Genomic DNA, 71,816 nt, shown 5'->3' on the forward strand with positions numbered 1-71,816 from the left:
CACACACACACACACACACACACACACACACACACACACACACACCCACACACACACACACACACACACACACACACACACACACACACACACACACACACACACACACACACACACACACACACACACACACACACACACACCCTGTTTTCAGAAACCATACTACTTGCATATTTCACATCTCTAACAAAACACCGCTCTGCCCGCTGCGCTCCGAAATAACCAGACAGACGTTCGGGCGACCAATCACACAGTTCGATTTTTCCACAACACGTTCCCCATTGGTCAACGGCCCCAGAGGGACGCCCGCCCACTGAACTCCTATTGGCTGGTTTTCCCGGCTCTCCGGACTTCATTTGAATACGCCTCGTTTGAAGTAGAAAGGACTTAAATATCAGGACCGCTGAGCACAATGGACCAGGGCACTGAGGGCGCTAATCTACGCAGGGGGGGAACCACCCCACAGACAACGCTCACGCTGATGGGTTCCCCTCTGAATATCGATAACTGAAGGGTAGAGGGAAGAGGACGAGGGGAAAGAAAGTTGATATTTCCCTTCCAGAGAAAGCGGGTATGTGGAACGCCCCCGCTGCATTGAGAGCTTTGCTGCACACATTGTTAACCCTCGGTGGGTCGATCTGAAACCGATAAACTGCGAATGATACAAGTCTGGTTTATGGACTCAACTGCGATCGCGTCTGTGTTACAATGTAATCCACTTAGGGAGAAAGTTGAAATTGTTGAAAGAGCAAATAGCCAATGTTCGACCGTGGGGAAAAGCCAGCGCTGGTAGGTAGGTTTCCTGGTGCTTTTGTTGTTGTTACCTCTCCCCTGGTTTATAGCCGGGCTGGCACACAGACCCACATTACTCACCACCGCCTGTGGTCGGATCTTTCCCAGCGTGGTTCGTGTTGTGCTGAGCGTGAGTCAGGAGCTGAGAACTGAGCCAAGACCAGATATCTGCTCTGTGTGCGTTCGGGGGGATAATGAGAGAGGGACGGGGGGCTTTCATGTGTGATTTCGAGAGCTGTGGGTCCGTGAATGAGGAGGGAGCGGAAAGTGAGAGCTGCCCACTGCCTGAAGATGATATAAACCTGTGTTCTCCATTATCTCTGAGATAAGGGTCTTCATCCCTCACTTGTACACCCAGCAAGTTGGAGGTGTGTGTGTGTGTGTGTGTGTGTGTGTGTGTGTGTGTGTGTGTGTGGGTGTGTGTGTGTGTGTGTGGTTGTGTGTTGTGTGTGTGGTGTGTGTGTGTGTGTGTGTGTGTGTGTGTGTGTGTTCAAGACTGGTTCAACAGCAGGTGACCTAGTCTAGATGTAATATTCCTCTTGGTCTCTTAGTTCCTCAAAAAGCCTTCTGGAACCTTGAAAAATTGCGTTTACAAGGTTAGGGCAAATTTGTGTTATTTAAAATATATATTATTGCCATCAATGTATAGCCTGATAAAACGGCAAATGACAGCTTAATTATGATAATTAAAATAATCTAACGAACAGGATCTGAGTTGCAGTGTGGGGTGTGGTGTGTGTGTGCCAAATGTATTGATTAAAGTAACAGGCTACTATAAAATCATAGTCCAGAACAGACTCAAGTTAATACGTGAAGGAGCCTATAAGCCTGTGAGTGCATGAGAGGGAGTGGTCCTCGTATTTACGCTCATGTGATTGTGTTTGACCTCGCCGTATCTCTACGACTGTGATTGTTCCGGACAGTTTCAGGTTAGATTAGTTTTCTTCTGTGCAGTTTGCGTTCCAGTGCCCCCAGTGGTGTGTGGGGAGCAGTGACTGCTGCGCGTCCCAGGCCAGTTTATACCATAGGAGACTGTACAGGTTTATACCATTCTTGTATTCTGGGTTTATACCTGTCTATTAGAGCCAGGGTTCAAACCAATTGTTTCATTGATGATCTGTGATAGTTTCACATGGTTCTCTCTAAAATATACCTATTTCCATCTTTTGTTCTAAGTAGAGACATGGATTCGTACTTCCTAAACCGTATTTAAATTTATTTTTCAGTATTGTATTATTCCAACGTACTAATTCATTAGTTATTCTAGTCTTTCAGTGTTCTTGTGTATACGTCAATGCTTCTTTTCATTCAACTCCTTCCCTACACACACACACACACACACACACACACACACACACACACACACACACACACACACACACACACACACACACACACACACATACAAGATCGTTTATTGTCATATACACAATGGAAACATAGTTTGCACTGGGCAATGGAATTCTTAATTTGCAAGTTCCCTTCACACAAAATATGCTTAAAATAAAGTAGATAACTAAACTAGGTGCAACACACACACACCTGATAGACGCTTACATCTTGTTCCAAAGTACAATGAAAGCGTTTCTTTATTGGTGTTATTAGGGGTGTAAGGTTAGGAAAGGCCTGACTCAGTGGCTTGCCTTATACCAATAAGTTATCCCCTTATCTCTCTGTGCAAACAGCTGATCCCTGATTACATTGGAATGCACCCATGCTCCATTGGCTTCAGATGAGGTCAATAAAACCGTGTCCTTCTGCTTAGTGTAGGAAGTCTATTATCAGGTCTGCTCTCGTACTGATATATATACCGGTCTTAACTTTGTCTGATGTCCCTGCGTTGTGTTCCTCATGGACTGCTAAACACAGTTTGTGAATGAGGCTGTTTGCTTAGCGCTGTGTTTCCTCTGGTGTCTGACCGGTCTCCGTCGGGTGGCGGTATGTGGGACGTGTTGTCGTGAGCTGGGCTCCTCCACCCAGTTGTCTCCACCCTGTGGTGGAAGCCTTCCCATGTGTTTGTGTTCCTTGGCCCTGCAGAGTTTTTCAGGAGTGGAACTGTAATCACCAGCACCACAATATTTAGTCTGGGAACTCATGGTTTACCTCCGGTCTGAACGTGATATTCAATCAAGGGTGGTTTTACGGGAACATTTTCAGGATTCATAAGGTCTGGCATGAAGTAATCCATAAACCACAGGTCACGGCGTAGAATTATATTATCGACGTTATGCAACCAAAGAACTTCGACGAGCAAACACACACACTCACAGATTTAACCCTTTCGAGGTCAGAACCTCATCATATCCATCTCCATATTTCATGTCCTTCCCTGCCATGTGGGAGTTACAGCAGTCCAATGTAAACAAGCTGTCCCAAGTGGTTTAACACATAACAGAATCAGGTACATAATAAAGTTAAACTGGAAACAAAATGATATGTCTGCTTGCACATGACACCATTGGGCCGATAAACTTTTATTAAACATATTGGCAACTTTAAATGAAATAAGCATTCTTGCTTCAAAAAGTAATACGATTACAATTTGATAATAAAACTCCACCAACTATCTACGTGTGTGTTGTGTGTGTTTCCAGACAAAGTTGAAAATTACAAATTAAAACTAATCAAGCTGTTTTGGCACACCCACCATCGTCCAGAATGAGGTTTATTTTCTCAGGTACATTGGGGATTTCATCAGAGTTGTCAGACTACAGACTTGTGTTAGGGAGCCTGGTTTCTCCCTAGGCCACTTAAAGCCAAGCTGCTAAGCTTCAAATCATAGTGTGGACCTCCCAAAATACATCAACAGAGAATTATGAGATTCACTGCATTTAGTTCATAAGGAATATAACTGTTAGCAGCTGACACACAAAGTGTTTGACTGATGAAACAGTGTTAGTAAAGGGTGTACACAGACCCAAAAATAGTGTTTACAGGTGCTTTGTTTAATTAAAGCTTTAACTGAATTGTTGACGTTGTTGTGTTGTTACTTTGACAGCCCGTTCTGGGAGTGGGGAAATGCCCATGTTTAGTATACTTTCAAAATTACAGACCATAAGTTCAGTCAGTTCTTGTATAGGATTTGGTCGTTTGACGGTTATTTGTCCAACTTTAAATGATGATCAAGGTGTACAATCCTTTTAAATCCAAAAGTCAAAGACTTTGAAAAATTATCCTTCCAAAAAAACAAATCTACCCATTTGAGACGTTCCACGTGGGCGTGTGTGTCTGTGTGTGTGTGTGTGTGTGCGCGCGTGCGTGCGCGTGTGCGTGGTGGTCTCTGCTGCCATATGGTTCCCAGAATAGCAGATAGGACGGATAACGATGGCTCGGGAGGTGAAGTGGTTCTTAGTGGTGGCTTAGGATCAACAGAGCCACCGCTGATCCTGTTATCTCCATCATCACCGCTGAAGGAGGCCCTGCTGGTTTGGTGTGTAGAGCAAGGCCAGGAGGGCCAGAGCAGACCATCCTGACCGCACAGTGGGTGATCTGAAGGGGTTTACTTGCTGAGCTCTCTGTAACGGGCCCTGGGGTCCAGCCCACAATGGTGCTGATCCACTGTCAGAACCAACCTGATTAGTTCAATGATAGAGTTCACATCAACCACCACAGTCAAGTTAGTTTTTTATACGGCTTTCTTTCCTTTTACATCCAACATACATAATATCCAACATACATGTCTGTTATGTAAGGGCATATTAGCCTCCTCACACTCAATGGAAGAAAGTGTGTCCCTCTAAGGCCCATCTTTCAGACCACATGACGTTCACACCTCCTGTCTGCCTTATCCAGGTCAGGATGCCCCCCACCACACCTTACGCCGGTAAGTTCGGCCCCTGCAGCGCCTACAACAGCAACAACAACCACCCCCCTCCACCCCGCAGCCCCTACCGCCAGAACAACAACCACAACAACATCACCTCCAGCACCCGGCCCTGCAAGGACGGTCTCTATGACAACCAGGCCCCCGCCCGGGCCTGCAAGGACGGTCTCTATGACAACGCCCCCGCCAGGCCCTGCAAGGACAGTCTCTATGACAACGCCCCCGCCAGGCCCTGCAAGGACGGTCTCTATGACAACCAGGCCCCCACCAGGTCCTGCAAGGATGGTCTCTATGACAACGCTCCCCCCAGGCCCTGCAAGGACGGTCTCTATGACAACGCCTACACCGCCACCGAAAACCCCTACGACATCCCCCAGCCCTGCAGCCCCCACCGGACCACCGCCACCACCACCAAACACCACGTCTACAACCCCGCCCCCGCCAGCCCCGTCACGGAGAACCCCTACAGCACGCCGCACCCTGTGCCCGGTGCGCGATACCACCACCACCACAGCAGCAGCAGCACTTCCTGTAGCGGGCGGCTGTACCGCAACGCTAGCAGCAGTAGCAGTAGTGGCGCCGGCGAGCGTGACCGCTATCGGAACGCGTCAAACAGCAGCGCAGGCAGCGACCAGTCCTACAGGAGCAACAGCGGGGGGCCCGCCGACCCCAAGGAGGGCCGCTTCGGCAACGGCATCACCGCCAGCTACGGGGAGATGTGTTACCACGACAACAGCCTGGTGTCGGGTTCCCTTGAGGCTCTGATTCAGCACCTGGTGCCCACGGTCGATTACTACCCCGATGTGAGTACTACGGGCGATACTCCATGTATATGAGTTCTGTACTTCTATGTAACACTATGTGGTGGGTCCTGGGCACAAAGTACACCGAGTTCCCCAGGATAACGACCGGGCATTCCTGAGGGATGTGACCTGGTCACTGACGTTTCACTTGGCAGCTTACTCATGAAATTACTTTTTATTGAAGTTGTATATCATCCAATAAAAACAGCACCTTTTGTAGTCCTTTGGGAAGTGCAAAAGAAAAAAGTACAGGAATCAGTTTGTGGCTAGTTGGCTGAGCCCCTTCCTGAGCCACTTAGCCTGCTCCGTGAGGAAGCTAAACGCCATGCTAACGGCCGGTTCCTTCCTGTTCTTTCAGCGGTCATATGTGTTCACCTTCCTGCTCAGCTCCCGCCTCTTTCTCCACCCCTACGAGCTGATGAGCAGGGTGTGCCACCTGTGTGTGGAGCAGCAGAGGTCTGGGGACCCCCTGCTTGACAAGGTAGGCTCAACTCTCTGACCTGGAGCAACTGGCTCAGTCCCTCCACCACGGCCTCTCCTGGTGGTTCGGCCTTCGTATGGAGGTCTTAGGGTCGGCTGTGAAAATGAATGCTGGGATTTAATTGATAAATATGTTAGTTTTTTGAAGACGTTATGTAAAACTTGAGAGAAATGGAAGTTAGGCACTTAAATTTGAACAAATTTAGGCTTATGAAAGTTACATTTTCTGACTCTTACGATTTGAAGAATTGAAACTAGGCGCTGAAATATGATGTCACACAGACACACAGACACACAGACACACAGACACACAGACACACAGAGACACACAGACACACAGACACACAGACACACAGACACAGCCCCTCCTCACCCCTGCTGTGGGTTCAGATCCGTGTCTGCGAGGTGGCCCCCAAGCTGGTCCAGCTGCTGACGGAGTGGACCGAGACCTTCCCCTACGACTTCAGGGACGAGAGGATGATGCGCTGCCTCAAGGACATGACGCACCACGTTGCTAGGGGCGACGAGGTTAGTAGGAGCTCTGACACATGTGTGTTGTAGTCCTCAATATAAATACACATGTTGTGTGTTGCAGTTCTCAGTATTCATAGATGTGAATTGTATTCCCTAATATTAATACGTATACTGTGTGTATAGCGGCCCCCAGTATTATTCATTCAAGTGTGTGTATGACGGCCCCCAGTATTAACATATTGTTTGTGTCTATGGCGGTCGCCAGTATTAATGCAAAGTGTGCGTATGGCAGTCCCCAGTACTAACATAGTGTGTGTATGGTGGTCCTCTCCCCAGTATTAACATAGTCTGGGTGTATGGCAGTCCCCAGTATTAACAAAGTGTGTGTATGGCGGTCCCCAGTATTAACGCAAAATGTGTGTATGGCGGTTCACAGTACTAACGTAGTGTGTGTATGGTGGTCCCCAGTATTAACATAGTGTGTGTATGGTGGTCCCCAGTATTAACATAGTGTGTGTATGGTGGTCCCCAGTATTAACATAGTGTGTGTATGGTGGTCCCCAGTATTAACATAGTGTGTGTATGGCATCCCCAGTATTCGTGGCGGGCCATGCAGCAGATGACTCAGCGGCTGATCAAGCGCCTGTCGGCCCTGGGTCAGTACGAGGAGGCAGTGGCCGCGCTGAGCGCAGTGGCATTGGAGCGCCCCGCCTCGCTAAAGAACAAGCTGACCTCCGCCCAGCGCGCGGATGCAATGAGCGTGTGTGACGACCCCTTCGTCCTCGCCCAGCAGCTCACCCACATCGAACTGGTGAGCGGACAGAGGTTCATACGTTGTTTGGTTTGGGGCTCTTTTCCCTTTATGGACGGTGCAGCGGATTGAGGAAGAGGGTAAATGACATGTAGCATAGGACCAAAGGGGGAATCAAACCTGCGGTCGATTCAAGGCATGTCACCAAGCTACCGATCCGTCCGACTAAGAAATATATTTTACATCCAAGTCACACTCACTGTTGTGTCTCTGTCGTGTTCAGGAAGTAACTGGCACATAGGAGACATGGGCGTTTTAGTCATTAGGTAGTGAGTTGGTCCTACACTGATGGCCAAGTTTTTGTGGCCCATCATTTAATAATCTGAAAAGCCTGAAACAATCAATCGTAATAAGCAGTGCCTGGTTGTAGTATCAACACCATGAGCTTCATGTCATGAAGTATCTGTTGATTTAGGGTTCACCGGGAATATTCCCTCTGCTTTTCTTTGTGTTGGATCGGCCGTTTCAAAGCGCTCGTTATTTCATTTGGAGATGATTTGAATCGATAAGAATCCATCTGCAGTCCCTCTGTATCCTCAAACTGGGACAGTTGAGCTTGTGGTTCTAAAGTAATCCTGTCTCCCCATCCTCCGTACCCTCCTGGTTCTCCTCGCCCCCCCTCCAGGACAGACTGAGTTTCATCGGCCCAGAGGAGTTCATCCAGACGTTTGCGCTGAAGGACCCTCTGGAGAACCACAAGGTACATACCATTCTACTCACTGAGGTCGTACACTGGTTCATTAAATCACACCTGCCTGAGGCTCTTTTCACAGACAAAGGGAATAGATCACAGAAGTGGGAGAGTGCACTGTACTAGTGTCAGGTATAGGTCTCATTGTAAAGACCATCAAGGCAGAGACCGCACACTCTGAAGTAGTCTAGTTTTCCAATCCTTTAACTTAAGTATGTATCAATGGAGGGACTTTTACCAACAGTTGCACCCCGCCACACACGTATCAGTGGGGCCACCCATCTGTGTGCTAGCACTGAAGCAGCCATTGCATAACTGTTGAATGTGTTGAGTGAGTCATGCTCAAGGGGATGTGTGGGGATGTTTGCGTGTGTGTGTGTGTGTGTGTGTGTGTGTGTAGTGGGGCTGTACACGTTACATCACCTCAAGGGGTCAACTTTATTTATAAAGGGCTTTTAACAGACATGTACGTCACAGAGGTCTTCAGAAGGAACAAACAGCACTGGAAACATTATTTTAGAAGTGTGGTGGTGCTTTTTAATTAGCCAAGAGAAAAGGTGAACAATAATCAATCATCTATGAATATTCCTGATGTATTTACTGAGAAATAGGCTTTTATTTGTATAGTAAGATATTACATGGAGTTTTGTAAAAATAACACAGAACTCTGCGTTCTAATGCATCTACATAGAAACGGCAGATAGTTTATGTGTTGTGGTTCACAATGTTTGTCCCTCCTGTACTGGGGTTCAGTATAGTGAGTATGTATTAACTCTGTGTACTGTGTTGTAATGGGGTTAGGTGAGTATTAACACTGTGTTTAAAGTGTTATAATGGGGTTGAGTATAGTGAGTATGTATTAACTGTTAACTGTTCCTCCTGCTGCAGGGATTCTTCCGGAAGAGGAAGACCAGTAACCTGGAGGCGTACGTCAACTGGTTCAACAGACTGAGCTACCTGGTGGCCACAGAGATCTGTCTGGTGAGACTGGTGTCTGTCTGTCTGTCTCACCCCTCTATCCTTCTGTCTTGGATCTGCATGAAACTGATATATCTCTTTGTGAACCTCACTTTGCTTCCTACCAGGGGCGGCCCCAGCACATTTGGCGCTCTAGGCGAGGGGGGGGGGGGTATGAAGCGATTGTTGACGGGAGACGTGGCCAATAAGTAATTTTTTTTTTTTTCGGGCGCATTTTATATTTTGTGCTCCCCCTCTAGATGGCGCTCTAGGCGGCCGCCTGACCCGCCTGTAGGGAAGGTCGCCCCTGCTTCCTACCATCTCTTCTTACTTTAAGTTTTGTACATAAATAAGCCCAGGCCCCTTTTTGTCTATCGGTTGTCCCTTGCCCTCTCTTCTCACCATTCCCTTAACCTTTTTCTGTTGTATTTATCTCTGTTGACCTCTGACCTCTGTGACCCTCAAGCCGGTGAAGAAGAAGCACAGAGCACGTGCGATCGAGTTCTTCATCGACGTGGCCCAGGAGTGCTTCAACATCGGGAACTTCAACTCCCTCATGGCCATCATCAGTACGTACTGTGATCCATGACATCATCATCACCCATTTCCCTCATGATGTTGTACTGTTGAACTCTCATGACATCGTCATGGAGAGCAGCATAGTGTAGAGGGGTTTTAAATCTCCAATGTTGTCAGTATAACCTGTAGGCCTCCTAGAGCAGCCTGCCCTAGCCTGCCCTAGCCTGCCCTAGCCTGCCCTAGCCTGCCCTAACCTGTTACCTAATGACGTATCTAAATTCGGATAAACGGTTCACAAAAAAAAAAGAGAGACAACTCATTGATGCATGTCGACATTTTACTTTTGTTTAAAAACGATGCATCTATTTATTGATTATTATGTTGTTGTTATTATTATTTACTACCTCTCTAGCTCTCATGCCGATGTTCTCATAAGGCCAGCCAATCATAAACCAGCTGAGCCTCTAGTCACGTTTGTCATCTCCTGTGATTATGTCCATCATGTGACCCAGCAGTAAACAGAGTGGGCAGCAGCTGTGATGGAGACCCAGCCCTCCTAAACGATGGATTCAATTCCACACAGCGCTAACTGAATCAGACGAGGCTGGCGCTTCTGGTGCTTCAGTCGTAGCTCAGCGCTAGGTGTAGCTCAATGCAGTAGTATTACTAGTTGTAGCTCACTGGTAGCTGTAGCTGATTCTCATCAGCAGCCCACCACTCTAGTCTGTTCTTAACTAACGATATACAATATTTTTTCTCTTCTATCTTTCTATCAATCTTTCTTCTAATTTTTTTTATCCTCTCTATCTTTCTCTGTCTCTCTCCTCTGTCTGTCTCTCTCTTCTCTCTGTCTCTCGTCTCTCTCCTCTGTCTGTCTCTCTCTCCTCTGCCTGTCTCTCTCTCCTCTCTCTCTCTCACAGCTGGTATGAACATGAGTCCTGTGTCTCGTCTGAAGAAGACGTGGAGTAAAGTCAACACAGACAAGTTTGACATTCTGGAGGTCGGTGTGTGTGTGTTGGTGTGCAATCTGGCGGTTATCCATAAACCTACATAAACTAATTTGTGTGTGTGTGTGTGTGTGTAGCATCAGATGGATCCCTCCAGCAACTTCAGTAACTACCGGACCGCTCTGCGCGGGGCCACCCAGAGGTCAGAGACCGCCCACAGCAGTCAGGAGAGGGTGAGACACACATGCCCGCACGCACGCACATAAGGAAACTTGCCAGGGTTTAAAGGTTATGGAGTTGAGTATTTTAACATAGAACATTCTTTGTTAAAACGATTTTTGCAGTACTAAATAATTTGTGATAACAAAATGAAATGATCTAACATAATAATAAAATAAGTTTTATTGTTTATTATTCAGCTACATTTCCTTGTGTCGATCTTTCTGCTGGTTGATTATTCTAGAAACAGCGTGAAGGTTAACCAACCCTGTTGTGTTTCCAGATTGTGATCCCGTTCTTCAGTCTTCTCATTAAAGATATCTACTTTCTCAATGAGGGCTGCGCTAGCCGGCTAACCACCGGGCACATCAACTTTGAGGTCAGTCCAGGAGTTAAAGTTAAGACATTTCTATTTCAACAAATTGTGAGGCTGAATGTACAATCAACGGTTTTACAATTCATTACAATGGTTCCATTTTTATCATAGAATGTCTTTTATAATTGCTCCCCCTTGTGGAAAGAAATATGCATTACTTTATTTACACTTTCACCCGTAACTACACACCTCTTTTGTTTATCTAATTATCATGTTCTTCTTAGACAAATGTTTACCAGAATATGGTCACAGGATAGTGATACATGATGGTTACATTTTTGGAATGCATGTAAGTCTAGGTTAAATTATTAATAAACTCCTTTCTAACTCCTGCTAAATTGAATGAATTCAACCGACAAAGATACTGGGTTAAATTCCCTAATGTCCACAGTCTACCTGTAGTCATCCTTGAGATTGATAAGATAACCCCTACCTGCTCCTTAATGCCATGCTTCTCAAACTCACTGTCCCCGGTCCCTCTCGCGTGGGCAAATTCGTACATCTGAAAATAGTACAGATGAGTAAACTGCGTTGTGGTCTGTCTGCGTAGAAACTGTGGGAGCTGGCGAAGCAGGTCAGTGAGTTCCTGGTGTGGCGCCAGGTGGTCTGCCCCTTCCAGCGGGACCGCCGCATCCTCCAGTTCCTCGTCACCTCGCCGGTCTTCAACGAGGACGGTGAGTGTCGACTGCCATGACATCACGACCGCCATGACATCACAACCGCCATGACATCACGACCGCCATGACATCACGACCCCAATGAATTCACAACCGCCATGACATCATGACCGCAATGACATCACGACTGCTAGATTCACCCTCAATGCTGCCTTGTATGTTTGATGTTTCTTTATTATTGATTGTCTATTACCCATTTCTAATGGTTATAGTAATATTAGTTGCGTCATTGAAACATTTAGAGACCATAAAGTTATTCTTACAGCTAATGCTGAAAGAAAGGTTTTGTTTTATTAGTACATCAAGCACTTGATACAAATACGAATTTCATCCAGTGCTACCGAGGTGATATATATGTATACCATTGGTGTGGCTAATGTGAATGCTACATGGTTGCAGAGCTGTATGGGGTCAGAACAGTCGCATTAATAATGAATGCACAGAGAAGGATTCACAAATGTATTTTGTGATTTATTTATAAATTACTCTCTTCTCACAAATACATTTCAATGCACACACAATTGGATATCGGTATGTATAAATGTAAAATAAATCCATAAACAAAAATAAGTTTCACAAACACATTTCTGATCCACACACAAATCTGTCTTGTTTTAAATAAATGTAATATAAATCCATAAATATATTAATTTAAAAAATATTTGCAATTTTCATAAAAAATGTATTTGGATGTTGTTACATTTATATACAAACTTTTAAACTTGAATTAACAAGACGCTTTTAATTTGTGAACTTGTTTGCGTTTGTGTGTGAACTGGACTGTATTTATATTTTTGAGACTCCTGACGTGGATGGATTCACAAATTGATTTTTTTCAACAAGGAACTCTCTGTAGCCAATCAGATGCCTCCCTCGTTTTCAGCCAATCACGTGACTGCAGTTCCGACCTCTGAGTCCAGCCTCCGAGCCTCCCGGTTCCCTCGGTCAAAATGTCTATGGGAAATAACATGGGTTTTTTGAATGATCGTGCATAACAATCTCTAGGTGGCGAAGAAGTAATAGCTGCGTCACGTTTTGAACTACACCCCTTTTCTATCTAGTTTCGACTGGGTTTTGGGATTGTCGGTGCCGTTAAAGTAGTAAACGGCACGAGATGTAAAAATCCAGTCACTGCAGTCATGTGATTGGCTGAAAACGAGGGAGGCATCTGATTGGCTACAGAGAGTTCCTTGTTGAAAAGACTGCATTTGTGAATCCAGCCACGTCAGGAGTCTCAAAAATCCACATATAAATACAGACCAGTTCATTCACCAGCTTAACAGTTTGTATATAAATGTAAAAAAAAAAATCATACATTTATGGATTTATATTACATTTATTTAAAACAAGACACATTTGTGAGTGGATCAGAAATGTGTTTGTGAAACTTATTTTTGTTTATGGATTTATTTTACATTGATCCATACCAATATTTTGTATTATTGGTATTTGTAAGAAGAGAGTAATTTAAATATAAATCACAAAATACATTTGTGAATCCTTCTCTGTGCATTCATTATTAATGAGACTGTTCTGATCCCATAGAGCTGCAGCTAGCTTAGCATGAAGCATAGCTTCATAGATAGTTTAATGTAGTGTTTACTAGTTGTAGGGCTATCATGCTGACCTGGAATCTTCCTCTCTCTGCAGAGCTGCACCTGGCCTCCTATGAGAGCGAGGGGCCAGAAAACCACATGGAGAAGGACAGTCGCAGGTCCCTCAGGTAGAGGCACGCACGCACGCACGCACAGACGCACGCACAATCACACCGTCTCAGTGTTAATAAAGATCTGCTTGTTTTCTGCTGCAGGTCCTCTCTGCTTCATCGGGAGAATCGGTCCTAGAGTAAACGTAGATGTACACATCAAACACCCCTCTGAAGGGGGGAGGGGCCAATGAATCAACCCATCTTACAGTCAGATGAAAAGTGTTCAGTACTGCCATTGGTTAACAGAAATGGGACAGTAGGCCTATGTGTGTAGTTACGTATCATCACAGCTTGATAAAATATAATTTTTTTATATTTCATGTCAGTAAGGTGGCAAAATGTTTATCAGGAACCATTCAATTAGTTTTCCTTTTTAAATTCAAAATCCTTAAATGGTAATACTTATAGTAACCGGTGTTATGATACACACTACTTTACTAAAACTGCCTGCAGTACCTAATGATGTCTTTTTTAAGCTAAAGAAGTGTTACAACTCTAATCGTGAAGTCAAACTTGTGACAACGATGTGCTTTGAACAACCTTTCTGTGAGGTTTAGTAAAGTAGAACCAAAATGGCCACCAGCTGCCTTGTCATGGAGTGCTTGATATTTTTTCTGCCTTATTCGGAGCAGTTTGTTGCGCTCAGGTCGCGTCACTGATTAATAGGACGCAAACGTATTATCACGTTCTGGTAACACTCTTGCGTCACCTGGAGGAAATGGTTTAGTATTCAGGATCTTGACACTATTTGTTAGTCAGGGTATCTTGTTTTGAGTGGGTCTGGCAGACTAGAAGGAAACAATGTCACAAACGTTTTATAAATTGTTGTGGTGTTATTCATGATTTCCTTTATTTCTCTACAACCTGGATAGTTAGGGTTCGGTCGAGTCTTTGCGAATCAGTGGTTATTTGTGATTAGATGTCCTCTGTGGGAAATGAACCCAGTCGGCACCAGAGCACTTCAGTACAGACGTGGTGTGTGTGGTTATTTCAGGTTGTGAGGCCCCTCTCTGAAGGCGCCGTGCAGTATTAACATCGTATGGTGTAACCATGGCTTTGTTTTGTATATTATCTGGTGGTTAGGAGCTTGTTGCTGGTTAGCTTGCTCTGGTTCACCAACTCTAACGTCTGTGCTGCTTTATTACGAAACCTCAAACTTCTCATCATCTCATCTGCGACGGTCGCTGACCTCGCCGGCTCGCCCCCTTCGGAATAAGCCTGTACAAAATGTTTTATTTTGTCATGTTGAAGTGATCTAAGTTTTCTTCTTTCAGACTTTCAAATGTATGTGTTTTTTGTATGTTTTTTGTGTATCGTGGCCCGATCTGGGTTTTCTCACTAAAGCTCTCTGTGAAAATGAAATTCTATATATTTTTTCTTTCAAATAAACGGACTGAAAATGTAGTTGTTGTTTTTGTGCTTCGTTGAGATTCAGGTTCACAAATGTGTTGCATTTCTTGCATTTTCCAAAAGGTCTGAACTCTATCTTTAGATGGAGGACATTGACATGCAGGACTTTCCGTTATTTCCACAGTACAGTGTATTAATAAAAAATAACATTTGAGATAATCTGAATCCTACTTCCTGGAAACCTTTTTTCAAGTAATAAGTATACATATTAAAGGCATTACTAACAACTAAACAACTTTTTGAATACGAACATGTATTTAAAATGAATATGAGGACCGGGAAGAGAGCGGCCAGTTGTTCTTGTTGCTGAGCGACAGTGTCCACACTGAACAAACCCTTCAGACTAGCCTAGCCTCATATCGAACCCTTTGTTTTTTCCTTTAACAGGAATGGGATTCAGTGCATTGCAACATTCGTCTAAATTGCAACCGATTACAAGAGCAATGCAATCAAATGCTTTGGTTCGTCTTTTTACTTACTTAGTTATACTAAGCCTATGGCCTCTACTCCTTTTAATGTTGAAATTATTTTCAATGAAAAGGGAAGATCTCCCAGCTGCTCCTCTGCTGCTCTGGTTAAGCTCACTGAACACGTGCCTTCACTCCCCTCATCCAAATCCTCCTCTCCCTCGTTTCCAGCTCTAATCCTTCTTGTGCCTCATCTGTCCTACTCAGTTTCTCTTTCCTCCTCTCCTTTTCTTTTCTCTCTCCTCTCATCTCCTCCTTCTCATCTTCTCTCCTCCTATCCTCTCTTCAGCTGAGGATATATTATTAATACAATATCCATAGTTATGAACACAGACCAACAGATAGTCAGTTTGATGGTGCTAAATGCAGATAATATCCATAACTACTTTACTCAGACAAGAAGGATGTGTCCCAAGAAAGTGTCACAAAGAATGGAATTTATTAGTCAATATCTTGGATCCAGTTTCAGAAGTATACTGTGAAAAGTTCAACAAATGTAACTTTTCTGACATTCTTTGCTTTCTCCAACATCATAACCCCACCCGACTCCTATCCACACATACGACAGCGGGATCATCCAACTCCATGGTGCGCCAGTTGTTGTTATAACAGTTCTTCACATCTACGTGATCCCTCAAATATTCAGAGTAGGTCACCTTCAGCCAAATGAGAGAGAGAGAGAGAGAGAGAGAGAGAGAGAGAGAGAGAGAGAGAGAGAGAGAGAGAGAGAGAGAGAGAGAGAGAGAGAGAGAGAGAGAGAGAGAGAGAGAGAGAGAGAGAGAGAAGGGGGTGGGGGGAAGAGAGAGAGAGAAGGGGGTGGGGTGGGGGGGGGGGGGGGGGGGGGGGAGAGAGAGAGTGAGAGAAGTGTGTGTGTGTGTGTGTGGGGGGGGGGGGGGTCACACGTAGCTCTCTGCGCATGCCCACACCACTCCAAATCCACACCCACATTGGCAGCTGACTCTCCAGCGCCCTGCCCATGGACTCCCTGCCCCGACCGCGGTGGATCTCCGTGGACCGAACAAGTGCTTCCCGCCGGACGTCCTGCAACACTCCGCGTCCCCCGTCCTGCCCTGTGATTGGCTAAGCCTCTGGACCGAGGAGGAGGGGGGTCAGGGTTCATAGCCCGGTCTGCCTTTAAAACCGTTATTTATTATCTCCGTTGGATATGATGAATCGCTGTCATTATTCGCGGGTAGCTCTCTTGTGGGGTAGAACAGCATAGTTCATATATTATCTCCGTGTTATTCCTACGCTATGGACGGGATACTGTGCAAAGCGTTGTTTCTACTGTTGGTGATCCTGTTATGTGGAGCGCAGGAGAAGTCCTGCGACGAACCGCTGGATCTGTACTTTGTCCTCGACAGGTGAGTTAGAGGTCCTCACCACTGTTCAGTCCTACTGCGTGCGTGTTGGACTGATGTGTGAGTGGGAGAGCGTGGGTGCGTGTGTGTTTGTTTGTGAGAGAGTGCGCGTGCGTTGCAGAATATCCTAATATCCAGCGTTCCAACCTCTGCACGTTTGAAGTTCTCCATAGAGAAAGCGAGTCCTTGTATGGCTGTGTTCAGCTCTGTTTAGATCTCCCCTTTTTCGTTCCCCGTACAGCTTTCACCCACCCTATGTTAATGTAGGCGTCCCTGTCCAGGGGGAGATTGAGGGATGTCTGTGTCTTGAAGGCTGTATCACCTATTTCGTCGTGGCTTTTAATCAGTTTCGTCATAAAGGACCAAGAATCAGTGACAACATTGATGTCTTGACGGTTTCCCTCTCTCTCTCTCTCTCTCTCTCTCTCTCTCTCTCTCTCTCTCTCTCTCTCTCTCTCTCTCTCTCTCTCTCTCTCTCTCTCTCTCTTGTGAAGCTGGATTTCCCCCCTCGGTTCTTATCTAGTGTGAAAGAATGTGTAAGAGTGAAAAATGTGTAATTGTGTCAGTGTGTGTAGTGTCACTAAGTGTGTAGTCTGAGTGTAATAGTGGAAGTGTGTGTAGTGTGTGTGGTTGAACCTGGTTGTAGTGATGTGTTGTGTTGTGTTCTGTCAGGTCTGGCAGTGTGTCTGGACACTGGGATGAGATTTATGGCTTCGTTAAGAACTTGACCGACCGATTCACCAGGTAGACCTCTCTCCTCTCCTCTCTCCTCTCACTTCCCCTCTCCTCTCCTCTCCTCCTCTCCTCTCTCCTCCTCTCTTCTCTCCTCCTCTCCTCTCTTCTCTCCTCCTATCCTCTCTCCTCCCCTCTCCTCTCCTCTCCTCTCCACTCCTCCCCTCTCCTCTCCTCTCCTCTCCTCTCCTCTCCTCTCCTCTCCTCTCCTCTCCTCTCCTCTCCTCTTCTCTTCTCTTCTCTTCTCTTCTCCTCTCCTCTCCTCTCGGCTCCCCTATCCTTTCTCCTCTCCATTCTATCACTTTGTGTTCTGGTTCCTATAGCAACCCTCTCTCGGTCCAGGTGTTGTTTACAGACTTTTTTGTAGCTCCTTGATGTCAACTGTATACTGTGCTTGCTCTCAGAGGTTCCTTTTTCGTCAGAGCTTTACTTATATATCCTTTATCAAACTATTTATTCACACAGTCCCGTTCCGGTAATCGTCAATATTTTCTTTATTCAGTAACTAACAGTCAAGGTCTGCATCGCTCACGAAATGCATTGCAAAGAATTCAACTGAAGGACAGACTCTTTGTTCAGCTGAAATAACCAGTGTCTGTGTGTGTGCGTGCGTGCTTATGTGTGTGTGTGCCTGCATGCGTGTTTGTGTGTGTGTGTGTGTGTGTATGTGTGTGTGTGTGTGTTAGTCCCAGGCTGAGGCTGTCCTTCATCGTGTTCTCATCCAGTGCGCGTGTAGTGCTTCCTCTGACTGAAGACAGGTATCCCCATCCTCCTCTTCATAACACTCAAAGTTCTCACCGTCTCTCCTTACACATGTTCCTGCTAAAATGGTGCTCCTCATCATCATCATCAATATCATCATCATCATCATCATCATCATCATCATGTTTAAACACCTCTCCATAAGGCGTTACGACCACCATTCAGTGTACTATGTACGTGTAGTTAATGCTAGTGATCACTGCTGGTTTACTGTCATATTCAGAGGTTGGGCCATAGCCGTATTATTATGTTCTGCCTGGCAGGTCTCAGATCGAGGAGGGTCTGAAGGTTCTGAGTGAGATCAAACCAGCTGGAGAGACCTTCATGCATGTCGGGCTGGAACAAGTATGAGGACATGTACCTTTATACTGACCATTAAAGTTACTACCAATATAGTATTGGCTGTTTGGCACATGAATTATTCTATTCGTCTTTGTGTAGATTTGTTCCTTACCCTAAATGTCCTCATCTACATCTGGCATAAGCATGGCCAGTGTGTTGATGGTACTGATTGATTCATTGATTGATCGATCAGGTGCAAGAGCAGATAAAAGGAAAAACAGACGTCTCGTCCTCTGTGGTCATCGCCCTGACCGACGGGAAACTGGAACCTTACATCAACGAGCTCTCTATCAAAGAGGTACACACACACACACACACACACACACACACACACACACACACACACACACACACACACACACACACACACACACACACACACACCTACAAGGTCTATCAGAGAGGTACACACCTAAACACACACACACACACACATACACACTCCTACAAGCTCTATCAGAGAGGTACACAGACACACACACACACACACACACACACACACACACACACACACACACACACACACACACACACACACGCGCGCACGCGCACACACCTCTACAAGCTCACTATTACAGAGGTACCCTCACAGGCCCCCTCACTCCCACGTAGGTCATCATGGAGGGAGTATGACTTTGTGTATGTGGTTGTTGTAGGCTGACAAGGTCAGACGTCACGGGGCCATGGTCTACTGTGTGGGGGTCATGAACTTTGACCAAAGTCAGGTACTCAATTTCATTGTTTGGAATGTGTGTGACTGTGTTGCCCCCTGTTTGGGTGAATATCATTATATTCTTTTGTCCTCTACTTTTCTAGAAAGCAGTAGAGTAAGGCTAATATTCGCGCCACTTAGCGGGAGGATGCTAAAGTATTAGCTGCAACTGATCTCTCCTCAATCTCGACTTTAATGGACCTTAACGCTGCTGGGAGTTCCCCATAATTGCCTCAAAATCCCATTAGTTGCTGTGGTTACGGCCTGCTGCTGCAGCAAGTACAGGAAGTACAGCCAGGGAAATACATTCGGGCAGGCACAGGATCGTCAGTGAATTCATTCGGAGCTGATGCTTTGGTGTCAAACGATGTCCTGGAGCCATTCTATCACCGACGGCGTGTGGATATACTGAGACTCCCCTCCTAGCTGACCAATAGGGTTCAGCGCTTCGTGGAGGAAATGATCCCATCGTGTTCTGATTAGACGTGCGCTCCTACTTCCTGCTTCCTGTCACCAGGCAGCAGATCAAGGTTCTGGGCGGGAGCCACGAGCCGGAGCAGATCTGCCCCGAACAATTAATTCTCTCTCTGGCTAAGCAAGGACGCCACGAAAAACAGCACCACAAACTAAACACCACCAAGCACTCATGTTATACTATGTCTTTCTAAATGGGATCTACATGCTATGCAGTTATCTATAGTGTAGAATCCTAGATGTTACAGAGACAGCAGGAAAATATACATTTTGTTAGTTTGTTTCATTCATTCTTTTGTAGGTTCTTTCATTTTTCGTTCTTCCTCTCTCAATCCCTCCACTCGTGAGTTCAATCCCATTTACAACAAAAAATATTTATTTGAGAACGACAACATGCATTGGTTCATTGACTGTCTGAGGTCTAGCGTGTCGTTCATGTTGGTCCCAGCTGGTGGAGATCGCCGACGGACCCAATCACGTGTTTCCTGTTCTCAACGGCTTCCAAGGCCTCGGAGACGTCGTTTCCACGGTGAGCAGCGATTACATCACAGGATATGTCTTCCAGCCAATATATACATATAACACATATTTATAGTGTTGTGCGTTGCATGCGTGTGATGTCACATGGTAGTGGGATGTGATGTGTAGTGGGATGTGATATGGTAGTTGGATGTGATGTGGTAGTTGGATGTGATGTGGCAGTGGGATGTGATGGGGTAGTGGGATGTGATGTTGCAGTCGGATGTGATGGTAGTGGGATGTGATGTGTAGTGGGATGTGATATGGTAGTTGGATGTGATGTGGCAGTGGGATGTGATGGGGTAGTGGGATGTGATGTTGTAGTCGGATGTGATGGTAGTGGGATGTGATGTGTAGTGGGAAGTGATGTGGTACTGGGATATATTGTGGTAGTGGGATGTGATGTGTAGTGGGATGTGATGTGATGTGGTAGTAGGATGTGACGTGTAGTGGGATGCGATGTAGTGGGATGTGATGTTGTAGTGGGATGTGATGTAGTGGGATGTGATGTTGTAGTGGGATGTGATGTAGTGGGATGTGATGTTGTAGTGGGATGTGATGTAATGTAGTAGTGAGATGTGATGTGTAGTGGGATGTGATTTGGTACTGGGATGTTATATGGTAGTGGGATGTGATATGTCAGTGGGATGTGATGTGGTAGAGGAATGTTATATGGTAGTGGTATTTGATGTGGTACTGGGATGTGATGTGGTAGTGGGATGTGATGTGTAGTGAGATGTGATTTGGTAGTGGGATGTGATGTGGCAGTGGGATGTGATTTGGAAGTGGGATGTGATGTGATGACTCTAGTATATGACCAGGTTCTGGACCAGTCGTGCAGACAGATCTTCCGGATAGAGCCAACCAGTGTGTGTATTAATGGTGAGACACTGTACACTGTTCCGATACCCATACTTCCATGAGTACACTTAAACGTAGTATACTATCCACACTCACTAAGTGCGCTGATTTTCAGATGTCAGTGTCGTTCCGAATCGAATACTCTGTGGTGCACGAACCGGAAATCATGATCGCGACTGCCGCCGCGGCTCCTCCCCCGCAATAAACATCCCGCTTTGAATGGTGAACTCTTTATGCATAGTAGCTATAAAAAGCTATACAATTACAAAATGAATCCATTAATGCAGGCTATGTGGAAAATGCGCCGACGTTTGCTCAACCTGGCTCCGCCTCTTACGCTACGTAGCTAAGATGGCTGCCGTTGAGTACGAAAAGTGTGCATCGATCCCATGGACAGATCGATCCGCACTCCACGGTTTGACCGTTTAGAGTACACCATCCGGGTCTTTTCAGTACACTTCTTTTTGCCCCGATCTTAATTGGAACTCTTGTCCATGTCCTCAAACTAAATATAGTGATTATGGATAATATGGATATTGGAACACAGCACATGTTAATAAGATTTTGTTAAGGACGCAGTCTAATCCACTTGTAGAAACAGGTGGATGAGAACAGGAAATTGCATTAACGTTGAGTAATCATAGTCTCTCTGTTTGGTTTTCTCTCTTTCTGTCTCTCTCCCTCCCCCTCCCTCTCTCCCTCCCTCTACCAGAGTCCTTCCACATTGTGCTCAGAGGGAGTGTTGTTAGTGGAGCCAAGAGAACTGAGGCAGCTGGTCGCTTCTGCCTTCTAACCATCAACAAGCTCCCCCCTCGTAAGTACCGACACCATGAGGTCATACATCACCAGTAAGTACAGACACTGTGATGTCATTCACCACCCGTAAGTACAGACACTATGATGTCATACACCACCAGTGAGTACAGACACTGATGTCATACACCATCCATAAGTACAGACACCATGAGGTCATACACCACCAGTAAGTACAGACACCGTGAGGTCATACACAAACGACGCCGTGATGTCATATACCACCAGTAAGTACAGACATTTGAGGTCATACACCACCAGTAAGTACAGACACAATGTCATACACCACCATTAAGTGCAGACACTACAATATCATACACAACCCTAGTATGATGTCATACACCACTGTGTGCAATGTATATGCTACCAGAACTGTGATGTCAAACAACAATAGTATATGATACATACATTCCCCAAGTTTGATGTCGTACACCAACAGGACTGGAATGACACAACTCAATGACTGCACATCTTAAAGCCAGTAGCTGTTCTGGAGCCTTGCACTACTAATTATGTGTAGTAATGTTACGGTCATGTGTACAGTAGGTCTCTCTGATCCAACTGTAATCAAATGGTCATGTGTACAGTAGGTCTCTCTGGTCTAACTGTAATGTTACGTTCAAGTGTACAGTACATTTCTCTGGTCTCTACTGTAATGTTACGTTCAAGTGTGCAGTAGGTCTCTCTGGTCTCTAATCTAATGTTACGGTAATGTGTACAATAGGTCTCTCTGGTCTAACTGTTATGTTACGGTAATGTGTACAATAGGTCTCTCTGGTCTCTAGTCTAATGTTACGGTAATGTGTACAATAGGTCTCTCTGGTCTCTAGTCTAATGTTATGGTAATGTGTACAATAGGTCTCTCTGGTCTCTAATCTAATGTTACGGTAATGTGTACAATAGGTCTCTCTGGTCTAACTGTAATGTTACGGTCATGTGTGCAGTACATTTCTCTTGTCTCTACTGTAATGTTACGGTCATGTGTACAATAGGTATCTCTGGTCTCTACTGTAATGTTACGTCGTGTGTACAGTAGGTATCTCTGGTCCAGTGGAGAATGAGGCTCATTTTAGACCAAAATAAACTGCAGCCAGCCGCCAGACAGCAGCTTGTGTTCTGAGAGAGAACAAAGTAGTCATTATGAGGCGGGGTGCGGCTGCTGGAGGGCCTGCGATGTGATTGGTCTAATTTGGCGGGAGAGGACCGGAAGTCCCGGTCACTCAGTCCAATGTTTCTTGTTTACAAAATATGTTATTAATCTGCTTTCCTCAGATGCACCATCTGAATGGTCAAACATTTAAGTTGAAACTATTCAGCAAACACAGAACCTACTAGAAGAATCAGTAGGAGAATCAGAATGTGTTCCTAATGCTCAATCTCATCCATGTTTAAGACATGTTGTTTTCTCTCTCTCTCTCTCTCTCTCTCTCTCTCTCTCTCTCTCTCTCTCTCTCAAAGAGAGGGTAAATATGATCGCCAATGGTGACCATTTACTGTGTGAAGCTCCCGGACTGCAGGAGCTTAGCGAGTACGTATGCGCACACGCACGCACGCAGACACACACACACACACACACACACACACACACACACACACACACACACACACACACACACACACACACACACACACTCATAATGGGGGGAGTGTGATAAGGGCTGTGTATAAACAGCCTGGGTGTTCTGCGGGGGTCTATTAGCAGATCAGTTGTTGTTCTGGGATGGCTTTGTACCCAGTACTTCAAAAAACCTTCATCTTGCATCATTTACTGATGTATTGATCAGCCTAATGTATTTACCTACTATAAACAGATCTTTAGATGTATTGATCAGCCTGATTTATAAATATTAACAGATTTATAGATGTATTGATCAGCCTAATGTATTCATATTAACAGATCTATGGAAGTATTGATCAGCCTAAACGACGGAGAATCCTACATCACCAGTCCCTTCATCATCCACGCAACCGCATGTGTAAGTAACGCACAACTAGTAACAACACATTCTAATTTATTTATATCAAAGTAAGAATACCAAGCAAGACACTTATTTATCGAACTGATTGCATTTCTACATCAAACTTAGCTTTGTAGACCCAGACTTCAACGGTCAATTCTCTATGTATATGCGTTTGTATTCTGTACTAGTGCTTTGCTGAAACTAACTACTAATTTTCTAACAACTGATCTTTCACCAAATTTTTTGATTAGTCTAATCAAGTGTTTGTTATTTCATTCTGTCCATTTCATTTTTATTTTTCACTAAACTGAAGGGCTGAAACATAAAATAACTTAAATGTGTTGTTGATAATGAATCGCGCTGAAAGCAGGCAGGCACGCAGCTATGCTGCTTGCGTTTACACTTGCGTGCATGGCGGAACATTACTTCCAGTCTAAGTGGCCTGTTTTACATCCAAAGACAGTCATTGTACTTCTCAAGAGTTAATAGTACAGACTAGCTCACCGATAAGTAAACATAGTATATGAGTTCCAGAAAACACGTTTTTGAAGCTGTTTGCTGGAAATAGTTTTAGGAAAAAAAATATTGACTACTGCTATTCCCCTCTGTTTCAGTCCCTTTCAGAATGTGCTATTTATGGTGTCTGTAGCTTTAAATGCAATTGAGCTGCAGCCCATTGCCATCTGAACAAAAATAAATAGGCGGTCAATAGTAAAACAACTAGTTGACTATAAAATTGCCGTTTACATATTTTCATGGTCGATTACGTAGACTAAGTCGACTAATCGTGGCAGCACTATAAGGTACATTTATTATTTTTACATTACATTAACTTGACAAAACTGTTTTCCATTTACTGGAAAGCCTCTATTTTCACCTCCATTTTCTGTGAACCCCTCTTCTTCTATTTTGTCTTCCTCTAAACAACCACCAACCCCAAAGCACCACCACACACTCCTCCACCTCCTCCACCAGCATGTCGTTGCTGTTCAAGGCTGTGAAGTTCTTTATGTGTTCATAAACAGGTTACGTGGGCCAGCTCTATACACTGTATATATGCTGCCAGGCTTTGATTCATTTCTAGAATATTTGGATTCCTCTTGCATTAATATTTTACCTGGGAGGTCATTTGAAAACACAGCAGACACCACACACATTCCATGATGTCATATATATGTTTGGAATATACTTGTATGACTGACAGATTGAGGTCATTGAATGGATAATTTTGATTGTAATAGCTCACATGATGAAAGAATGTTTAAAAGTTTTGAAGAATATGACAATTTCACTGAAAATCAACTGATCAGTTTTGTTCAGCAGGTCATGTGCCTGTGGTTATTGATCAAAGTGTAGACTAGTGTACTTGCACTCATGCAAAAAAGGGGGATCAGGAACACATCTTCTTAGGGACATGCAGCTCTGTAGGGGTAAATTGCCTGTTTGTAATCGTACGTGTGAGAGAGGTGTCCCATTAAGCTATCATTTACACATCACATATACAAATGAACACATATGAGAACAGAGGGATGAGGTAGCTCTACCCCGTGTAGTCTGAACCAGCCTTAAGGGGATAGTTGAGATTCTTCTGGCTGATCTTTCTTGTTACTGTAAAGAAACACAAAGAACATTAACCACAAGTAGACAGGTTACAATATTAAGCCATTTAGACATGGATTCATGACACAACAGTTAGAATTAGATACGTTTGGTTACCTAGTTTCATATGATAGCATAAGCTAAAAGTTAGCTCAAATGTAGAACGCCAAAGCCTCTGAAAGAAAGTAATGTAAGCCAACATTTTTTGCTAGCAAACAGCTAGCTAGCTAGAACCAGCTACCGTTACCATAGCATCACATTCTTAAACTTACCAGAGAGTCATCCTCCAGTTCGGACCTCTTCCTCTTATCCATGTTTTCTTTGCTTCTTCCTGTCTTTTGTCTGTCAGTTGTTGGTCTGGGGTGCTCGTGCCCATAGATATGTGTTCTATATATATCTATGCTCGTACTAACGATTCCGACATGTTCTCCAAACGTTCGTCAAACACTCAAGCACCATATGTGTTGATAATTGAAGGATGTAATGTTATCTGAGATAAGGGTGGATTGCTCGATCCACAGCGGGACTCTTGTAAGGAGTAGCGTAGGCAGAGATTGGTTTCAGGGTCTTTATGTAGATTCAGGTGCATACAGGATTAGGGATGTCAAATGTGCGTGGTATCTGCAATGTAACAAAAATGCAACCAAATATAAGTACATAAATGAACTGGCTACAACAATGAAATAATAAATGATTTACAATGCTCTGAATGAGCGCATGTGTAATGGCCGTGATCTGAATGCAAACGCGGCTGCGACGTGAAAGTTGCGCAACACGTGAACAGGTGGAACTTATTGACACAACATTAACATATCAGTGAACTGTACTGTTCTTACTTTTTGTATCTACAAAATATCAATATAAATATCAAAGAACTACTCACTTGGTCAAGAACGCACATGCACACTTGCTCCATGTTACGTGGTGGAACGAAGTAGTATAATGTGCGACTGAGCGTCAATGTTTACCAAAGGAAAAGGACCCCACCTGGTGGTAAGGGCGCATTACTATCTGCCTGACAGGATTACCAAATCAGACAAATACATACGGGAATTCAGAACAGCCGCCCCCAGAATTGTGTAACTATTATGCAGAGAACCCGTTGAATTCCCGACTTCGTCACCGTTGCTTCTTGCATCTTGTCATCTGGAATACCTGGTCGGTGGACCAGACGGGCGAGAGGGCGTAGGTAGATCCGGTCCTTCACTTTGACCTCTGTCTATCTGATACAGCCATCTGCACTGGCTATCAGCTTGACCACCCTCCCGACTGGCCAATGAGCGTGCGGCAGTTGAGGGTCAGCTGTCATCACCAACGTGTCCTTGGCAAGGTTTTCGGTAGGTTTCTTGCACTTCTGGCGCACTTCAAGGGCTGGCATGTAATGGCGAATGAACAGTGACAAGAAGTGGTCAGCCACCATTTGGTTGTGGCGCCAGCGCCGCTTGGTAAGGAGATTGGAATCATAGGTTTCTTGCGGCAGGGAGGCATCCCGCCGCCCCATGAGCAACGTGCTTGGTGTTACTGGGCCAGGGTCCGCTATGTCCAATGAAACGACTGGTCCAGGTAAGGTGGAATCAGGCGCCGCCGCCCTGTGCAAGGACTGCTTTGACCAAGTCTCCCCAAGATGTAATCTGGGCAGTGTCAGGTGTGGTCGGTACTGGACTTGTTGTGGTGAGGCTACAGAAGATGCTGCTCCTCAACTCCCCTGGCTCCTCTGGGTTTAGCTTGACAATGCACCCTGCCTCAATGAGCTGCTGGATTTCAGCTTGTAGAGCTGAGCATTGGCTGGGTCCTTCGCCAATATTTCCTTTCTGTACTACAGAGGTTTGCCATGACTGCGTCCTCGCTGGTCTTCAGCAATGGAGGGTTCCTTGATGCCTAGCAGTGGTGAAGCATGTCGAAGAGTGTCCCCGACTTGGACCCTTTTGGTCCGGGATTCCAAGATGTTCACCGCTTCTTGGTTGTGCCTTGATCGTGTGATCGGCTTCTCACATTTTAATGGGGGGACATCGAGCTGCCAGCGATGTTCCACATGTTGGTAGAGATCCTCTGTAATTGGCCCAAAGGATGTTAACAGACATTGTTGATTCGTTACTGGACGGGGTGTGAGACCATCTTGTCCCTGGAGAGCCCAGCCGAGCTGTGTATGGACTGCTACAGGTCCACCGCTGGGGCCAAACCTGACAGGTTCCTTGCCTGCAATAAGGTGGGTATAATCTGCGCCGATAAGGAGAAGTGGATGTGCCTTATTGAAGGGCTGGAGTGGAATCCCCCTAAGATGGCGGTTGCACTTCTGCAGGGCGGTCACAGGGTACGAATGTTCAGCCAGGGCTAGGCGGCTAGCTGTAAAAGCACCTCTGATGAGGTGTCTCTCTCCCGGTTGGGCCAATGATGACACGTGGAAGTCATGCAACAGCCTCTCGGCAAGCTGTTGCATGTCAAATGCCCGACCCCTTTTTCCCCTCCCATGTCTCCCCATTAAATAGGCCTACCAATCAGGGCCGATTGGGAGAAACCACTGGGATAGGTGACACATCAATATCACATGATCTATCAAACACCACAAAACAAAAGCCCCAACACTATATGTTCATCAAACGATGCATACCAATATATACACACACACACACCCACGACACAGTCTTTGATAAATAAATCACACCAACCATAACGACACTCAAAGTACAAACGCTACCTCACCACCCCCGCCATTAGCAAACCAAATGAACTGTCCCGGAACAGAAAATAAAGCCCTGGTTCCCATGCGGCACGCGTTCCCCATGGACCAGTTTGCCGGACGGACAGGAAGAAGGGTAGTTAGACAAACATATGTATGTGTGAATTATCTAGCATGTTTGTAAATAAATGGAGTGTATTAAACTGTGGTGCGTGGTTGTTTGTAGTGTGGTGCTATGTGTGCATGCAAATGGTAAATGGCTAAATGGTAGCATCTGGGGAAATGCGACCCTCGCTTTTCACATTTCCTCCCCCCTCTGAAGGCTCGTCACTAGGGTTACGAGACAGGAAGTCTGCTACGGGATTCTGTTTCCCTGCCCTGTACCTAATCTGAAATTGGAACGGCTGCAAAGACAAATACCATCGTGTTATGCGTGCATTTGAATCTTTCATTTTCCCCAACCATTGCAATGCCTTATGATCAGACTCAAGTAAAAAGTCTCTGCCCATCAGGTAATATTTCAAAGTCTCTAGGGCCCATTTCACTGCCAGGCACTCAAGCTCCACTACGGAGTACCTGGTTTCCCGGGGAAAGAGTTTTCGGCTTATGTAAGCCACCAGCTTCTGCTCTTCGGCCTCCCCCTGGAGAAGAACTGCCCCCAGTCCCACTCCAGAGGCATCTGTCTGTACTGTGAACTGTCTCTCAAAGTCCGGACTCTGCAACACGGGTTCACAGAGCAATGCTGCTTTCAGGTCCTGGAAAGCCCCCTCATGCACCTCCTCCCACCTGACCTTCGTGGACCCCGACTTCCTGGTCAGATCAGTGAGAGGTGCAGCACGGGTGGCAAAGTTCGGGATGAATCTCCGGTACCACCCAGCGAGCCCCAAAAAAGACCGTACATCCTTCTTGGTCTGGGGTCGTGGACAGTCCCGGACCGCCTCCAACTTGTCCTTCTGAGGCTTAATCGACCCTCCTCCAATAATGTGCCCAAGGTACCTGACCTCAGACTGAGCCAGGGCACATTTCCTTGGCTGGAGCGTCAGTCCAGCCTCGTTGATGCGGCGCAGCACCTCCCCCAGATGCTGGAGGTGCTGCCCCCAGGTGGCGCTATAAACTACCATGTCGTCCAAATACACCGCTGCAAAGGTGTCAGTGCCATTCAGCACACGGTCCATAAGCCTCTGGAAGCACGCAGGCGACCCCTGCAGGCCGAAAGGCATGACCGTGAACTGGTAGAGACCTTGAGGGGTACGGAAGGCCGTGTATGGCTTCGCTCCCTCAGCCAACGGCACCTGCCAATACCCCTTGCAGAGGTCAAGCGTTGTGACAAACTGCGCCTTTCCCAGACGCTCTAGGAGGTCCTCCAACCTCGGCATTGGATAGGCGTCGAAGCTGGACTGGGCGTTCAGCTGCCTAAAGTCGATGCAGAAGCGGAGGCTCGCATCCTTCTTAGGAACGAGAACCACAGGGCTGCTCCAGCCACTGTAGGACCGCTCAACGACCCCCAGCTGCTTCATTGCCTCCAACTCCTCCTTGAGTGCAGGCAACAAGCGCTCAGGAATCCGGTCCATCCGCTGTCTCACCGGCTTGGAGTCTTTGAGCTGGATGTCGTGCTCCACCACCGCTGTGCGCCCTGGCTGCTCGGAGAACATCCCCTCCGGGATGATGGCCCGCAGCTCCTGCACTGTCAGGTGAGAAAGATCGGGCTCAGTGTTGGGGACCTGCGAAGGAAAGAACTGCTCCGGAGCATCCTCATCCTCCCCCACAGATCGCACCATCAGCTGGTGGCTGAGCGGCAACTCCCGCTCGTGCCACTCCTTGAGGAGATTGATGTGAAAGACCTGTCTGGTCTTACGCCTCCCTGGCATCTCCAGCTCGTAGGTCACCGGCCCCAGCTTACGAGTAATCCGATAGGGCCCCTGCCAGCGGGCCAGAAGCTTGTTCTCTGTCGTCGGCAACAGCAAGAGAACCTGCTGTCCTGGCGTGAAGCTCCTCTGTCTCGCCGACTGGTCGTACCACCGGGCTTGGGTCTGCTGGGCCTGATGCATGTTGTCCTCCACCAGGCTAGCCATCTCCTCCATCTTGTCTCGCATCTTCAGGACGTAGGCAAGGATGCTGTTGGTCTCAGTGGGCCTAGGGTTCCCCCAGGCCTCCCGCAGCAAATCCAGAAGGCCCCTGACTTGAAGCCCATACAACAGTTCAAAGGTCGAGAACCCTGTGGATGCCTGCGGCACCTCCCTGTAGGCAAAAAGGAGGTACAGTAGCCACTGGTCCCAGTCTTTGCCGTTGGCTGCAACAAACTTTTTCAGCATGCTCTTTAAAGTTCTGTTGTACCTCTCTACCAGCCCGTCCTTTTGAGGGTGGTAGGGAGTGGTCCTTATTCCCCTTATCCCCAGTAAACCGTAAACTTGTTTGAGTGTTTTGGAAAGGAATGCAGTTCCCTGGTCTGTGAGGATTTCGTTTGGTATGCCTACCCTAGATATCAGCTGCGGTAAAGCTTGTGCGATAGCGCTAGCTGTGATATTGCGCAGGGGAAAGGCTTCAGGGTATCGAGAAGCATAATCACAAATTACCAAAATGAATCTGTGCCCTTCTTTCTAAGGGCCCAACTATATCCATCGCTATTCTGTGGAATGGGAAACCAATGATTGGGAGTGGATGAAGAGGGGAATGTCTGACTTTGTGGCTACTGGTAAGTTGACAGGTGGGACATGACTTACAGTACCTTTGTACTTCACTGTATAACCCTGGCCAGTGGAAACGTGCAGCTATCCTCTCCAGAGTCTTAACATTTCCAAGATGCCCTGCCCAAGGGATATCATGGCCTAAGGTTAATACCTTCTCTCTAAGACCCTTTGGGACAACCAACTGCTCACTGCGGCCCCCCTCGGGCTGGTGGTACAATAGGCCCTCCTGGATAATGTAGTACTCGCCCGTTAAAGCCGCAGCTACACCAGTCTTCTCACCATCTACCTCTGTGACTTTGCGGAAGGTTTCTTTTAACGACTCATCCGCTTTCTGCAGTTCACTGATATTACTGGGGATCTCCCACAAAGCTTCTCGTGGCACAACAGGAACTGGCAACTGATCTCCCATTCTCTGCACTGTGCCCTGCAGCTTCTCTCTCCTTCTCTGTCTGCGGCTCTTTTGCGCCTTGACATGCCCAAGTGGGCTAATTTCTACCTGACTGAAGGGCATCATGTCCAACAGTGACTTATTAGCCTCCACTTTTAGCCTTACCTTGTGATCTAGTCGCTACCATACTAACTGGCTTGGTGGATTGCACCAATTTAGACAGTATGAGGACATCCTGTCCCAATACTACTGGCTGGCTCAACCCTTCAACTACCCCCGCCGTTAGCCAAAAGGTACGCCCTTTAACCACAAGGCATATCTTTGCCACCGGATAGACATGCTCATCGCCATTCACACAACACACCCTGATCTGCCTTTTCCCCAGCTTCTCTGACTTGTCTATCAGATGGGGCTGAACCAAGGTCTGGCTGCTGCCTGTGTCTAGGAGAGCGAAAGTAGCTTTACCATTGACCGTAACAGGGACAGTCTGAACTTTTCCCACACACTCATTAGATGGACTACCGGGTCTAGGTACACTACACATGCCTAGCCTCTCTTTGGCCTTTCTGACGGGGCACTCTCTGCTAATGTGACCTGGGTGATTACAGTAGTAACACACCACATTCACGCTGCTCTGTGTGGCTGTGGGTGCTGTGAGTTAGAGGGTGAATTGTATGGGGGTCTAGGCTGTGAAGTAGGTGTTGTGTGAGGATGTGTGTATGGCGTCCTACTCTGACCAGACCCCCTAGGACCAACTCCCATACCGTATCCCCCAGACTTACCCCCGGCTGGTGATCGGTTGAAGCTCTGGAACCGGAACGCCTTCGCACCCGAGCGTGCCGCAAGGAACGCCTCTACCAGCTCCGCAGCCTGCTGGCCAGTAGTCGGGTTATGCTCCTTCACCCACACACGCACATCAGGAGCCAGGGAACACAGGTACTGCTCCAGGATCAGGAGCTCTCCGATCTCCTCAACAGTCTTCTTGTCTGGCTTGATCCACTTTCTGTAGTTATCTTTCAGGCGGTTGTATAGCTCTTTCGGGGTCTCCTGGTCGGACGTCCGGATCACGGAACCGCTGCCTGTAGATGGCCTCCAGGATATCCATCGCCACGTATGCAGCCCGTGCCCGTCCCGTTAGGTAAGGTACCAGGTACCCGGCCCATTCAGCTCTTGGCCACCGATAGGCGGCTGCCAGACTCTCGAAGGTGGTGAGATACTGTTCGATATCATCTCCCTCCTCCAGCTTCGGCACGGCTGCTCTGGTCCAGGCGACTGGAGACGGCACTGCTAGGTCTGCTGGGGCTGCTGGTCCTGGGCCTGGATACGGAGGTGCTGCTGGTGGTGGTTCCACTGGATGTCGCACGCCATCACTTCCTGGCCGACGTCCATCACCGCCACGCCCTCGCTCTCCCTACAGCTCATCTCGGACGTTGTTCAGCTGCACCTGCACGCTACGCCATCTTTGCTCTTGCTTGTAGGCCTCACGCTCTTGGCTCCGGAGAGTCTTCTGAAGGAGGCTGTAGAGGGATGCCATGTTCATCCTCCCGGTGTCCTCTGCGGCATCATCAGCCACTGGAACACCTCCCTGGGCTCCGTCCGCTTCCTCATCTTCTTCCTCCTCTGGCCGCGGCATACCCCGGGTTAGATGTCGGATTGACCTCCCCTGGCGTATCTGCGCCCGTCTTCCTGGACTTCTCTTCATGCTCTTGGAGGGCGCCACAATCCCACCGCTGCCACCAACTGTGAGAAAGAGGTATTGAACCCCCAACTCACATGCGGGAAGGGACGCAACCAAGGAGTCAGTTGGTCAAAAAGCAGGAGTCGGCTCAGAGAGTTGAAGGTTGGAAAAATGGTGCCGGTTTATTTACAGTGCCCAAAAAGTACAAAAAGATCACACAAAAGAATACAGCCTCTCTGCAAGCTGTTGCATGTCAAATGCCCGACCCCTTTTTCCCTTCTTCTTCTTCTTCATGGGGTTTTACGCGGTTGGCATCCACAACTTGGTGCATTACCGCCCTCTTCTGATCCAGTTAATGAATCAAAACAAAACTATCCAAACACTCACTCATTCACACCTTCTCCCTTTTTCCCCTCCCATGTCTCCCCATTAAATAGGCCTACCAATCAGGGCCGATTGGGAGAAACCACTGGGATAGGTGACACATCAATATCACATGATCTATCAAACACCACAAAACAATAGCCCCAACACTATATGTTCATCAAACGATGCATACCAATATATACACACACACACACACCCACAACACAGTATTTGATAAATAAATCACACCAACCATAACGACACTCAAAGTACAAACGCTACCTCACCACCCCCGCCATTAGCAAACCAAATGAACTGTCCCGGAACAGAAAATAAAGCCCTGGTTCCCATGCGGCACGCGTTCCCCATGGACCAGTTTGCCGGACGGACAGGAAGAAGGGTAGTTGACAAACACATGTATGTGTGAATTATCTTGCATGTTTGCAAATAAATTGAGTGTATTAAACTGTGGTGCGTGGTTGTTTGTAGTGTGGTGCTATGTGTGAATGCAAAAAGTAAATGGCTAAATGGTAGCATCTGGGGAAATGCGACCCTCGCTTTTCACATACGTATTAAGTGATCTTCTTCCGTTCCTGACTAGGACAGGCACTACTTTCAGGTGGACTTGTCTCCCTTGGTTGGAGTGGTTGAGTGTCGCTCTGTTCAGAGGGCTGACGAAGAAAAGGCTTGGACCTGGTTTTGAAACGCGATGCAGAACCCCAAGATGTAGCTTGTTGCATTCCCCACAGGGCTTCTTCAACGTGCATGCTTCTGGCCCATGGTTAGTGCGACCGCACCTCCTGCAACGCTTATCATCCGTCAGCCATTTCTCCACTTGGTCAGGAGTGTGATTAATGATTTCAGGGCATTGTGAAAGGTAATGGTCAACGTTTTGACAGAAGATGCAGAGCCGCATAAACGTCTTTTGAGCTGTCTTACAGGGCTGGCTGCTGGTTCTTGGCTTGTCAGAGCCATGATAAATGGATACCTGCTGGTTGTTCGGCCTCTGGACAGGCAGTCTCTCATTTCGGGGGGCTGATGGCTTTTCAGAGTGATGGCGCTGTACCATTTTGGACGACAGCCGTTGGGCTTCGGCTTTGACCTTAAGCCACTCTGAAAGGTCACATAGGTTGTAGATGTTAAGGCTGTTGGTTTGGATCCTACACCACACCTGCAGGTGTTCGATGAAGCTGTCCCTGGAGTACTTCGGGAGCTTACTCAGAAGCCGATGTGCATGACCTGTGGACATCAGTTCTGTGCCGTTGGGGCCTTCGAGAGACATCAGCATACCTACTAGGAGGATCACGCTGAGGGCAAAGGTCTGAAACGCCTTTGAATCGCCAGCCCTGAAATCTGGGGTGTTCAGGATAGCCGCAATTTTGCTGTGGGCCAGCTAGTGTGGTTGCCCATATTGCCGCTGCAGGGCCTGCATAGCTGCAATATAAGGCTGGGGGTAATGACGACATCACTATGCTATCAGTATAGCCTCGTCTAGCTTCAAGTGTTCCATGCTGTTGCAGCGAAGGATGGAGGAGCTCAACAGCACAGACGGGGGAGAGGGGCTCCACTCCCCCCTGAAGCAGACGAGAACCCAGAATCCACGATGGTGGTGGGTTGGACTCATTCTGGGAATTTCTGCCATGCTTCCTCGGCCTGGTCTCATATTACAGGAAGTTTGTGCGAGGTTTCTCCTGCACAGCCACCCCCCTGCACCACCTGCTGCAGAAGGAAATGGACTTCCCCTGGACGCCACAGTGCCAACAAGCCTTGAACTCCCTCCGGAAGGCCCTGACGGAGGCCCCCATCCTCACCCCCCCCCCCCTGGACCCCGGGTTGCAGTTTACTCTGGACTCGGATGCCAGCGTAGGCATGGGTGCAGTGTTGGCTCAGGCGGGGCCAGAGGGAGAGAGAGTGGTGGCGTATGGCATGCGGCTACACAGGGGCACACGAGCCCTATCGATGCCCCATTTCCACCTCCTTATTCAACGCTGCACCAACGTTGGGTGATCGTTACAATATTATATGAGGCACAAAACAGATCACACTTGCTCAACATGTGCTGACTTATTAACCTTAATAAGCATTGTTCATGCTTTAGATCCCGTACCCTAGCATAATGACGACATCACTATGCTATCAGTATAGCCTCGTCTAGCTTCAAGTGTTCCATTAGTACCCTATATTTATAGTGCTTGGACAATCAGCATGGGAATTTAATGGCGCGTTTCCACTGCAGGGTGCGGAACGGATCGGATCGCAAAGGTGCGGGTCGGGTCGCGTTTCCACCGCCAAAAGTGGGCGTGACCCGGACTTTGCCGTACCCGTTCCGGCCCCATTCTCGGGACTCCTCCGTTGCGGTACCCAAAACGAGACCAGACGCCTGAAAGGGTCCCGTGAAATTCTAGCTACACCCCCCCTCCGTTGATTGGTCGACAGAATCGTCACTTCCAGGTGACGCGGGGATAAAAACAAACAAACAGTAGCCTCGAGGTATTATTCTTTACAATTAACATGTCGCGTAAAAAGCTTGCTTGGGCGAACAAGGAGGTGGAGACGTTCGTCTGCATTCTTGGGGAGGAAGACGTTGTTTACGATGTTTACGTAGCTGCTGCGGCGATCGACATCCGGCCTACCACCAAGGGTACTGTCGGCAGTGGAAACGCGACCTCGGAACTGAGCTGGGCTATACCGCCCCCTCCCTACCGCACCTTTGCGATCCGATCCGTTCCGCACCCTGCAGTGGAAACGCGGCATAAGAGATAGTCCAGAGCCATTTCAGATCTGTGAACTCTCTCTCGCTGTCGAGGAAGTTCATGATAGGCTGCAGGTGGCTGGGACATCCCAGGCATTAGCTGAAAAGCTGATGGCATCGTGGGTAGCAGCTGATGGGCAGGCAGTATAGACGAGACTGGAGGGGGTAATGCCTTTGCTGGACAGGTTCCGCTGGTGGCGTGTAGTAGGTTGGCTGAGCCACTGACGTGGAAACTGATACATATGCGGTGCGGTCACAACAAGATGCTGATACCCTGGCTGTGGAAGCACCACTGGAGCGTGTCGGTATATATTCTGTGCCGGCACCGCAGGAGGAGGCTGTTGCAGGTACTGATGTGAAGGCTGCTGCAGGTGCTGAGGGAGTGCAGTAGGTCCATACCATACCAATGATTTGGGGAGAGTCACTTCATATGCTTGAATTTGTAATGGGAGCTGTCTTCTCCTTTCTTGTCCTGCCTTGACCCCATCTGGGGCTGCTTCTCCCTCCGTTTCTGCCATTTTGTCGCTGTGGGTGAAGCTTTTCGGTTCGAAGGACCAATGTTGGTAATTGAAGGATTTAATGTTATCTGAGATAAGGGTGGATTGCTCGATCCACAGCGGGACCCTTGTAATGAGTAGCTCTTGTAAGGAGTAGCTTAGGCAGAGATTTGTTTCAGGGTCTTTATGTAGATTCAGGTGCATACAGGATTAGGGATGTCAAATGTGTGTGGTATCTGCAATGTAACCAAAATGCAACCAAATAAAAGTACATAAATGAACTGGCTACAACAGTGAAATAATAAATGGTTTACAATGCTCCGAATGAGCGCATGTGTAATGGTCGTGATCTGAATGCAATCGTGGCTGCGACGTGAATGCACGGTAAAGTTGCGCAACACTTGAACAGGTGGAACTTAATGACACAACATTAACATATAAGTGAACTGTACTGTTCTTACTTTATGTCTATACAAAATATCAATGTAAATATCAAAGAATGACTCACTTGGTAAAGAACGCACATGCACACTTGCTCCATGTTACGTGGTGGAACGAACCAGAATAATGTGCGACAGCGCGTCAATGTTTACCAAAAGGAAAAGGACCTCACGTAGTGGTAAGGGCGCATTACTATCTGCCTGACAGAATTACCAAATCAGACAAATATATACGGGAATTCAGAACAATATGCGTCAAGCCGTCATCCACTTGCATAAACATAACTTCCGGTTTAGAACAACCTTCAAAATAAAAGCCTTTAAAGGATATATTGTAACGAGCTGGGTTAATGTGGTTCTGTTATTATGCGTTCAGCAGCTATGCAAATGTTCACATGTGTTTTGGGTTATGCAGTAATGTTATTAGCAGAGGTTAATGGGGGATTGTCTCGCGAGAGGGGGGGGGGGGGGACGACAAGGTGAGGGTCAGGGTCCGGAAGTGACGTGTTTGTTGGGGTTAAGCTGTGTTACGTCTGGAGGTACGACAGTGACCGGAGATAACCGTTGTACTTGGCAAATAAAGAGCAGGATTGCAAGCCAGACATCGCCTCTTTATTCAACGCTGCACCACCCGGGGGGTGAGCGTTACACTGGTGTCAGAAGTTAAAAGCGACGGACTGGTTTTTCTCCGGTGTTTGCCATTAGCCTAGCCGGCTAGCGGACCTACCACGAGGTGCCACTGTTTGTACTGCCAACGGACATGGCGCACGAGAGCGGAGCACGGCTGAAAGTTAAGGAGGAGGAGGGGAGCTACAGTTATGCCCGTGCGGAGGGTCTGGCGACGGAGTTTGAGCGCGCTGCAGAGACCAAGGCCCGCTTGAGGGAGACGGCAAGGCGCATGTCTAACGACGCATGAACGAGCTCCACCGACCCCTGACAGAGCCAAGCTGCAGGCTGGTCGGAGGATGATAAAGCGCTACAGCTAGCGTTATGCCTTACAGACGACGCACTGGCATGCCTGTTACTGCTCAGCCCAGAAGAACGAAATAATTATGAGGCTCTTGTTGGGGCTCTACTGAGACGTTGTGAACAGCCCGGTCTTCTACGCTCTGAACTTTCCAACAGACGCAGGCGGCCTGGAGAGCCCCTCCGTGTTGTAGCTAATGACATTGAAACTCTAGCCAGGAGGGCTTATGCCCACATGCCCCCAGCGATACAGACGGAGCTCACCAGGGACCAGTTCCTCCAAGCCATAACCCCCAGGGGGCTGCGCGTTCAGACCCAGCTCGCCCATCCCCGCTCCATACAAGAGGCTCTGGAACTGGCTCTAGAGAGGGAGATTGTGGAAGGCGGGACCATGGAAGGCAGCCCTGAAGAGAGTGGTCCTATGGTGAGAACTGCTTTATGCACTGATACAGCCCAAGTAAAGCCTGCATGGGTGGCTGAAATGACTGAACTAATACGGGCTGTCTCCATGCATTCGCCGCAAAGTGCCACATGGCCTCGACAACGCCCCCTGGCCGCTGGGGATGCGGACAGCCTGGCCATTTCCTCAGACAGTGCTCCAAGCATTCCAAAGACCAGGGAAACGGCCAAGGGCCCATATAGATGGGACAGTACAGACCCCGGGCATGATGTCCCATGCTGTTGCAGCGAAGGATGGAGGAGCTCAACAGCACAGACGGGGGAGAGGGGCTCCACTCCCCCCTGAAGCAGACGAGAACCCAGAATCCACGATGGTGGTGGGTTGGACTCATTCTGGGAATTTCTGCCATGCTACCTCGGCCTGGTCTCATATTACAGGAAGTTTGTGCGAGGTTTCTCCTGCACAGCCACCCCCCTGCACCACCTGCTGCAGAAGGAAATGGACTTCCCCTGGACGCCACAGTGCCAACAAGCCTTCAACTCCCTCCGGAAGGCCCTGACGGAGGCCCCCATCCTCACCCCCCCCCCCCCCCCCCCGGACCCCGGGTTGCAGTTTACTCTGGACTCGGATGCCAGCGTAGGCATGGGTGCAGTGTTGGCTCAGGCGGGGCCAGAGGGAGAGAGAGTGGTGGCGTATGGCATGCGGCTACACAGGGGCACACGAGCCCTATCGATGCCCCATTTCCACCTCCTTATTCAACGCTGCACCAACGTTGGGTGATCGTTACAATATTATATGAGGCACAAAGCAGATCACACTTGCTCAACATGTGCTGAGTTATTAACCTTAATAAGCATTGTTCATGCTTTAGATCCCGTACCTGCAAAATGCATAATTAGCAGTTCAATAAAGGATTTATTAACCTTAATAAGCATAAAAAATTGCTTAGTAAAGTTTTAACAATGACATAATAGGTAAGTTAGTAAGACTGAATAAATGGGTTTTTAATGCTTTTTATTAACAACTATAAATAACTCAGAGTTGTTGAACGGGTTATCATTGTGAATGACCCCCATTAAGCTATCAATGAAGTACACATCAAACCACATCAACCCCACCCCCCCCCCCCCCAACAGCACTTCCTGTTAGCAGAATTTCCTGTCCACCCTACTTTATATTCATCATGGATAGTTGGTAACCGCGAGGTTGCTAGTTCGATTCCCGGCTCCTCCTAGCTGAGTGTAAAGGTGTTCCTGAGCAAGGCACCTCACCCCAACTGCTCCAAACGAGCTGGCTGTCGCCTTGCATGGTTGACACCACTGTCGTCGGAGTGTGAATGTGTGCATGATTGGGTGAATGTTAGGCAACATTATAAAGTGCTTTGGGTAGAAGTGCTATGTAATTGCAGTCCATTTACCAAATAAATTTAATTATGTACCTTGGACACATCCTGTAATCACTTCTCTAATCTACAATGATTACATGAAGCAAATGTATCTACAATCACAGGATTTTCCAAAACAAGTGTTGTGTAGTTTACTGCTTTATTTTAGACTCTTTCCACTCCTCATGTGTATGTATCTAAACGTGTGCGTTTGCATGGTTTCATAACCTGACTAAACAAGGTACCTTACCGATTTTCTGTCTGTAAATGTAGATATAATGTTTGATATTTAATGTTGTTAATTGTGTTTGTTTGTTTGTGTCTGTGTGCTAACTGTGTGCTTGTGTGTGTGTGTGTGTGTGTGTGTGTGTGTGTGTGTGTGTGTGTGTGTGTGTGTGTGTGTGTGTGTGTGTGTGTGTGTGTGTGTGTGTGTGTGTGTGTGTGTGTGTGTGTGTTCTCCAGTCCAAAGGGATTTGGGTTCTATGGCTAATCTTGGCTCTGTTGGCTCTGTCGGCACTGGCTGTCTTCTGGTGGTTCTGGCCGCTCTGCTGCACCGTGGTGAGTGTTTGTGTGCGTGTGTGCGTGCGTGCTTGTGTGCGTGCGTGTCATTGTGAAAAGCCACTCAGAAAGCTCAGATGGACTACAAGTCTACATGAACATATGTCAGTTTACTTTAAGGAGTTACAGACCAAAATTTAAATAATATCACTAATGTATAATTAAGTTATATTTGCCTAGAAACTGTGATAAAAAACACAAGCTGCTGCAAAGTGCCATGACATACGACAGCATTTAGCTAAGTAGTCCAACATGAAGACTTTGATATGTACATCCATGTAATTCTAGATCAGCAAAATTGAAAAAAACTTCATTCATTTAGCACTTCTCCTGCAAAGCTGCGATACATTTCTGAGTTTGGAGTGAGAGAGAAAGATAAGAGATAGATCAGAGAGGCAGATAGAGCAACCTTGAGACAGTGCTTGTATCAGTATGACCATGGAGTCATGTGATCATGTGTCAGGTGATCCGAGACCCTCCTCCGGCCCGCCCCCCTCCTCCTCCTCCCCCTCCACCCGTAAGTACCCTACTCATAATAATACTATGTTACCTATTAATAATATATTCTTACTTGGTGTAAGAATAATAGATTATTCAAGTACCCCCCTGAATAGATTATTCAAGTACCCCCTTACATCTGCTTGGCATACCCTAGGGTACATATTCCCCCAAGGTAACAGGTACCCGCTAAGGTACAGGTAAGTTTACCCCAGGGGGTACCTGTACCCCTAGGGTACACATACTGGATAGGGTACACATACCACCTAGGGCACGCATACCGCCTAGGGTACCCATACCTACTGGGGTACAGGTACACCCTGGGGTAAACGTACCCCCTGGGGTAAAAATACCCCCTGGGGTATATCCCTAGGGGTCTGTCACCCTAGGGTACAGGTACCCCCTAGGCTGCGCTCCCTGTGGAGACTGTACCGGGTCAGGAGTGGTGTCAACAGTCTGGTTGTGTGTAGGAGCCGGAGGACGACGCCCTGCCCAGACACAGGTGGCCCCAAGTGGACGCCTCATACTACGGCGGCCGCGGCGCCGGGGGCATCAAGCGCATGGAGGTCAGTCCACACCTGACCTCACTGATAACGACACGTCTCAGAAAAACAAATGGGACAAAATGTAATTTATAGGCTGATTTTATTTAAATCGGCATATTGGTGAGGGCTCAAAGGGAAGGTGAGTTCATAAGAAGACATAACTGATGTCCTGATGGAGAGATGTAATATGTGGTATTAAAATTGGAATTTCAAGATGAGCTTGGATAAGATAAGATGTAAGGTAAGGTAAATAAGTATTAGTTATTAGTATTAGTAACCATGGTACCTCCTGAATAATATAATAACATAAATCGATGTGTTTGTGCCCGAGAGGGCTCTGGGTGTGTCTGTGGAGGTGAGTGTGTCCTAAATTGAGGGCTCTGGGTGTGTCTGTGGAGGTGAGTGCATCCTAACATTAGGGCTCTGGGTGTGTCTGTGTGAAGGTTAGTGCATCCTAACAAGAGGGCTCTGGGTGTCTCTTGGTGAAGGTGCGCTGGGGCGACAAGGGTTCCACGGAGGAGGGCGCCCGCCTGGAGAAGGCTAAGAACGCTGTGGTGACCATGCCTGACCAGGTGGACGAGCCCATCTTACCCAAACCCCCGCCCAGACCACCTCCCGAATACATCCCCCCGGTAGCGTCCCGATGGTACACTCCCATCAAGGTGGGTGCCGATGACAACGTGGAGGCTGGGATGGGTCTGAATGATGACTTGTTCGATGTTGGCCCAGGTCATGGTCACACAAACCTCCCCTTCTCTGTCCCAGGGCCATATGGACGCGCTGGGGGCATTGTTACGGCGACAGTATGATAGAGTGGCCATCATGAGACCCTCATCCCAGGACCAGGTATGACTGACCGTGACCTATGACCCCCCCCCCCCCCCCCCCCCCCCGGTCAAACCGTGCCCTACGACCTCTGGACTAGCCCTGTCCTAGCCGAACCATAACCCTTATCCAACCTACTGTAGAATAAAGTGTTCACCGCCGGCGGTCGTACCAAGGATAATTTTTGTGGTTATAGTTTAGACTCTCGTGCAAAGGTTCTTGGTTCAAGCCCCAATGCTATGACCTACTTGCAGGCATCATAGAGGAAGAAAACCCTGACCCATCAGAACCTTCTGTCAATGCTTGGGATAGAAATGCCTACTAAATGAATGAATGAATGGCAACCAAACCAGTTCCTTAAAACTTGGAGTCACCCCCATAACTCCCTCCCTGACCCACTAGCTAACCCCTTAACACGTCACAGTATGATGACTGTGAATCTGAATATTAATATAGTTAGAAACACATAGCAAACACATAGTAATCATAAAACATGTCCACATTATGTTATGACCTATATCTGTTTTATGAATGAATCCAATTGTTTGTTGTTACAGGGACGCTGCATCAACTTCACCAGAGTGCAGCATCAATAGAGAGACCAAACAGGACAGTAGGAGAAAGAGACTGCTACAGGGCAATAGGAGAGAGAGGCTAAGATAACCTGTTAGTGGAAAATACTGAGAGTGGACAGACGGAACGGTTAAATTATGGCATGGTTACACTCTCTCGCACACACACACACACACACACACACACACACACACACACACACACACACACACACACACACACACACACACACACACACACACACACATCCAAAAACACACAGCTTCATAGATAGGGTTTTAAAGGCTATGTTCAAAATGAACATTTGACTCCTCAAACAGATATAGACGATGGTTGTGTGTAAATATCTGTTCAGAGACGCTATTGATCTTGAGTTTCAAACATGAAGTTCAACATGCAGCTACCAATAACAGTGGTAGCAATCTGAAGTTACATACTGATATGAAGAAAAGTGATTGACAAAGGGTTTCAGGGTTTTATTTGCGTAAAAGTCTATATTGCTGACTGGTCCTGGTTAAAATCATGTGTCCCAAATAATTCTTTTTTTAGAGTTTACCTTTTGAAAGGTAATATAAATTCAAATAAAAATGTATAAAATAATAAATATAATTCTTATTTTTTTATCTGATAATGTCAATGAGGAATGTTGGAAAATATATAAATCTGAGGTGCTGTTGTTAAATGACTTTAAAGGTTATACACAGGGTGCTTCATTTGTGTGTAACTCTCTGCTACTTTCTGTTTTGTGGTTCTGTGGTTTGTTCCTGGTTTCACATTTTTCCTCAACCGCTTTGGATGAATTCTTGAATGAGAGTATTTTTTTCCAAACAATACATTTTAATCTCTAAACAATTATTTTCTTGTACGCACCACAATAAGAACCACCACTGGTGATGCTGGTGGTGATGTTATTGTTGGTGGTTGTGGTAGGGATGTTTGTGGTGGTGGTGGTGGTGGTGGTGTTTAGTTATTCATTCACATATTTTTATTCACAACAAATTGCTAAAGAAATACATTTACTGTAGAGACACATACAGTAATATCATTTTTTGTCTACTACAGTATTGACCTTTCCAAGTAAACTTTTACCTCCTGCTGAAAACAGCATCTATAAAGCTCAGTGTGGTACACATTAGCGTTCAGTTAGACAATACTGACATTATTGTATAGCAGTAAGCAGTCAGTGTCAACTAATTAGCTTTGTTATTAGGGGTCCGAGGAGAAAGGCTGCTTGGCCCCTATTGTTTCTGTAACATTTTTTGGGTTTTTAATTTTTTCCTCAAATTCTGTAAAAGTCATACTTTCATACATACGTACATTCAGCCTATACCATGAGTCAAAAACTCTTGAAATTCTCAGGTATGGTTACCAATAACCCCCTATATACCCATGAACCCAAATCTGTGGTACTGCACCCAAAGGTGGCGCTATTGTAAAAAAATCATGAATTAGGCTTATTTCTCCTCACCAGATTGACCTGGACTAAAAATTCTTTCAGAATATTAATCTCTAGAATCAGACGCATTTATAAAACCTTTTCCCGCAATTTCATATTAAAGCTAAACATGATAAAAAGATTCACAGGCTACAAAAATAATCAAAAATTCACCAAAATGGCCACATGAAATCTTTAGACCAAGCCTCACAAAAATCAACGAACAGAATTTGTTTTACTTAGTTCCATTTGAGAAATATTGGCCAATAAAGTTGGAGCAGTTAGCCCATTTTTCTTATGTGACCATTTTGTTATTGTATAAAAAAACATAAGACTATTATTAGGTGGATATGAATACCCACCACTACTAATAAACCCAAATTGTGGTACTGCACCCAAAGGTGGCGCTATTTAAAAAAAAAATGAACCAGCCTTATTTCTCCTTACGAGATTGACCTGGACTCAAAATTCTTTCATCATATTAATCTCTAAAATCAGATGCATCTTTTTCACCCTGGTCTTCTGCTCTAAAAATGTTTACTTTTCTCACAGTTTCATAGAAAACCAAAACGTCCAAAGTCTCAACCCAATATCATTGGGTGGATAACATTAACAGTGCAAATTTTCAGATCTGTACTCTTTTAAGAAAGCCCTTAATTCTCTTGTGGTTTTCTTGGTGTTGTGTGCTTATCAATAGACATTTTCACCATGTGAATGAGGCTTCATGCAGTTCAGGAATGTAGGCCGTGTTGCAGGGTTTATTTTCCAACGAATTTGTGCAATTTGCTTGTTGGTAATAAAGATTTAAACTGTTATTTATTGTATTTAATGTTGTTAGGTATCACAAAACGGAATGTAATACGAAAAAGTATTTTAGCGGTTTACTATTGATTCTCATTTCCCCAAGAATACATTGCATGACGTCATGTTGGGGAGACACGGACCAAAGCCGCATTGAGACCATCTAGAGTAGGGACTAGTAAGAGAGTGTTCAGCATATTATACAGATACATAGATAAATACATATATATTATCTATAGTTAGTATATGCTACACGTAAACCTCCTAAGATGGCGCAATTTGATTGGTTTGCTATCTCGGGATATTGGGCAATATCCCATGATTGACCTCAATTGACGACTCCTAAATCCATCGCAGCCACAAGCGTGTTAGGCGTGTTGAACAATTTTTGTGACACACAATGATCAAGCGTCAAGTTAGGCGTGTTATGGGCGTTTTTTAACCCGAGTAACGCGTGCAGTGTGGCCTTAGCTTTAGGGCCGTTAGCTAGCATTAAGCCTTCTATTTCTAGATCTTCTGACTAAGTTTACCGTTACTTACGACATATTATTATAACTTTATTCAAGACAGAGGAAGGTCCACATAGACAGCACACTACATATATATATATATATATATATATATATATATATATATATATATATATATACACACACACACATATAAATACACATATATACACACACACACACACACATATATATATTTACACACATACAAATACGTATATATAATAATAATAATAATAATAATGATAAATACAATTTATATAGCGCTTAATATGGTACTCTAAGACGCTTTACATATTGCCCTATCAAAACTATGTAAGACAGACTAGGAATAAAATAAAAACAGAGGTTAATCATGAAGAATAAGGTGGGAGTTAGGTGGGGAAGGCTAGTGTGAAAAGGTATGTTTTGAGGGCAGATTTGAAAGAAGAGAGGGTTGGAGAGACTTTGATGTGGGAGGGGAGTGAATTCCAAAGGGTCCCGGTTTATTAGGTTCACAGATAAATTAAATTTAGATAAATGATGGTGTATTTAAATTCACCATCTGCCGGCGATTTAAATTCGCTCTGCAGCATAGGCTGGAGATCGGGAAGTCTCCCGGTGGGCCGGCCCACTTTTTTTTTTGACTCCGTGCGCAGCCCCGCCTTCTCCAGTCAACCAAGATAGCCTGACGAACGGGGGATTTTACCCCCGCTGTATCACTGAACAACACAAACGCGAGCGCGCCAGCCAATTGAACGAAGCCCTTTCCATTAAATAAGTATTTTCCACCAATCGCGAACATCGCAGAAAGTGTTGAAAACTTAAACAGAAAAATGAAGTCAGTGTCTGCAAAATTCTCTTCATCCCGAAGTCGACCCGAGAGAGAATAAAAATCCTCCTGATGACAATTAATATTTTAATCCCTGGCAGGCCCAAGTATCTTCCACGGGAGTTTACTGTTGTCATGGTTACGGTTGTTTACATAGCACCGAATGCAAATGCTAACTCCGCCCTCAGTCAGCTGTACAACGCCATTAGCCTTCAGCAAAACACTCATCCAGAGGCAGTGCATCTCATAGCAGGCGACTTTAATCATGCTGATCTGAAAGTAGTGCTTCCCAAATTCCATCAGCACATAAACTGTGCTACCAGGGGAGGAAAGACTCTGGACAAAGCATACTCAAATATCAAGCATGGTTACAAGACTAAACAGCTACCTCACCTGGGAACATCTGATCACATGTCCCTGCTTCTGATTCCAGCATACACCACAATTAGGAAAAGAGCCCCCCCAGTAACTCAGACTGTTAAAACCTGGCCTGATGATGCCGCACAGCAGCTCCAGGACTGTTTTGGAAATACCAACTGGGCCATTTTCAAAAATCAGGACTTGGAAGAGTACACCTCCACCGTTATCTGCTACATCAAGCATTGTGTTGACACTGTCACTGTGGACAGGCGCATCCGGGTGTATCAAAACCAAAAACCCTGGATGACAAAAGACGTCCAGACCCTGCTGAAGGAGAGGGACACTGCCTTCAGGTCTGGAGATGTGGTACATTACAGCGCTGCCAGAACCTGCCTGAAGAGAGGCATCAGGGAGGCCAAGACAGCATATAAGAGGAAGATTGAGGACCACTTCAGCAGCAACAACTCATGGCAGGTGTGGCAGGGGGTCCAACACATCACAAACTACAAGTCCAGCAACCTCACAGTAACCAACGGTGATGCCTCGCTATCTGAGGAACTAAACTGCTTCTTTGCCCGCTTCGAGGCTGAGACATTGGAGGTGGCTCCATCACATCCACCAGCCTCCAGCAACGACATCTTCACAGTGCAGGCACATGAGGTGAGGCGCACACTACGGGCAGTGAATCCTAGGAAAGCTGCTGGACCGGATGCTGTGACGGGGAGAGTGTTAGGCTTTCGGTACAAAAGGATCCAATCGCAGACGGAAGGCTTGGTTATAAGAATTTTCTCGGAGTTTATTCCAGCAAGGCACAGGTATCATACAGGCACGATCCGACAGAGACTGAATGGGCACACTGAGCTTAAGTAGCCACAAACCAATCAACACACATTAGCAACAGGTGTGTTCACAAACTCAGGGGATATCAGCAAACCAAAGAAAAGCAGGAAGTAGCAGGGTGGAGTCGAAAGTACATTGCAATCCGAAACAAACAGAAAACACCACCAACTGACCTACAAAATGTGAATAAATAATAAAAAACACTTGTTGCTGAAAAAACAGGAACTTAAATATCAGGATCCCTTACAGTACCCCCCCTCCTACGGACGCCTCCTGGCGTCATAACTGGGGGAACTGGATGTTTCTCTAGAAAGTCTTTAATGAGCGAACGGTCAAGAATGTCACGACCTGGAACCCAGCACCTCTCTTCTGGACCGTAGCCCTCCCAGTCCACTAGGAACTGGAGGCCGCGGCCCCGGCGACGAACATCTAAGAGCTGGTGAACAGTGAAGGTCTCTGAGCCATCAATGATTCGTGGTGGAGGAGGGGGCTTGGGGGCGGGGCAGAGCTGGCTCAAGACAAAGGGCTTAACCCTGGAAACATGGAAGGTGGGATGGATGCGGCGGAGGTTGGGGGGGAGCTTTAGACGGACAGCAGTGGGGCCAATAAGTCTCTCAATGGGGTAAGGACCAATGAAGCGGGGTGCGAGTTTCCGAGACTCCACCCTGAGTGGAATGTCCCGGGTCGACAGCCAGACACGCTGTCCCACACGATAGGGAGGAGCCTTAGAGCGACGGCGGTCTGCCTGACTCTTCATCTTGACCGAGGCACGCTGCAGAGCTGTCCGTGTGCTTCTCCATGTCTGCCGGCAACGGCGGACGAAGGCCTGGGCTGAAGGCACGCTGACCTCTACCTCCTGAGCAGGGAATAGGGGGGGCTGGTAGCCGAGACAGCATTCAAAAGGGGAGAGGCCTGAGGAGGCAGATGGGAGAGAATTAATTGAATACTCAACCCAAGGTAGCTGGGAGCTCCAGGAGAACGGTCTCTCAGCTGCCATGCAACGCAAAGTCGTCTCAAGTTGTTGGTTTGCCCGCTCCGTCTGGCCATTGCTTTGAGGATGGTACCCTGAGGACAAACTGACAGAAGCACCAATGAGAGTGCAGAAGGCCTTCCAGAAGTGAGACGTGAACTGTGGGCCTCTGTCGGAAACCACATCCACAGGCAATCCATGGTACTTGAACACATGCAGCATGACTAAGCTTGCAGTCTCCTTGGCAGAGGGGATCTTGGTTAATGGAACAAGATGTACTGATTTGGAAAATCGATCAACAACTGTGAGAATAGTGGTGTTACCATCAGACGGTGGGAGGCCAGTAACAAAATCCAGAGCAATGTGAGACCACGGTCTCTTGGGGATGGGTAGGGGCTGCAACAGGCCGGAAGAGGGTTGCGTGGAGTTCTTACTCCGTGCACAGACAGAACAGGCTGAGACAAAGGCACGAACATCACCTCCAATGGTAGGCCACCAAAATCTCCGGCGGATGAAGGCTTGGGTGCGCCTAGCTCCAGGATGGCAGGAGAGCCGGGAAGAATGACCCCACTGCAAGACCTGGGAACGGAGGGGCACAGGGACAAACAGGCGGTTGACAGGGCACTGACTGGGAGCAGCATTGTCCGGTTGGGCGGAGCGCACCAGAGACTCTATGTCCCACTGGACTGCCCCAACAATACGGTGACCAGGAAGGATATTCCTCGGTTCCTCTGGGCAACTTGAGGCAGGGAAGGTGCGGGAGAGGGCATCTGGTTTGCCATTTTTTGATCCGGGACGGAAAGACAGGGTGAAGTTGAATCGGGAAAATAAAAGGCACCAGCGGGCTTGGCGGGAATTCAGACGTTTTGCTGTGCGAATGTATTCAAGGTTCTTATGATCAGTCCAAACCAAAAAAGGAACACTAGACCCCTCTAGCCAATGGCGCCACTCCTCTAGAGCCAACTTAACAGCCAGCAATTCTCGATTGCCAACGTCATAGTTGTGCTCCGAAGGAGTGAGTCGATGGGAGAAAAAGGCGCAAGGGTGTACCTTCCCATCCTTGGCTGAACGCTGGGAAAGAATGGCTCCAACACCCACATCTGACGCGTCCACCTCCACGATGAACTGGCGGTTGGGGTCAGGCTGTGTCAGGATGGGGGCAGAGGTAAACCGCCTCTTGAGATCTTGAAAAGCTCTCTCCGCAGCAGGTGACCAGACAAACTGAACTGATGTTGAGGTAAGGGCAGTGAGAGGGGCAGCCAACCCGCTGTAGTCTCTGATAAACCGCCGATAGAAATTAGCAAATCCCAGAAAGCGTTGCATCTCACGGCGGGTTGTCGGTTGGGGCCAGTCAACGACTGCTCTCACCTTCTGTTTATCCATCTCAATGGCCCCGGCAGAGATAACAAACCCCAGGAAGGGAACAGAGCTGCGGTGGAACTCACATTTCTCTGCCTTAACATAGAGTTGATTCTCCAGGAGGCGCTGGAGAACCTGGCGGACATGACGAACATGGTCAGTAGGGGAGCGAGAAAAAATCAAAATGTCATCTATATAGACAAAAACAAACTTATTTAACATGTCTCTGAGGATGTCATTAACTAGTGCCTGGAAAACAGCCGGGGCATTGGTGAGGCCAAAAGGCATGACGAGGTACTCATAATGACCGGTTGGGGTATTGAACGCGGTCTTCCATTCATCCCCCTCGCGAATCCGAACCAGGTGGTAAGCACTCCGGAGGTCCAGTTTGGAGAATATGGTTGACCCATGGAGTAGCTCGAATGCGGACGACATGAGGGGAAGAGGGTACCGGTCCTTGATAGTGATGTCATTGAGACCACGATAATCAATACAGGGGCGAAGGGAGCCATCCTTCTTAGCAACGAAAAATAATCCTGCCCCCGCAGGGGAGGAAGAGGGGCGAATTATGCCGTTAGTCAATGACTCCTGAATATACTTCTCCATGGACCCATATTCAGGTCGGGAGAGGGAGTAGAGTCGGCCCCTGGGTGGTGCCTTACCCGGTAGGAGTTCGATACCACAATCATAGGGGCGATGAGGGGGAAGGGCAACGGCGCGGGATTTACTAAACACGGCCTTGAGGTCCATGTACACAGAGGGAACGGCAGACAAATCAGGGAATTCACCAGGGGAATCAACCACGGCAGGGACGGGGACATGAGCTTGGCAAAGGCAGTGTGACAAACAGGAAGGGCTCCAGCCCAGAACCTTGTTGCTGACCCAGTCAATGTGAGGGTTATGTTTCCTCAACCAGGGACGACCAAGGACTAAGGGAGCGTGAGGGGACTCAATAATGTGGAGCTGGATCTGTTCACGATGGTTGCCAGAAACTAGAAGAGACACAGGAGCAGACACATGGGTTATATCAGCAAGCTTCCTACCGTTCAATGCATTGGCCACTAGGGGTGAATCTAAAGGAAGAATCTGCAGTCCCAATTGAAAAGCTAGTCTAGTGTCAATGAAATTCTCATCAGCCCCAGAATCAATGAGAACGGTGAGTGGTTGCTGCTGACCAGCCCACTCTATTGTAGCAGGAAGCAGGATCGAGGAGGACTTGAAAAGGGTAGAGCTCACCAGTACTCCTCGTTTCACTGATGAGCACCTCCTTTTGATGGACAAGAGACGGAGAAGTGGCCAGACTGACCACAATACAGGCACAAATTGCCTTTGAGTCTCCGCTGCTTCTCTGTTGCTGTGAGGTGATAGCGGTTAATCTGCATTGGCTCTGGAGGTGTGGATGAGGTGAATGGCAGGGCTGGCCAGGCCGGATGAGGAGCTGCTCCTTCACCTGGTGCTCCACCAAGGCTTCTGGGAGATCTCCACTTGCGGCGCTGCTGCAGTCGGGAGTCCAAGCGGATGGCCAGGTCAACCAGAGCATCGAAGCTGGTGGGGGGTTCCTGGGTAATCACTTCGTCCTTTATGGTCTCTGAGAGACCATTGAGAAACACGTCGAACTGAGCGTCTGTATTCCATCCACTAGAAGAAGCCAGAGTCCGGAAATCTATGGCATAATCCGACACAGAGCGGTTTCCCTGGCGGATATGAAGCATCTCCCGTGCCGCCTCTCTGCCGTGCTTGGAACGATCAAACACCTTCCTCATCTCTTCAGAGAATGTGGAGAAGAGGTTGCAGAAGGGCTCCCTGGCTGACCAGACAGCTGTGCCCCACTCTCTAGCTCGGCCGGACAACTGGGTAATGACATACGCCACTCTTGCTTGGTCGGTAGGGAAAGCTGACGGTTGTAGTTGGAAGATTAGTTCGCATTGGGCTAAGAAAGATCGACAGGTACCTGGCTCCCCTGAATAGTGTTCGGGAGGGGGCAGACGGGGCTCTGAGACTGAAGGGTTGGGCCGTGGTACGACGGGGTCCAGGAGAGCTGCCGCTGGAGGGGCCCTTGAGACTTGGAGTTGTTGAACCTGGGCTGCGAGATCAGTGAGCCCATTTGAGATGGCCGTTACTGTTCTCCCAATCTCCTCCAGTTGCTGCTGTTGTCTCCCCAGAGCGACACCATGGTGTTCGAGGACCGTCTTCCACTGGCTGATTTCTGCTGGATCCATACTGGTCGGATCGTACTGTTAGGCTTTCGGTACAAAAGGATCCAATCGCAGACGGAAGGCTTGGTTATAAGAATTTTCTCGGAGTTTATTCCAGCAAGGCACAGGTATCATACAGGCACGATCCGACAGAGACTGAATGGGCACACTGAGCTTAAGTAGCCACAAACCAATCAACACACATTAGCAACAGGTGTGTTCACAAACTCAGGGGATATCAGCAAACCAAAGAAAAGCAGGAAGTAGCAGGGTGGAGTCGAAAGTACATTGCAATCCGAAACAAACAGAAAACACCACCAACTGACCTACAAAATGTGAATAAATAATAAAAAACACTTGTTGCTGAAAAAACAGGAACTTAAATATCAGGATCCCTTACAGAGAGTGCTGAGAGACTGCGCTGACCAACTGGCTGATGTCTTCACTGATATATTCAACCAGTCCCTGTCCCAGTGCAAGATCCCACCCTGCCTGAAGTCCTCCACAATCGTTCCTCTACCAAAAAAGACTACTGTCAGCAGCCTCAACGACTACCGGCCGGTGGCCCTTACACCAGTCATCATGAAGTGTTTCGAGAAACTAGTCCGGAGCCACATCACAACAAGCCTGCCAACCACTTCTGACCCCCACCAGTTCGCATACAGAGCAAACAGGTCTACAGAGGATGCCATAGCCACCGCGCTCCACACCACGCTGCATCACGTGGAACATCAGGGGAGCTACGCCAGGCTGCTCTTCATAGACTTCAGCTGTGCTTTCAATACCATCATACCAAACATACTTCTCACTAAACGAATGGCCTTGGGTCTTTCACAACCAATCTGTTATTGGATCAAAGACTTTCTGACAGAGCGCTCCCAGAGAGTTAGAGTAGGTGCCCATCTTTCCTCTGCACTCAGCATCAGCACCGGCTCCCCACAGGGCTGCGTGCTGAGCCCCCTACTCTACACTCTCTACACACCAATGACTGCATCCCCAGCCACCCCAGCAATACCATCATTAAGTTTGAGGATGATACAACGGTGGGGCTCATCTCAGGTGGGGATGAGACTGCATATAGGGAGGAGGTCCAAAGACTGTCAACATGGTGTGCGGAGAACAACCTCATCCTCAACACCTCAAAGACTAAAGAGCTGATCATTGATCATAGGAGGAATAAGCCGGACATTCAGCCCATCTATATGAACAGGGAGAGCGTGGAGAGAGTCTCGGACTTCAGGTTCCTGGGCATGCACATTCAGAAGGACCTGACCTGGACAATAAACACCAAGGCGCTTATGAAAAAGGCCCAACAGAGATTGTATTTCCTAAGGATCCTCAGGAAGAACAATCTTCAGGAGAAAATGCTGATGACCTTTTATCGCTGCACCATTGAGACTGTCCTAAGCTACGGCATCTCGCTGTGGTTTGCCAGTTGCACTGCAGCTGAGAGGAAAGCGCTCCAGAGGGTCATAAAAACGGCACAAAAAGTCATTGGATGTCCTCTTCTCTCTCTTGAGGATGTCTACAATAGACACTGCCTCAGGAGAGCTCATAGCATCCTGTGAGACTCATCCCACCCAGGCCATAACCTGTTTGAACTGTTGCCCTCTGGGAGGCGCTACAGGGCAATCAGATCAAGAACAAATAGACTTAAAACAGTTTCTACCCCAGAGCTGTTATTTCTCTAAATAATGCAGAATTATAAATTATTGCATTATCATACCAATATGACCTTTAAAATTGGCTGACATTTTAAAATGTATATATTTGTTTGTTTGAGTTCTTTAACATTCTATATTTATTTTCAAAAAATAACCCTTTTCTCATTTAGTTATTGTTTTAAAAGCACTTATTTTGAGAGCCTCTACCCCAATTTCGTTGCACTTTGTGCAATGACAATAAAGAGATTCTGATTCTGATTCTGATTAATGCGCCTGATGAAGTTTAATGTTGAAGCTGTTTATGTTCCAGGGAAGCAGCTCATCGTGGCCGACACCTTGTCCCGCAACCCTCTGCGAGAATGTGGTGAGTCCGACACAGAACACAAGGTCAAAGCCTATGCACAGGGGGTGATATCAACAAGACCAATAACAGCTGAAGATTGGATAATATCAGAGAGGCTACTAGCCAGGATGTAACTGCAGACAGTCGCCCGCTACACAAACGAAGGCTGGCCTGTAGAGCTGACTCATATTCCATATGCGTTGCATAAGTTCCATGCAGCCAGAGCCCATCTTTCCGAAGTTCTGGGACTCCTTCTGCACGACGACAGGATTGTTGTTCCCTCATCACAGCAAAAGAATGTACTGTCTCAGATACACCAAGGTCACCAGGGCCTCACTAAGTGTCGACAGAGAGCAAACATGACTGTCTGGTGGCCAGGAATTGGACGAGATGTAACTGAAATGGTCAAAACATGTGAGTTCTGCCTGAGAAACAAACCTACTCAGAGGAAAGAGCCGTTAATGACCACGCCGCTGCCACACGGACCGTGGCAGAAAATAGCAGCAGATATTTGCGAACAAGCTGGTAAACAATATCTTGTAGTGGTGGATTATTATTTACGGGACATTGAAATTGCACATCTGCCTACCATGAGTAGCCAGCAAGTTATTTCTCGCTTAAAGAGCATGTTTGTCAGGTGGGGGATCCCACTCGAGCTGGTATCAGATAACGGTACCCACTTCACTTCGGCAGAGTTCAGGCAATTCAGCGAAACGTATAACTTTGGACATGTAACATCCAGCCCCCACTATCCAAAGGCTAATGGGGAGGCGGAAAGGGCTGTTGCCAAGAATCCTGCGTCAGCCTGATCCTCACCTGGCTCTGATGAGCTACCGAGCCGGCACGATAACTGCAACAGGTCTGAGCCCTGCCCAACTTATGACCAGTCGACAGATCAGGACAACAGTCCCCATGCTGCCTAAGCAGTTGCATCCAAGTCCTGTTGACCACAAAGCTGTTGAACTCAGAGACGAGCAGACAAAGAATGCCTATCGCTTCTTCTACAACAGGCGTCACTCAGCACAACCTTTGCCTACTCTCCAGCCGGGTCAGAGTGTCAACGTCAAACTGGATGGAGAAAAAGCCTGGAAGACTCCGGCTAGAGTCATTGGAAAAGCACCGGAGCCCAGGTCCTACTACGTGCGAACTGAGCAGGGCACGGTCGCCCACAGGAACAGGAGACATATCCAGGAGGTGCCACAGTCATCAGTGCCAGTTACAGCACAAGGGACTAGTGACCTAAACCATGACTCTTCTTGTGACACGGGTTCCACTCCCACATCTCCTGTTGCCCCTGACACTCCAGCTACAGTAGTACCCATCAGCCCGCGGTTTTCTCCAAGGAGAACCTTGGCAGGGAGAGAGGTTAAGGAACCTGTCCGGTTCAAGGACTATGTTTCAAAGTAGAGACATGCAACACCCTCTTAAAAAAAAAAAAGTGAGGGGTGCGAGCAGGGATGGAAATTAACACCCGCCACGCTAGATGAGATAACAAACTCAATCCTGTTTAGACTCAAGCAGCGTACCCTCCCATGGCGCTTTGTTATTGTGTACCTGCCTGGCAAGAGCAACCATGCCGCTGATGCGACTTCGAGGCATCCTTCCCTCTCAGGCTCTGCAAATGGCCTCTCATTTGGGATCGCCAAGCGTACCTGACGCCGTAGAATGAAGCACTTATGGCTTCCATCCATGACGCTGCACAAGAACTAGGAGCCATCTCATGGCTCCTTCTCGCACGAGAGACGGCAGCTGACGCGTGCTTCGGCCACCTTCTGTACCTGATCGAGCATGAGGATAGGGTTGATGTTAATATTCCTGTCCTAGCGAGTCTGTCGCCAGTCTGTGGGTCAATCTACACGCAGGATGGTGTCCTCCTATATTACGACCATGTCGTGGTTCCACGTCCCTCCGTGAACGAGTCCTTCGGCACCTCCATGCCGCCCACCAAGGAGCTTCTCCGATGGAGCAGCACGCCCGTGCCATAGTCTTCTCGCCCGGGATGTCGAGGGACATCCGATCCACCAGGTATGGATGTTCGGACGGTAACCGCAATGCTCCGTCACAGGCAGCCGCGCCCCCCCTAGCATCCTCGCCACCTTCCACCCCATTCGAGGCGGTGTTTGCTGACTTCTTTGATTATGGAGGCCGCCACTACCTGGTTGTCAAAGATCGACTCTCGGGCTGGGTGGAGGTCCTATGCTCCACAGCAGGTACTGCTGTGGCGGCAACAGGGCAGTACCACAACAGGTACTGCCCTGTTGCCGCCACCCGCAACCCTGGACCACCAGCCCCTGCCTGTCCACCCCGGGCCAGTGATGCCCCAGGGTGTTGTTCCACAGGCAGCAGCTGGACCCCATGACACAGCTTTGGACACCTCCCCGCCGGAGCCCCCTGGTGGGGCAAACCTCTGGTCTCGGGCAGGGGCGATTCTAGGGAGTGTGGGGGCCCTAGGCAGAGGATTGTTGACGGGGGGGGGGGGGGGGGGGAGTATGGAGCGATTTTTTTTTTTTTTGGCAAAAGGGGGCCCCCAATTAGTGGCCCGGGGCCCCAAGCAATTGCGGGGCCCCAGGCAATTGCCTGGTATGCCTAATGGGATGCAGCGCCTCTGGTCTCGGGGCCCCGGGATGTCCCCGTTCCTACAGGTGTCGGCCCGGATGCATCGCTTCCAGCGTCGCAGTTTGGACAGCCGTGCCGCGCAAGGAGGCCACCCAGACGCTACGAGCCCGAGACGGGCCATTGGATACAGGACCGAGACCGTTAACCTATTCCTATTCATAGCTTTCCGGACTGGGGGTGATGCACAGATTACCACCGGCCACTAGGGGATAGCATTGGATTACAGACCGCTAACCGGCTCAGTTAGGCGTCGACCTTATTGTGTTTTCCAGCATTACAGACGTTCCTGTTATAGAGGATATTAAGCTGTTTAAGATTATTCGTGTAGGTCCAATATAATTCTTGATTACTATAGTTGTTGTTATTGTCAAGGTGGGTTAAGTTCCTGAAGATATTTATGTTAGACATGTGCATCTATGAATTATTGTAGCTTATGTTGTTATTTTGTTTATTGCTGCAGGGCTTCTTCATCGTTGTCATTAAATAAGAAGTTTGACATTGAGGAGTGTGTTTCCTCAGGTCAGGGTTAAACCAGGCATTAAAACAGCCTTAAACCAGTTTTTAAGGCATACCAATGCCATGTGACCATACCGACCAAGCTCACCATACCTCCACGCAAGTCAAGAAGCGAAGCTGCGAGACAACCTATTGTTTTCGTATGAATTCCTATTATTATTATGCTGCCATGGGAGTCTATGGCAGCCCATAGAACACCTTCGTGAAAAGTTGTGAATTTTGGCACACTGGTTCAGGATAGTCCCATTAGGCCATGAAGCAAATTTGAGGTCGCTGGCCCATCAGCTCTAGCGCCACCAATAGGTCAAAGTTGGACATGCATTCATGTTTATAACTTTCGACCCGTTCATCCAATATTCACAAACATGGTATCATTGGATTCCTTGATCCAAGTCGAGTTCAACGCACCCTATATTGTCGTTTTGCGCCATGATGGATTTTCCGCCATCTTGGTGTATGTCAAAAACCTCATAACAAATTTTGTTTAATCATCGTGAATCTTAGCAGACATGATAATCAGGCCATGCTTGATAAAACTTATCTGACCGATTTATCAAATTCAAAAACGTTTAGCAGGGACAGTCAATCAAATTTGACCGCGAAGCCGCCAAATAGGAAGTTAGCCAATATCTCAGCAGCACTTTGACATATCATAACCACATAGACCCATGATGTCATCATGGAGAAACTCTCAATTTGGTGACCATAGACCTCTAGGGGGCGCTATAATTAATGAAGAGGTGTTTTAACTTCTCTCTCTTTACATGAGTATGTTTCAAACTTATTTTCAATATCTGGTGATACTGTCAGAACTCTTCATATAGCTAATAAATTATTTCCCATGGCAACATGATAATTTGGCCGCCATGTTGAAAGTTGTCAAATTCAATATCGGACTGTCGTGTGAAGATAGAGATGGACGACTACGGCGAGGGGGCGTGTGGAGTAGCTTCGGGGTCTCTGGTGAGGGGAAGAACCCAACGGGAACCGGACGACGACAGACATGGCGGCGCCTTTCTCACATCGAGCCCAGTGACCATCAAGATGCCTAGATACACCGGTAAGGCTGACTGGGAAGCTTTCCACGCTCAATTTGAACTTTTGGCCGATGCTGCCGGATGGTCATTGAAGGTCAGAGCGCTGCAGCTTGCGATGTGTCTGTCGGAAGACGCACTGTCATGTTTGTTGCTGCTTAGCCCAGGGGACAGGGGGGACTATGTTGCCCTAGTGGGGGCACTAAGGAGGTGCTTTGGACTGTGTGTTAAGCCGGGGCTAATACGCTCAGAACTCTGTAATAGGCGCAGGATGCCGGGGGAGACGCTGCGGGCCCTGGCCAACGATATCGAGAGCCTGTCTCGGCGAGCATATGCCCACATGCCGCCAGCCGTGCAGAGCGAACTTGCTCGGGATCAGTTTCTCCAGGCCCTTTCCCCTACAGAACTACGCACGCAAACCCAGCTAGCCCACCCGCAGACCTTGCAAGAGGCCCTGGAGATGGCCATAGAGAGGGTGCTGGTGTGGGCTGGAGCGATCGTCAGTCATCCTGCTCCCCAGCCGATGGTGAGATCGCCAAGGGAGAAGAGTGAGGACTCACAGATGCCTGCTTGGGGGGACGAGCTCACTGAACTCGTCCGCGCTGTCTCTATGCAGGTGGACCGCCGCTCCCTGTCTCGCCGAGGGTAGAGGGTCTGCTCGGGCTGCGGGCAGCCTGGCCACCTTGTCAGAGAGTGCCCTAAAGCTGTGAGAGCCCAGGGAAACGAGTCAGGGTCCACGTAATTGGGGAGACGCGAGGCCCTGCCCCCTTACCCCCACCGTCATAGTCTGGAGGAGCCCACCATCGCAGCCGGGGAGGCGGGGCTCCACCCCCCCCAGAAGCAGACGATGGCATCCTGGAGCCTGTTGTCGTGGTGGGGCGGACCTGGGCGGCGGACTTTTGTCATGTTCCTGTCACTGTTGAGGGGGTGGCCTGTTTGGCTTTAGTCGATACAGGGTCTACAGTGACCCTGGTGAGGCCAGACATTTTGCCAAGCTGGAAAGTACAATCTACAACTGTGCAGCTCCGCACAGTCATGGGGGAGAGGGCTCCCATGAAAGGAAAGGGGTTGTCGTCCATCTGCATGGGGGGAAAGACTGTCCTCCACCCATCCTAGGGCTGGACTTCCTGCGGTGAACAGGTTGCCAGCTGGACCTGGACAGGGGGGCAATTGGCTTCCAAGGAGGGCCCACAGTCTATATGGCCCCGCCAAACATCTCCTACATCCGGCCCCCACTAGGGATGGGCCGATAGTCGATTCTATCGACTATCGACGATAGATGGAATCCATCGTCGATCGTCTCAAGTAGCCGATAAAAAGGCGATAATATTATATTTTAATAATTATTATTATTTTTTTTTATTATTTTTTTTTTTTTTAAAGCGTTGTGGTAGCTATTTTTTCAATTTAAAAAGCCCCGCAAATTGTAATTGAAATTAACTGGCACCGGTGGAAAACATACTATGTAGCGCTGACCTGCCGTATTCACTCACTGCTGCGAGAGGAGAGGGGAGGGGCTCAAAACCTACCGGTCTGCTCGCACGGCGAAATGACATGACACCCCGCTGCACCATTTCCGGGTTATAGCTGTGGTACATGAGCTGTGTTCGACTTCGAAATCGTTCCCTATTCACTCACTCACTATTGCCTATAGTGTTCATGATATAGTGCACTACATAGGGAACGTACAAACGAGAATTCGGACACTACGCTGAACATTTCTAAACGTAATTTGCGTCAGTAAATGCGCCGGGTATTTGTGTGACGCAGACAGATGCGCCCAGATTGTGTAAACTAACCGGGCACTCTAGAGGAAAGCTGGAGGTTGTTTTGATGTTGAATGTTACATTTCCTTGAACAAGGTTTTTCTGATTAATTTTGAATGTTTCATTTTCTTGTTAAATCCCAAATAAATTGTTGATATTTCTAAACGAAAGCCGGAGACTCCATCATTAAATGTAGTCGTTTTCGCCGCTTGCGGTTATTGAGCTTCGTCTTCTCCTCCGGAAAAACACGACTGCATTGCATTGTGGTATATGGGAGTAACACGTAGGGAACATCATATGTACACTCACATTTTGGGTATTTTAAGTGCATATAGGGCATGAAATTAACCAGTGAGAATTCGAACAACACTACAAAATAGCGAGCACCCTATATAGTGCACTATATCCGTGATAGGGAACGATTTCGAACACAGCTACGAGCTGTGTGTCATCAGCGTGTGTCATGATGACAGCGCCGCCGGCGCCGACGCATCGAAACTTAAATCAGTGGAGGCTCACGGCTCACGCTGGACCAAGGGGAAGACCATCGTATTTGTTTTTAAGAAAAAATCCGAAAAATAAAAACGCGATTTTTTTCAAAGCGATAAATTATTATAAATAATTAATATTATAAAATTATTATAAAGATGACCCCCCCCCGATAGTATCGACTATCGGCGATCGCTAGGGGGCGCTATCGGACGATGGAAGCTTGTAGACGATTGCCCAACCCTAGCCCCACCGACAGCCCAGATGGACCAGTCACACGTCGCCGGCCCCCTTCACCCCCATGCAAAGACCTTCCAACCATCCTGTCTTCCCGATCCCTTTCGATTGACCCAGTCCTCCTTCCGCAACCCTTCCCCCTCCCTCCCATCCCCTCATGTCAATGTTGCGGCCCCTGCAGACTACTCCCTTGCCACCCCAACACCCAACTCTGTGAGCCTGGGCCCCTTCCCCTGCCCTGCCTAGCTTCCCCAGACAGGTGAGGAGACTGTGCTGTCTACTGCGGGCAATTTCGCAGGGGCACTGTGATGGACTAGACCCTCAACAGCAGGAGCAGCTGTGGCGACTACTGGCGGAGTTTAAGGACAGCTTTGCCTTGAATGAGAGCGATATGGGTCAGACGCACCTGGTGCAGCATGAAATCAACACTGGGGATGCCAGGCCCATCAGATTGCGCCCGCGTTGCCTGCCATTGGCCCGCCAGGAGGCTGCGGACCAGGCGCTGTGGGAGATGCAGCAGGCGGGCCTCATAGAGCCCTCGGTTAGTCCCTGGGCAGCAGCCGTGGTGATGGTGCCTAAGAAGGGGGGTAAGTGGAGGTTCTGTGTCGAGTCGACTACAGCTCACTTAACGCAGTAACAAGGAAGGACTCCTACCCCATCCCGCGCATTGATGAGGCCTTAGATGTCGTAGCTGGGCAGTCCTGGTTCTCCTCACTCGATCTCTGCTCTGGCTACTTCCAGGGCCCTCTCGCCCCTGATGCCAGACCCAAGACTGCATTCTGCACTAGCAGAGGATTGTGGCAGTTTCAGGTCCTGCCTTTTGGCCTCTGCAATGCACCTGCGACCTTCGAGAGGCTGATGGACAGAGTGCTCGCCGGCATCCCCCGGCAGCAGTGTATCGTCTACCTGGACGATATACTGGCACACGGGGGCTCCTTCAAAACAGCACTTGCCTCGCTGCGTCAGGTTCTGGAGAGAGTAGCTGCGGCGGGCTTGAAGCTCCATCCTGATAAGTGCCATTTCATGAGGAGAGAGGTAACTTTCCTTGGGCACAAGGTGGGGGGAGAAGGCATTAGCACCATGGAGGACAAAGTGCAAGCTGTCCAGGACTGGCCCACCCCAACTGACACCAGACAGCTGAAAAGCTTCCTCGGACTGGCGTCTTACTACAGACGCTTTGTGAGTGGCTTCTCCTGTGTGGCCGGTCCCCTGTTCCGCCTGCTGCAGAAGAACCGGGAGTTTGTGTGGGCAGAGGTTTGCCAGTCTGCCTTCGAGACACTCAAGGGAGCTCTCACCAAAGCCCCGGTGCTCTCCCCTCCTGACCCTGCCCTACCCTTCATCCTTGACACGGAAGCTAGTGACATTGGCAATGGCGCCGTCCTGGCACAGGAGGGGCCGGAAGGGGATCGGGTGGTGGCGTATTACAGCAGGACATTTAACAAAGCTGAACGCCGCTACTGCGTCACTCTTCACAAGCTGCTGGCTAGAGCTGTACGCCACTTCAAATATTACCTCTGTGTCCTGCACTTCGTACCATTCAACCATGGGCGTAACCATGGTTTAGACATTGGGGGGGTCCAATTTTTTATTATTATTTGTTAAGTGCATTGCCTACAATTCTATATTTATATATGAAAATGTGGACATTTAGAACATAGTTTCGAGGACTACATTGACCATTTGAATTCACATCTAAAGGAATAGTGTAATAATGTAATGTCTGCCCCGCCCCTTTCAGCATGCCCGTCTCTCTCCCTGTCTCTCTGTGATGCCTGCATTGTGACCACACGTCATTTTATCAGAAAAAACAGCGACTCATATTTTAATTAGGCTACTTGTTTTATTTGCTCACACATTTAGCTCGGTATCAAGCTAATAATTGTCTGGAGAAAAAAAAAACATGTACGCTCGGCTGCTGGTCCAGTTTTATCCGCTTTTTAAGTAACCTTAAATTGTCCGTTACCTCCTCTCCAACACGTTAAATAACGTTACTTACATTCAAATGACTCACCTGATCACCTGCATGTTCAGAGCATGTCCCTGTCTGGCCACTGCTTTCAGCATGCCTGTCTCTCTCCTTCTCTCTCTGTGCTGCCTGCATCGTTACCATGTCATTTTATCAAAAGAACAGCGACTGACCTTCATTAGCTATATTTAATATTCTGCTTTTACGAGGCTACTCGTTTTATTTGCTTACTCAAAGCTCGGTATCAAGTTACTTACTGTCTGAAAAAAACTGCGTATGCTTGGCTGTTGGTCCAGTTTCTTCTGCTTTTTAAGTAACCTCAAATCCTCCATTACACAACTTTACTTTCTTGGCTCTCACTGAAGAAAGAGTGTGGGGTAACCATGACAACGCAGAAAGTCGCGAGGTGGTTTCAAACTAAATCGCACAAGTGCAGTGATGTTGATAGGTTTTCAATGTAGTGAGTCCCCGGGACCCACAGGTGGCGAGTTGGGTGGGTCCCTGAGAAATTCAAAGGGTCCCGACTCCCCAGTTTAAAAGATGTGTTTCTTTTTTATTATTATTCTATTTCTTAAATTCAATTAATAGTGTTAAACTCCTTGATGGTGGTATGATATGGTTAGAGCTGGAGTACTCAACCGTTCATGTTTAACACTAGAAACGCCGGGCCATTTTTACTTACTCCTAGCGCCGCAAGAGGGGTCAAATGACCCCTAAGTCATTTTAATGAGAGGCTGTGCATTTGCACATAATGATCACTAGGTGGCGCCAATGAGCTATTACCGCGCGAGCGCCACATTTGTGTGTGTGTGTGTGTCACAAGCCTAGTCCTCACGATTTTGTCATAAATGTACATATATTCAATCAGAAGGATTGCAAAAAAATCCTGTTTGATTTGCTCATTCGACACGAATGAGCACAGCATCGAGCAGTGGAAACGTGGGTTTATTTACTATGAAGTTCGAATTTTTAATTGTTGAAATGAAATCAGCGGTGACGAGCTAGTTGTTTTGGTAGCGGCTAAATTAGCATGTCGCGATACTTTGTACAGGGGATCACGTCTGCGCCAAGTGGATGCGCAGAGGGTTGAAACAGCGCTTGTCCGATCTGCTCACAAGAAGGTTTCTTTGGCCAGTTACTGTGATTAAACACGAGTTGTTTAATGTTCACAATGTAGCGTTTTTCATGGGGAAAATGAGATGCGTCCCCGGGACGCATGGATAGTGAGTTTAGTGCGTCCTTTCAGATTTTAATGCGTCAGGGACGCAGGACACGTACCTAGCAACATCACTGCAAGTGTACAATTCACACACTTAACAAACGGAAATAAATTGAAAATAAATAAGGCATAACAAGAGACCGATCCATTGACAGGGTTCATAAAAAGAGAACATATATTTTACATTTTATCCTGCTGTATATTGGGGGGGACAGGTTAGTATTTTCTCAACATTGGGGGGGGCACGACCCCCCCAAAGAATGCATGGTTACGCCCTTGCATTCAACGAAACATAAAAAGGTCAATGCTTAACTAAAATGGTTAGCAATGACAAGTAATTGATTGACGTAGGTGAGGGCAGATTCCAGACTCAGATTTCCACAAAAAGTAGCCTAGACTATTTCATAATATATGTCAACATTATTAGCGTTTTTATTTATTATAGTTTTATTATATTAAAGTTCACTTTACATTCCCATACATTTTTTGTTGGTATTTATAGCACAAAATGCATCACCCATTAAATTAAGACTGCATCTGCTGGGGTATACTAGAAATCAGAGTACTTCCGGTTTCCAAGCAGTTTAAACCGAGTCAGCTGGGAATCAGCTGATCCTGTACGAGTCGTTTGTATAGAGTTAGATTTATGGCGACACATTAGTGCCATAATTCACTAATGTGATAAAAGATGCATTCGGGCGTATTATATAATTCCACACGCGTAGATATTAACTGCGAGCGCTCAAATGATCTCTGCGCGCGCAAAACAGCCTCTCGCGGGCGCAAATTACCTCAGCGCGCGCAAAACCTCTCGCGAAAGATGTTTTTACGCTCTCGCTCTAATTTAATTTTGGCACTATGGGGGAGGGAACCAAGGCAGGGCGGGCTTTCCTATGATTGGCCGTTTCTGATGCGCGATATTTGATTGACAGCCCTCCTCTCATTCAATTCTGAATTGTACAGTAAATGGCTGAAACGATTGTTAGTTATTGTAACTCTAGATTCTATGAGTATAGGCGCAGCCTTTTAAGGCTATCGCTATTGGGTTATCCCTAGACGTGAGCCGTAGCACTGAACATTTTGTAATCCCCGACCACCAACAGCGTGGGCCTCAATTACGTCCACGTGCGGCGTGCCTCAACAACGTCCGCATTTCGCAGATATAGTCGGGCGCCGGCGGACGTTCTGCTCCCAATAAACAGCTTTTCTTCAGCTATTTAAAGGACAATGAGGCCGACACTTAAAAGGCTGCGCCTATAGGCCTACTCATAGAATCTGGAGTTACAATACGTAACTATCGTTTCAGCCATTTACTGTACAATTCAGAATTGAATGAGAGGAGGGCTGAGGGCTGTCAATCAAATATCGCGCTTCAGAAACGGCCAATCATAGGAAAGCCCGCCCTGCCTTGGTTCCCTCCCCCATAGTGCCAAAATTAAATTTGAGCGAGAGGGTAAAAACATCTTTCGCGAGAGGTTTTGCGCGCGCTGAGGTAATTCGCGCGTGCGAGAAGCTGTTTTGCGCGCGCTGTGGTAATTTGCGCGTGCGAGAGGCTGTTTTGATCATTTTGCGTGAGTAAAACACGTTTTGTGTGCGTGTGAATCGTTATGCTTGAGCAAAACACGTTATGCGTGAGCAAAACACTTTTGCGTGTGTGCGGGGTTTTGGCATGAATCTAACTCCATAATAAACGGTCAAACTCTTATATATCATTTAAATCCACAAACATGGATGTGTAATCCGGGGCATATAAAGACTGGGACCAGAAAATAATTACTTTCTCTCCATTGAAACCCATTCCTATTTTTCGATCTCATAGGTCCCATCCAGCTCTAACCGAAAAGGGCGTGACTTCGCCACTCTATTGTATTTATTATAATAACATTATTAGTGGCTAGTAATAATTATTATTCGTGTCATCTATATTAAGTCTAATGTTTTGGGATTATTATTTCATATATTTTATATTTCTTTCTACAAATACTCAAATAATTGGTTTTGGATTTAAACTCGCTAATCTACTACCACGACTTTATAGAGATCAGAGGAGAATGAGAGGACGGATCCACCGGAAGTTACCAGGAAGATATACGGAATTGACAATCCACAATGATTTACAATCATTGAGATCTTTCTTAAATGAAACTACGGCTCATTTATTTATATTCACAACTTGACTGCTGATCAAGTAAAAAAGGATTTCAGATAAATTTAAGTGATAATCATTACATTTATTTAATGTATTTCTTATCTTCCAGGACCTGACCTTCTCTACGGTAACCGGAGCGGAGCTGTTACCCGGGCTGGGAGCATAGCGCTACACACCACGTTTTATTCCTCCTGTACAGTATTAGAAGTGTACTTTTTTTGTCAAGTGTAGTTATATCGATGTGTATCAACTATCCGGACGAACCCCTCGACCGCCTAACCACAACAAATGGTATGGAGTTTAATGGATTATTTCCTGTTATTATCTCTGTCCCATTAGCGCTATATCACTAGGTCTACAGTGCACACACGTAACACAACACCCATCATACAACACCAACAGGACAACACCGGACCTCTGTACAGATCGGTATGTGAAGCCTGCGTGTGTTTCATATTGCTTAGCTTTGACTGTGAAATCCACGTCACATGGGTGGTGCAGTGGAGCAGGGTTCGACTCCTCAGGTTCAGTCATTAAAACATTCATTCACTCGTTCACTCATTCATTGACTTCATCAAACCAGGCAGCGGAGCTGACTGCCATCATAACCCACAATAAGTTATAATTATAGTCGGGGATCATACGGATACATCCGAGGCAGGGAACTGTAGGCCCTTATCCTACCAGCACCCCACATCTAAACCAAACGGTCCAGTCTGTAAACCAGTCCGGCTGGTCTATGTGGGTTATGTTGAACTGAGACAAAGTGAGTTAATCAGCTGTTAATCCGCACCACCACGTTCTGTCCCCGTCGCCCCAGCTTGTGTCCCGTAGCTAGATTCGGTATTTGCGCATAAAAGCGCACGATGCTGCTGAAAGCTTCTCAGCAGAAAGCTGTGCGCAGCGGGGGGCCCATGGAGCAGTACATGGTACATGGAGGCAGCGTCCACCACTGGCCCGTTGTACTCCCGCAGAGAATCCGGCTGTACACGTACGAGCAGATCCCCCAGTTCCTGAAGGAGAACCCCTTCATCACGGACGGTTACCGGGCACACCTCCCCTCCAAACTATGCCTCAAGAGGTAAGACTCGACATGCATAACAGGCTGTCTGTGATATAAAGTCTGGTTATGTGTGTGAAATTAATGAAGCATATATAGGCTACGACATGATTACAGTTTGTGCGCTAAGAAATGTCCGCATTCACACATGTTTAGAAATTTAGAAAAACTGACATATTCAGCACGTGTACTTTGACTGATCTTAATCTGATTTAAGGCAACCCGTCGGATTCATTAACCATGTTGACAACGAAATTCTGTGAAATTAATTAGTTAAAAAAAAATGGATGTACATGTATAGTAATAAAAACATGCATCATTATGTTTACATGCACATTAATTAACATTTGACTGGTCAAGTCAACACTAGCTGGATTTTGCCAGTTAATAGTTTTCCACTGCCTTCCTGTCTCCAGTATCTTCATGCTGTCCAACGAGACGGTGAATATCTGGACCCACCTTCTGGGCTTCCTGCTGTTCTTCACCCTGGGGGTCAACGACCTCGCCTACGTCCTGCCCTCGGCTGACGCCAGCCACGAGGACTACCTCATCTACGCTGCTGGACTCTTCTGCTTCCAGGTGTGTGTCTGTGTGTGTGTTTGTGAATGTCTTGGAATAAAAGCGACTTTAGATAAAAATGGTAATGTTATGGGCTGTTAAGAGACATATTGTCTGGATAATTTATTTGAATGAATATTTCTGTTGCTCAATGTTCAATCTAAATTTACTATTTAAGATGTATTTTAATTTGTTGCTGCAAGGGTGATATTATCTGCCCTGTCCCCCATCCGGTAGCAGGATGTGATCATCCTGCTACTGGGTTAATCATGATTGTCATTTACACAATGTGTTGTTTTCATTGCATTGGTTTCACAGACATCAGACGGTTAATGGCCATGTGTATGCATGCGTCACGCATACAGTCACGTACACACACATCTCTTCCCTCTAAGGCTGGTAAGATGTTAGCCTTAGCACGGCTGCTAGGTGGTTAGTCTTTAGCATGTCTGTTTTTAACCCAAATCAACTGTGCCGCCCCTCCACTAGCATTGATATTAGCGTAGTGGTAGTGTTGTAAAACGTGTATCAGTGTGAGCTCAGTCTGTAGTACAACTGTACAACTGAGTGTGGATTAGGGATGTTAACCGATGACCATTTGACCGATGGTTGACCGTATCAACGTTAACCGATCAATCTTGTCGCTTGTCGGTTAAAGAAAAAATCGGGGTCAATGTGGACTGTGGAGTGTGCGTTGGTTTCACTTCACACAAAAAGATGAGGTGACTTATTGGAAGTTGGACGGACACCACGTCTCTGGCCCACTGTTTAATTTCTCCTAAAGTCTTAATTATTCCCGCATGCGAGCGGCGAAGAATATGATCTCCTAAATTATTATGGATAGTGGACTAAGCGCTATAAGACTACAGTTAGCCATCTCATTCCAAGATCTTTTTGTGTGCAGTAAAAAAAGGTATCCCTCGCACTCAATTTTTCCGTCTGCTCAAAACTAAACAAGCGGCGTCTCTTCGGAGCTGTCATTTTCTTATATGAGCCGCGGCAATGTTTCAAATGAGCTCCTAACACTGCCCTCTTCCGATTGGCCCCGCGCAGGGTCTCAACCAGGTCCGCGCCATCTCAGACCATTGTGGCCGTTCGAGGCCGCTCTCTACACACGGTCAACTAAGCATGCCTTGTGTTTCAATTCAAACACAGGTCGTGCCGCGGTTAGAGCCACTCACTCGGAGAGTGTGTGTGTGTGTGTGAGTCGGAGGCAGAACAGGAGGGAGATATGCAGAATTACGAAATAGCAGGCGGCTGGCGCGGCTCAAAATGGCTGTTATTTCAAATAGCACATTTTTCTCTGATCGGTTAACCGGTTTCAACCGGTTAATGAGGCTCGGTGGTCAGTCAAGAATATTTTACATTTTCGCCATCCCTAGTGTGGATCTCCTGCATTGTGTGAACCTCAGTATTAGACCCTGTTTTTAATGGTTTTGTCATGTTTCTCATGTTTTTTTTTAACTATGCTACATTAGCGATATGAATGAATTTATCTAGTTTGTGGAGGTTAAGTGAGGTTTTTATCATGCAGAAGAATTTGCAACACATTTGCAAAATGATTAACTATTAATCAATTTTATTTAGATGGCACATTTCATACACAAGGCAGACTCGATGAGCTTCACATAAAAACATGCCTCACAATGAACAGGATAAATAAGAGGGCGTGAAATTCATTTAACAACTGGATTTAAAATAATCCGTAAAATACATATGAAAACCGGTTTTAAAAGAGTGCATGAAAGACATTGAAGTTAAAATTGAATAAAAGCAAAAACAAAACGTTTTTAACCTTGATTTAACCATAGTCAGGGTCGGAGCAAGTCTCAGCTCTTCAGGAAGTTTGTTCCAGCTTTGTGTTGTATATTCGCTGAATCCTGCCCTCCATGTTCTGTTTTGGAAACAATTAGCTGACTGGTCCCAGTGGATCTTAAAGGTCTAGAGGGTTTGTTATAGCGGAAGCATTTAAGATAAGATAAGATTGACTTTATTGTCATTGAACAGTCACCTATACAACGAAATTGGGAGTGCCAACTGAAGGTGCATTACACATACAAAATAAATAAACAAGTAATTTAAGTTAAAAATTGTAAAAAAAAACAAGACAGAAATAAGAAAAACATTTGGAACAAGACAAGGACAGGTGTTGTCAGAATAAATAAATATAAAGGCCGTAAGCATATTGCACTGTATAGAAAGTGAGGAATCAGTTTCAATTTCAGTGAGAACTGGCCCTAAACGCCTGAGTGAGTTATAGTTGAGCAGCAGTATTTGGAAATCATACTTTACTAGTTTATAAGACCACAGCTGAGAGATTTGTGTGTATGTTTAGGTGTGTAACGTTAAACCCTGTCCCCCTGCTTAAGGTGTGTAACGTTAAACCCCGTCCCCCTGCTCTAGGTGTGAGCAATGTGTCCCCCTCAGTTGTTGCATAGGTTACTCCTGACCAACCTTTACGAAAGGAAGGAGAATTTTGTAACCCATAATCCTTTATGGTGGCAATATTTAAAAGCAACAGGCCACCGACGAGAAGAAAAGAAAATTGATAATGGATCCCAGTTCCAGAAACATATTTATTTGAATCTAAATCAATTCATTTATTGCTGGTTTGTAAATAAAATTACATGAAAATACACAGTTGAAAGTAGGCAATGGAATAACTCCAAATAATGTCCAAACATAATGAAAAACCCTAAAGATAATAAAGAACTCATAAAAGACCAAAAGAAGACCAAATAAAATACCTATTTTTTTCACATGTGAATTGGGATTCAAGTGGCCTAAAAGGTTCCCGTGGGTCAAGTCCAACCTAAGTGAATCTTACTGTTGGCGACAACCTGATTGAAATAAATACGACAAGAATGCATTGATTGAACGAACGCTTGTTTTAGTCTATCTTCGGGCTATGACGTCAGTGCTGTCTTTTCCTATGTTCAAAAGGAAGCAACTCTTCTTCACCCCGTGACGTTTTCCACAAAGGGTTAAGGAAAGGTGGCATAGAGGTTACGAGATTTGATTTTCCGAATTGGGCCCCGGTCCTCTCTCTAGGTGTGTAACGTTGAACCCCGTCCCCCTGCACTAGGTGTGTAACGTTGAACCCCGTCCCCCTGCACTAGGTGTGTAACGTTGAACCCCGTCCCCCTGCTCTAGGTGTGTAACGTTGAACCCCGTCCCCCTGCTCTAGGTGTGTAACGTTGAACGCCGTCCCCGTGCTCTAGGTGTGTAACGTTGAACCCCGTTCCCCTGCTCTAGGTGTGTAACGTTGAACCCTGTCCCCCTGCTCTAGGTGTGTAACGTTGAACCCCGTCCCCCTGCTCTAGGTGTGTTACGTTGAACCCGGTCCCCTCTAGGTGTTCCAAATTGAACCCGGTCCCCTCCAGATGTGTAACGTTGAACACGGTCTCCTCCAGATGTGTAACGTTAAACCCGGTCTCCAGGTGTGCATGCTGTGCTCTGTGGGCTACCATCTGTTCTCCTGTCACCGTAACGAGAGGACGTGCCGGCGCTGGCTGGCGCTGGACTACGCTGGGATCTCTGTGGGGATCCTGGGCTGCTACGTCCCGGGGATATACTACGCCTTCTTCTGCAATACTGTGAGTTGTTGATTCACCTTATTTACTGCAGTTCTGCTCGTAGTTCAGCATTTTGTGTCTTTCTGTGTGTGATCCATTGACAGAATGATACCATGAACAAAACATCACATGTCTCTGGGCATTCTTTGAAACATTTCGGGTAATGTAAGTAGATATGTTTTTAGATATTTAATTGGGTAAATGTTGCATAGTACACATTTACCTTTATGGTTGTGGTTCTATAGGCCTGTCGGAGTCTACCATTGTGTCTTTAAGCAAAAGCAGCTCAACAGAACCTAGTTGAGGCCAGTTGACTCTCTGTTAATCCCCTGTGGCGCCCTGTGAGACCCCTCCACTGATCAGCCTCCACTCAGACCACCTTGGCTCTATGTGAATCCCCTGTAAAACCCCTCACTGATCAGCGTCCATGCAGACCACCTTGACTCTCTGCTCGCTCCTGTTCATCTCTAGTTCTGGAGGCAGCTCTACCTGATGATGATCCTCTCCCTGATCCTGGCCGTGTTCTGCGCCCAGGTGCATCCCCGTTACCTTAGCAACGACTGGCGTCGCCTACGCACGGCCATCTTCTGTGCGGTGGCGGGCGGCAGCATCGTGCCCGCCTTCCACTGGGTGTGGCTAAACGGAGGGCTTCGCACTGACGCCGTGGAGGTAGTGTGTGTGTGTGTGTGTGTGTGTGTGTGTGTGTGTGTGTGTGGGTTACTGACATGTGTGTGGGTGTGTTACTGACGTGTGTGTGTTTGTGCAGCTGTTCCTGCCTCGTATCATGGTGATGTACCTGATCGCTGGAGCTGCGTTCCTC

At 47.1% G+C, this 71,816-nt stretch overlaps 3 protein-coding genes across 4 annotated transcripts in view; all 3 read left to right on the top strand.

Annotated features, from left to right (window-relative positions):
- The first annotated feature begins 1,292 nt into the window (after positions 1-1,292).
- Positions 1,293-15,304, top strand: LOC130372336 (ras-GEF domain-containing family member 1B-B-like). The gene is made up of 13 exons (XM_056578304.1): positions 1,293-5,418; positions 5,777-5,899; positions 6,289-6,426; positions 6,968-7,183; positions 7,809-7,883; positions 8,763-8,855; positions 9,298-9,400; positions 10,271-10,350; positions 10,435-10,530; positions 10,800-10,895; positions 11,443-11,566; positions 13,220-13,292; positions 13,380-15,304. The coding sequence occupies exons 1-13, from the start codon at positions 4,552-4,554 to the stop codon at positions 13,411-13,413; spliced, it is 2,118 nt and encodes a 705-aa protein (XP_056434279.1). The 5' UTR covers positions 1,293-4,551; the 3' UTR covers positions 13,414-15,304.
- An 807-nt stretch (positions 15,305-16,111) lies between these two features.
- Positions 16,112-42,765, top strand: LOC130372338 (anthrax toxin receptor 2-like). Its single transcript, XM_056578306.1, has 17 exons — positions 16,112-16,518; positions 17,188-17,259; positions 17,934-18,005; positions 18,273-18,354; positions 18,545-18,649; positions 19,008-19,076; positions 19,986-20,066; positions 20,878-20,938; positions 21,630-21,731; positions 23,189-23,258; positions 23,628-23,706; positions 39,988-40,083; positions 40,547-40,600; positions 41,052-41,147; positions 41,615-41,788; positions 41,892-41,972; positions 42,509-42,765. The coding sequence occupies exons 1-17, from the start codon at positions 16,409-16,411 to the stop codon at positions 42,545-42,547; spliced, it is 1,443 nt and encodes a 480-aa protein (XP_056434281.1). The 5' UTR covers positions 16,112-16,408; the 3' UTR covers positions 42,548-42,765.
- A 22,933-nt stretch (positions 42,766-65,698) lies between these two features.
- The window catches only part of LOC130372339 (progestin and adipoQ receptor family member 3-like), an 11,448-nt gene continuing 5,330 nt past the window's right edge, over positions 65,699-71,816 (top strand). Inside the window, exons 1-6 of one of the 2 annotated variants that reach the window (XM_056578307.1) lie at positions 65,699-66,094; positions 66,624-66,884; positions 67,280-67,442; positions 70,862-71,017; positions 71,468-71,665; positions 71,763-71,816. The exon at positions 71,763-71,816 is cut by the window's right edge and continues 37 nt beyond it. In XM_056578307.1, the coding sequence (XP_056434282.1) occupies positions 66,670-66,884; positions 67,280-67,442; positions 70,862-71,017; positions 71,468-71,665; positions 71,763-71,816 (786 nt within the window). In that variant the 5' untranslated portion in view covers positions 65,699-66,094; positions 66,624-66,669. The remainder of the gene's footprint in view (positions 66,095-66,623; positions 66,885-67,279; positions 67,443-70,861; positions 71,018-71,467; positions 71,666-71,762) is intronic. The other variant, XM_056578308.1, reaches the window with a different exon arrangement.

Source organism: Gadus chalcogrammus, chromosome 19 (genome assembly GCF_026213295.1).
Source record: "Gadus chalcogrammus isolate NIFS_2021 chromosome 19, NIFS_Gcha_1.0, whole genome shotgun sequence".
Classification (NCBI taxonomy): Eukaryota; Metazoa; Chordata; class Actinopteri; order Gadiformes; family Gadidae; genus Gadus; species Gadus chalcogrammus.

What these genes read in the sequence shown, in the direction of transcription:
- LOC130372336 (XM_056578304.1), top strand. Translation starts at nt 4,552, where the DNA reads ATGACGTTCACACCTCCTGTCTGCCTTATCCAGGTCAGGATGCCCCCC. An exon ending in GCCGGTCTTCAACGAGGACG is followed by an intron (nt 11,567 to 13,219) that starts GTGAGTGTCGAC and finishes CTCTCTCTGCAG; the next exon opens with AGCTGCACCTGGCCTCCTAT. An exon ending in GACAGTCGCAGGTCCCTCAG is followed by an intron (nt 13,293 to 13,379) that starts GTAGAGGCACGC and finishes TTTCTGCTGCAG; the next exon opens with GTCCTCTCTGCTTCATCGGG.
- LOC130372338 (XM_056578306.1), top strand. Translation starts at nt 16,409, where the DNA reads ATGGACGGGATACTGTGCAAAGCGTTGTTTCTACTGTTGGTGATCCTG. An exon ending in TGCATGTCGGGCTGGAACAA is followed by an intron (nt 18,355 to 18,544) that starts GTATGAGGACAT and finishes TTGATCGATCAG; the next exon opens with GTGCAAGAGCAGATAAAAGG. An exon ending in ACGAGCTCTCTATCAAAGAG is followed by an intron (nt 18,650 to 19,007) that starts GTACACACACAC and finishes TGGTTGTTGTAG; the next exon opens with GCTGACAAGGTCAGACGTCA.